The 72089-nt window shown below is 41.1% G+C and overlaps 3 protein-coding genes across 4 annotated transcripts in view; 2 read left to right on the forward strand and 1 right to left on the reverse strand.

Moving 5' to 3' along the window:
• LOC135462978 (tyrosinase-like) overlaps positions 1 to 4917 on the forward strand; it is a 6895-nt gene extending 1978 nt beyond the window's left edge. The window contains exons 2-5 of the mRNA XM_064740302.1: positions 362 to 496; positions 3238 to 3385; positions 4525 to 4609; positions 4644 to 4917. Coding sequence (XP_064596372.1) covers positions 362 to 496; positions 3238 to 3385; positions 4525 to 4609; positions 4644 to 4917 — 642 coding nt within the window. The remainder of the gene's footprint in view (positions 1 to 361; positions 497 to 3237; positions 3386 to 4524; positions 4610 to 4643) is intronic.
• A 14099-nt stretch (positions 4918 to 19016) lies between these two features.
• On the forward strand, positions 19017 to 48733 carry LOC135462746 (uncharacterized). 2 transcript variants are annotated; one of them, XM_064739981.1, is made up of 15 exons: positions 19017 to 19183; positions 26413 to 26486; positions 30498 to 30595; positions 32624 to 32757; positions 33129 to 33233; positions 34149 to 34271; positions 35261 to 35352; positions 36830 to 36908; positions 38174 to 39145; positions 39914 to 40117; positions 41345 to 41526; positions 43586 to 43650; positions 44019 to 44299; positions 44946 to 45218; positions 48583 to 48733. In XM_064739981.1, the coding sequence occupies exons 1-15, from the start codon at positions 19024 to 19026 to the stop codon at positions 48657 to 48659; spliced, it is 2919 nt and encodes a 972-aa protein (XP_064596051.1). In that variant the 5' UTR covers positions 19017 to 19023; the 3' UTR covers positions 48660 to 48733. The 2 variants fall into 2 exon arrangements, with proteins under 2 accessions (XP_064596051.1, XP_064596052.1); XM_064739982.1 differs by having other exon boundaries at positions 33147 to 33233.
• A 1862-nt stretch (positions 48734 to 50595) lies between these two features.
• LOC135463143 (peroxisomal membrane protein 11C-like) lies at positions 50596 to 55394 on the reverse strand. Its single transcript, XM_064740459.1, has 4 exons — positions 55074 to 55394; positions 52511 to 52692; positions 51779 to 51850; positions 50596 to 51416 (listed from the first exon to the last, which is right to left on the reverse strand). Exons 1-4 carry the CDS (start codon positions 55293 to 55295, stop codon positions 51173 to 51175), a joined length of 720 nt encoding a protein of 239 aa, XP_064596529.1. The 5' UTR covers positions 55296 to 55394; the 3' UTR covers positions 50596 to 51172.
• Positions 55395 to 72089: the final 16695 nt, after the last annotated feature.

Raw genomic sequence — 72089 nt, forward strand, 5'->3', positions numbered from 1 at the left:
AATCTTAGCTACGATACAGTTCTTTTGTTTTTTGTGTCTTTTTGGGGGGATGTGGAAAACTGAATACCTAACATACGGCTATGGCTTATTTCGATCATTTCTCCTTTTTTCATGTCATATAATCGACCTTGCATGTGGCGTTATGGCGCTGCAACAATCATAAAAATGAGCAATCTGTCTTTTTCCCTATGTACTCTTATCTTCTAGCACTTGTTAAGCAATAAAACAATTGACAAAATGAATAGTTGTTTGAACACCCATCTTTCATATCTCTGTCCCCTAGCATTTTTCAGGGTTGCAAAAATGGCCACCAGAGCATTTTACACTCTCTGGACATTTGTCTTAATCCTTGTCTTTACAGGTTCACATGTTTTTCGGAGGTGTGTTGAACTCCGCCACGTCAGCGTCGTGGGATCCGCTCTTCTACTTTCACCATTCCTTCATGGACAAGCTTCTGGAGACGTGGTTGAGGCGGACTGGAGCGCTCCCTGCACATGTAAGCCTTTTTCGTCAATCTGTTCGTTCATTATGGTTATGCTACTCGTCAGCAACAACAAATACAGCAAACTAGAAGCGTCAACAATCCATGGTGACATGATTCGACTGGTCCTTACAAGAGGGAAAAATGTACATGTATATAACTGCATAAACATTAACGGCAACGGAATTCCAAATGCCTTTATATCTGTTTGTCGACATGCGTATACCAGCTGTAAACCAAATTAACCGCCCCAGGTCAATAATCACATGGCAAATTCTCCAAGTTAAACGACGATTAGCAAAAACCACCCAAAAAGTAAAAGGTATATGAAGTCCAAAATCAGGACGGAATCATGCAAAGAAAAAGAGCCGTCAGTGGTTAAATGATGTCGGAAAGACGCAAAAAATATTCTGGACGAAAGAGTTCTATGACTCTCCTCGTCCATAAACACTAATGCCCTGTGAATGTCCCGAAATGTCTATAGAACACAAATTGGATGTTTAAACCGTACTGTCTACAGAATAGAGATTGTCTTCATCACCCATAATGTCTACAGAATAGCGATTGTCTGTATGACCCGGAATGTCTATAAAATAGAAATTGCCTGTATAACCCGTAATGTGTATGGAACTGAGATTGTCTGTATTACCCGTAATGTGTATGGAACTGAGATTGCCTGTATAACCCGTAATGTGTATGGAACTGAAATTGTCTGTATTACCCGTAATGTACGTAGAACGAGGATTGTTTACATAATCCGAAATGTCTAATATAATCTGAATCATGCATAGGCCACGGATTTTCGATATACCCGGTATATTCCATAGAAATCATGACCTCTGAACAACTTTAGGGAGTGTCTAAATAACAAGACGGTCAACATATAATCCGAGTGAGTGAGTGAGTGCTTGGGGTTTAACGTCGTACTCAACAATTTTTCAGTCATATGACGACGAAGGAATCATTAGGGTGCATGCACGTGTAATGTGCCTCCTTGTTGCAGGACGGATTTCCACCGCTCTTTTATTTAGTGCTGCATCACTGAGACGACTTACCGAAGGCAAGTAAGCTGCCCCGCCCGAGCCATTATACTGATACGGGTCAACCAGTTGTTGCACTATCCCCTTCATGCTGAACGCCAAGCGAGGAAGTTACAACTTCCTCTTTTAAAGTCTTAGGTGTGACTCGACCAAGGATTCATCCTGGATCTACCGGTCCCGAAGCGGACGCTCTACCAACTGTGCTATCCGGGCCGGTCCATATAATCCGAAATGTCCATACTGTCTGGGTTGTCAATCCCGTCCAGGTTGTCAATACCCTCCGGGTTGTCCATACCGTCCGGAGTGTTCATACCGTCCGGGCTGTCCATACCGTCCGTGTTGTCTATACCGTCCGGGGTGTCCCTACCGTCCGGGGTGTCCATGCTGTCCCGGTTGTCCATACCGTCTGGAGTGTCCATACCGTCCGGGGTGTCCATACTGTCCCGGTGGTCCATACCGTCTGGAGTGTCCATATCGTCCGGGTTGTCAATACCGGTTGTCCATTCTGTCTGGGTTGTCAGTACCTTCCGGGTTTTCAATACCGTCCGGGTTGTGCATACCGTCCGGGTTGTCCATACCGTCCGGGGTGCCCCTACCGTCCGGTGTGTCCATACCTTCCGGGGTGTCCATATAGTCTGGGCTGTCAAAACCGTCCGGGTTGTCCATACCGCCCGGGGTGCCCATACCGTCGAGGTTGTCAATACCGTCCGTGTTATCTATACCGTCCGGGTTGCCCATAACGCCCGGGTTGTCCATGAGCCTATAAGCTGGAATGTACACACAACAGCTGAAATGGACTGGTAGTTGTTAAACATACCAGTGACTTAGCTTAAGACGCGTTTAAAGTCTGCGACAGCCACAAATAGAAAACGGCGTCCAAACGACTATATTCCGCAAGTTGTCTGTAGTTTTAAGTATTACCTGATGTTGTTGCTTGTTTAACGACAAAGCTGCATGAACTTCAAGCGATTTGGCAGGTACATGGCATGCTGCAGTTATTATTTCGGGTTCGTCTTTGTCTCTTTCGCCCATGATTCAAATGAATCGTACTTTGTGTTCTTTGGAGAAAACTAAATATAGACCGTAAAGCAAAAGTACTCTCCCTTTCTCGAAAAAACGGGTATTAGCCTCGAGATATTGCTAATGTGAGTTTTTGACTACTGAGTGGAGATGTTCCCACCTGAATACAAGATTTACAAACCTTCTACAATTTTGTTCTTCTCAGTGATACGTCACACTTTTATACCATAAGCACTTGTGTCGACCGGGCTCTGTCTGGTCCTCTATATACATCGATAGCCGTCACATAACCGAAATATTCTTGAGTATGGCGTAAAGCAACAAATATAATAATAAAAGGGTGAACCACCTACACCTCGACGTCCCTAACACTGCGCTTTTTCCAGCTTCATATAATCTTCAACATATAGTTCATGGTGCTGGAAAGGAAATTTTGTAGGTTCCCCGGCTCTCACTCTTCGTAGCGGCCTTGAAGACAATACGCAGTGCAAGCATTTGACCTGTGCAAAATTTAACGTTCGATGAAGACGACACTAATGTGTCGCGCTTGTTCGTACATCACAAGTGGGAATGTTTGTAATATATTAACCACCTATAAGGTTAATAAAACTAAAACAATTCTGATTATTGTACTAAAAAGTCATCAAATGAATCGTCAGCAAACACATGTACCAAGTTACTTTCTCCTTATTCTAGCTGCCGCTGACAGACAGCGTTCCTGGCCATCACCGGAATTCATATCTGATGGCATTTTTCCCGACTCAGGTGAGCGCCGCCTACTTCCGAACTTCAGAGCAACTGGGGTACACTTATGACGACATGATTACCTCCCCATCATATAAAAGTGAGTATGGTGCATGCATGGGGCTTTGTTACAGTAGTGGACATGGCTCAGCATATACGAGATCTTAAAATACAACTGAATTCAATCCAACCCTTGGGATGGGTCATAAGCGATCACGATATCCCTTTAAAATCATCATGTAAAATTTCTCCGGTCGTAAGTGGGAAAGTCTGTCAGCAACCTTCGGATGGCCGTGGGTTTCCCCCGGGCTCTGTAAGGATTCCTCCCACCATAATGCTGGCCGCCGTCGTATAAGTCAAATATTCTTGAATGCGGCGTAAAACACCAACCAAATAAATAAATAAAATAAATCATGTAAAATTATGTTGGCTTATGATTTGTTTATTTATTTATTTGATTGGTGTTTTACGTCGTACTCAAGAATATTTCACTTATACGACGGCGACTAGCATTACTGTGGGAGGAAACCGGACTGAGCCCGAGGGCAACCCACGACCATCCGCATGTGTCTCGAGCTGTGGTTTCATGGCCGGCGCTAGACAGGCAGTTTTTACATTTATGCGCTGTCATTTTTCGCTGAGGCCTGGCTGACTGTAAACAGTAGAGGGCGTTGTGAGGCAATGTCTCCTCAGCGTTATCTAACGCTGAAGGCCACTTGTTTGTAAAGTAGGCGTAGTGAAAAACTTTCATAACAAAAGCAAAATACCGCACCTGTAATGGACGTTCCACTGGCCACTTGCAGAAAGCTATCGCAGGCTGGCTCTATTGTAACTACCATATCGACATATGTTGCCATGGTAAATACGATCAACGGAAACTACAATCGGTTTCCGCTGTAGGTCACTGATCTGTAACTGGGATAATTTTCGTCAATAACTTGCGAAAGTTTGGTTGTTTACCACAGACTCTCCAATTTCGTTCATCGTTCGACTGCAACTTTATGTCAGGAAATTTGCCAGGTGTCCGACAAATAGCATGGATTTTACTATTAATTATGTATTTCTCTGAAGCAACAGGCATATTATGTTGTTTTGGGACTTCCGACTACCGACCTTAAACACGAAAGTGGTACACAAATGTTGGGCAAATTCTCTCCACCCATAAAACTGGGCGCCGCGTTTGACACCAGTGAAATAAATAAACAATTTTAAAAATATTTTCTGTGTTATTGCTTCTAGCTGATGTTAAGCCCGAGGCCCCAATGACATCGTCAGAAGTGAAGTTCGCGGCTGCAGTGGAGTCTTCACACTTAGGACACATCTGAGGACCACGAAACTCATCACGAACATTACCATAGCGACCACAATCATCACCACGATGACCACACCGCAGAGATATCTGACGTCACGATGTCCGCGCGCCTCATGCAGGCGGTGTCCATAGAGACGGCGTTGCTATTGGTTCTCCTTCTGGTTGTGATTTCGACTTGTGGTTTCGTGTTTTCCCGCAAATCTCGCGGTTATAGCCGTGTACCGTCACATGACTTGTATGATAATGGGCACTGCAACCAAGGACTGTCTGCGGCGGTAGAGCCATACTCGGATTCGGATATTGAGAACATCAAACGTTGAAGTCTTAAGAAAAAGACCGTGCTTGTTAAGCAAGATTCCATAAATAGAATGGTTTGATTTAGGATTTCTCTACTGAATAAGATGGACAATACTACAACCAGTAGAGCTGCATATGACTCGCTTAGAAAGAAAACACGCCAATTACTGTTCCACGTTATATAGCGATTGTCGCATTCAGGTGAAAGGTACTATGCCCTTCTTACTGTTGTGAGACCTTTATCCGTGGAGCAAAATTCCATTCGCTAGATACCAAACATGTGATGTTCTTTGCTTGGATTTCAATACACGACGACGTTTGAAATACAATACGCCACAAATGAGATTTATTAGAAATTTAAGGCTTTCCCCGCAACTTTCTTCACGAATAGTTACGAATGAAGTTGTGCTGAAGGGAGGCAGCCCTGCAATGATTACTGGTGGAGTTATCTTCCTTTCTCCATATTGCGAATCAGGTTCGTCTGCTTCAGCAACCCGTCATTGCACTGCTATGAATGCTGGATAAGATAGTAATATGACTAGTAAACTTTAAACCATGGAATGTTACTGGACAGATTAATCACAACAGCGGTGTACTCCAAGACCTGCTAATCCAATATGCATATGTTTGGTAGATTGTTTTATTTTTATGAAATGCATGTGCTATAGTGTCTTTACACGAAGAGTAATATATTTTTGTGATTTTTAGAAATATATTTTTGTTTGTGGTAATACCGAAACTGGTGGTGGCTTGTGGCAAAGATAGCATTACACCCGTGACGTTAAACACCTGATTGGAACGCCTACTGTGACGGTTGCCAAAGATATCCAGATCGCTTAATTGTTCATATTATATCCAATAAACGTAGGTAGAACTGTGGTTCAAATGTAACGTAATGAAAACATTACATAAGTTCATTATCACATGACCATATAATGACGTCGTAAATGTTACGTGTGCACATGCAGATAACTGGGTAAGGCAATGATGACGTAAATGTTGCGTGTGCACATGTAGATAACTGGGTACGGTAATGATGACGTAAATGTTGCCTGTGCACATGTAGATAACTGGGTACGGTAATGATGACGTAAATGTTGCCTGTGCACATGTAGATAACTTGGTACGGTAATGATGACGTAAATGTTGCGTGTGCACATGTAGATAACTGGGTACAGTAATGATGACGTAAATGTTGCGTGTGCACATGTAGATAACTGAGTACGGTAATGATGACGTAAATGTTGCGTGTGCACATGTAGATAACTGAGTAAGGTAATGATGACGTAAATGCTGCGTGTGCACATGTAGATAACTGGGTAAGGTAATGGTGACGTAAGTGCTGGATGTGCACATGTAGATAATTGGGTACGGTAATGATGACGTAAATGTTGCGTGTGCACATGTAGATAACTGCGTACGGTAATGATGACGTAAATGTTGCGTGTGCACATGTAGATAACTGGGTACGGCAATGATGACGTAAATGTTGCGTGTGCACATGTAGATAACTGGGTACGGTAATGATGACGTAAATGTTGCGTGTGCACATGTGGGTAACTGGGTACGGTAATGATGACGTAAATGTTGCGTGTGCACATGTAGATAACTGGGTACGGTAATGATGACGTAAATGTTGCGTGTGCACATGTAGATAACTGGGTACGGTAATGATGACGTAAATGTTGCGTGTGCACATGTGGGTAACTGGGTACGGTAATGATGACGTAAATGTTGCATGTGCACATGTAGATAACTGAGTAAGGTAAAGGTGATGTAAATGTTGCATGTGTACATGTAGATAACTGAGTAAGGTAATGGTGACGTAACTGTTGGATGTGCACATGTAGATAGCTGAGTAAGGTAATGCTGGCGTAAATGTTGCGTGTGCATATGTGGGTAACTGGGTACGGCAATGATGACGTAAATGTTGCGTGTGCACATGTAGATAACTGCGTACGGTAATGATGACGTAAATGTTGCGTGTGCACATGTAGATAACTGGGTACGGTAATGATGACGTAAATGTTGCGTGTGCACATGTGGGTAACTGGGTACGGTAATGATGACGTAAATGTTGCGTGTGCACATGTAGATAACTGGGTACGGTAATGATGACGTAAATGTTGCGTGTGCACATGTAGATAACTGGGTACGGTAATGATGACGTAAATGTTGCGTGTGCACATGTGGGTAACTGGGTACGGTAATGATGACGTAAATGTTGCGTGTGCACATGTAGATAACTGAGTAAGGTAAAGGTGATGTAAATGTTGCATGTGTACATGTAGATAACTGAGTAAGGTAATTGTTGGATGTGCACATGTAGATAGCTGAGTAAGGTAATGCTGGCGTAAATGTTGCGTGTGCACATGTGGGTAACTGGGTACGGTAATGATGACGTAAATGTTGCGTGTGCACATGTAGATAACTGGGTACGGTAATGATGACGTAAATGTTGCATGTGTACATGTAGATAACTGAGTAAGGTAATGGTGAGGTAACTGTTGGATGTGCACATGTAGATAGCTGAGTAAGGTAATGCTGGCGCAAATGTTGCTTGTGCTCATGTGGGTAACTGGGTACGGTAATGATGACGTAAATGTTGCGTGTGCACATGTAGATAACTGGGTACGGTAATGATGACGTAAATGTTGCATGTGTACATGTAGATAACTGAGTAAGGTAATGGTGAGGTAACTGTTGGATGTGCACATGTAGATAGCTGAGTAAGGTAATGCTGGCGTAAATGTTGCTTGTGCACATGTGGGTAACTGGGTACGGTAATGATGACGTAAATGTTGCGTGTGCACATGTAGATAACTGGGTACGGTAATGGTGAGGTAACTGTTGGATGTGCACATGTAGATAACTGGGTAAGGTAATGGTGACGAAAGTGCTGGATGTGCACATGTAGATAACTGGATAAGGTAATGATGACGTAGCCTAAATGTTGCATGTGTACATGTAGATAACTGAGGAAAGTAATGGTGACGTAAATGTTGTATGTACACATGTAGATAGCTGAGTAAGGTAATGCTGGCGTAAATGTTGCTTGTGCACATGTGGGTAACTGAGAGGGGCCTGCTTGGCTCAATTGGTTAGCGCGCTAGCGTAGCGTAATGACACAGAAGTCTCTCACCAATGCGGTCGCTGTGAGTTAAAGTCCAGTTCAGGCTGGCTTTCTCTCCAGCCATAAGTGGGAAGGTTTGTCAGCAACCTGTGGATGGCTGTGGGTTTTCCCCAGGCTCTGCCCGGTTTCCTCCCACCATAATGCTGGCCGCCGTCGTATAAGTGAAACATTCTTCAGTACGGCGTAAACACCAACAAAATAAATAAATAAATAAATAAAATAAATAATTGAGTAAGGTAATGCTGACGTTAATGTAAAGTTGACTTAAATGTTTGCATGTGCAAATGTAGATAACTAAGTTAATGATGCGCTCAACAAGGCACACGGAACATCCTAGATGTTACCAGACCCGTAATTTACAAACATTATTATTACTTACGTGTTTGTACAACTATATCCCGGACAAGCGTTACGACAGCTGTGACTGACAAACATCATTACACTCCACGCGTTTGTACAACCCTATCCGAGGAAAACGTTCCTTACATAATACACATTGAACGTTTCTAGAGCTGTCACTGACACGCCTCATTACACTGCACTCGTCTGTACAACTCTAACCTGGGCAAACGTTTCTGACATAATACACAATGCACGTTACGGCAGCCGCAACTGACACACTTCATTACACTCCATGTGTTTGTACAAATCTATTCTGGACAAACGTAATCAATGTACACCAACTGCGTTGGTGTACATTGACAATGATAGTACTTTGTACCTGGCAGTTTGTGTACATTGACCATGATAGTACTTTGTACCTAGCAATCAGTGTACATTGACCATAATAGTATTTTCTAACTGGCAATCGGTATACACTGTCCACGATATTACTTTGTATCAGGCAGTCGGTGTACATTGACCATGATAGTGCTTTGTACCTAGCAGCTGGTGTACATTGACTATGATAGTACATTTTCGAGAGGGTCAAATAATCACACAGACAGCAGCTTTGCTTACTTTGTCGTCGACAACATTATATCACCACGAAGTCTCATTATATCACGACGATGTCTCAGTTACAAAAGGTTGGTCTATCGGCAACAATAGAGTAAAGCTGCTGTAACGTGGAGATAACATGTCAATGACCCTTGTCTTCTGATGGCTATGAATGAATTAAAACTGTATTCAAATAGTACGCCGTACTTGTTGAGAAGGTCTCGTTAATAAAGATATGTATCTCAGTTGCGCTTTCATTGTAACTGTTTATGTAACCAAAACTTTGATCTGTAAATGCATTTAACAACACAGACACGATTAGAAACATAGGTAAGATGCTGTGAAAGTACAACATCGTCTCCTATTTGCTTGAAACCAAAGTGTTTTAGAGGTCCATATGTTAACCAAGTATACAGTAACGTGGAATAAGTTTACAGTTAAATGACTGTACGCAACATGGAATAAGGCTAGCGCTGAAAGACTGTACGCAACATGGAAGGTTACACCTTAATGGCTCTATGTAATATGGAATAAAGTCACAGCTAAAAAGCTTTTAGGCAACATGTAATAAAGTCACAGCTAATGATTGTATGCAGCGTGGGATAAGGTCACAGCTAAATGGCTGTACGTCACATGGAATAAGGTTACAGATAAATGGCTGTAGGCAACATGGGATAAGTCACAGCTAAATGGCTGTACGTCACATGGAATAAGGTTACAGATAAATGGCTGTAGGCAACATGGGATAAGTCACAGCTAAATGACTGTAGGTAACATACAATAAGGTAACAGCTAAATCGCTGTACGCAACGTGGAATTAGATCCAAGCTAAATGGCTGTGCGCATCATGGAGTAAGGTTACAGCTAGATGGTTGTACGCAATATAAAATAAAGTCAAAGCTAAATGGCTGTCTGCGACGTGGCATGGGGTCACAGATAAATGGTGTATGCAGCATGGAATATTTATTTATTTTATTCGATTGGTGTTTTACGCCGTACTCAAGAATATTTCACTTATACGACGGCGGCCAGCATTATGGTGGGAGGAAACCGGCCCGGAAACCCACGACCATCCGCAGGTTGCTGGAAGACCTTCCCATTTACGGCCGGAGAGGAAGCCAGCATGAGCTGGATTTGAACTCACAGGTCATTACGCTGCGCTAGCGTGCTAACCGACTGAGCAGCATGGAATAAGGTTACAGCTAAATGACTGTAGGCAACGTGGAATAAAGTCACAGTTAAATGGCTCTACGCGACGTGGAATAAGGTTTCAGGTAAATGGCTGTATGCAATATGGAATAAGGTTACAGCTAAATAGCTGTACGCAAATCGGTTATATTTTTTATCCATTTGTTCAGTCATCTTATTTGAGTTTTACGCCATGTTTCACTTATACGAATGTGGGAGATTAAAGTTTTACGCCGGACTCAAGAGTATTTCATTTATACGTCGGCAACCAGCATTATGGTGGGAAAAAACCGCTTAATGACCTACGGTTGCTTGCAGATCCTTTATATGACTAACTAATTTCATTTATTTGTTTTCGGGTCACATGACTAACTTCATGGGACTCTGACCGATTAGACTACATTTGTTATGGGTGCCCAACCCTAACTTCATGGGACTCTAACCCATTATACTACATGTGTTATCGGGTCACAACCCTAACTTTATGGGACTTTAAAGCTTTAGACTACATTTGTTATCGAGTCACAACCCTAACTTCATGAGACTCAAACCCATTAGATTTCATCTGCTAACGGACTCTAACCCATTAGACATCATTTGTTATCGGCTAACAACCCTAACTTCATGGGACTCTAACCCATTATACTACATGTGTAATCGGGTCATAACCCTAACTATATGGGACTCTAAAACCCTAGACTACATTTGTTTTCGGGTCACATTACTAACTTCATGGGACTCTGACCGATTAGACTACATTTGTTATGGGTGCCCAACCCTAACTTCATGGGACTCTGACCGATTAGACTACATTTGTTATGGGTGCCCAACCCTAACTGCATGGGACTCTAACCCATTATACTACATGTGTTATCGGGTCACAACCCTAACTTTATGGGACTCTAAACCTTTAGACTACATTTGTTATCGAGTCACAACCCTAACTTCATGAGACTCAAACCCATTAGGTTTCATCTGCTAACGGACTCTAACCCATTAGACATCATTTGTTATCGGCTAACAACCCTAACTTCATGGGACTCTAACCCATTATACTACATGTGTAATCGGGTCATAACCCTAACTATATGGGACTCTAAAACCCTAGACTACATTTGTTATCGGGTCACAACCCTAACTTTATGGGACTCTAACACATTAGACTACATATGTTATCGGACCACAACCCTAACTTCATGAGATCAGTAGAGTACATTTGTTATTGGGGCCCAACCTTAACTTCATGGGACAATAACCCTTTATGCTACATTTGTTATCGAGTCACAACCCTAACTTTATGAGACTCAAACCCATTAGATTTCATCTGCTAACGGACTCTAATCCATTAGACTACATTTGTTATCGGCTAACAACCCTAACTTCATGGGACTCTAACCCATTTTGCTACATTTGTTATCCTGGTCCAACCCTAACTTCATAGGACTCAAACCTATTATGCTACAATTGTTATCCTGGCCCAACCCCAACATCATGGGACCCTATCCCAATATGCTGCATTTGTTCTCGGGTCACAACCGTAACTTCATGGGACTCTAACCCATTAGATTTTATTTGCTAACGGACTTTAACCCATTAGTCTATATTTGTGATCTAAGTCCAACCCTAACACCGTGAGACTCTAACCCATTACACTTCATCTGCTAACGAGGTCTAACCCTAATTTCATCGGGCTCTAATCAAATAGTTTTCTTTTGCCAACCACACCTGGTTGACCCTTATCAGTATAATGGCTCGCGCGTGGAATCAGACTTGCCTTCGGTGAGGCGTCTCAGTGAAGCAGCACTAGATAAAAGAGCGGTGGAAATCCATTCTGCAACAAGGAGGCACATTACATGCACTCCAGGGATTCCTTCGTCGGCATATGACTGAAAAATTGTTAAGTACGACGTTAAACCCCAAGGACTCACTCACCCATTTGCTCAAGAGCCATCCCCTTCGTGGGACACTTACCCATTAGACTTCATTTGCTAACGCCTCCAAATCCTGACTTTATGGAACTCTTGTTAAACAATCACACGGAAACAATGTTAAAAACGGGCCTTGAGAATGCTTAGTCCACCAGCAGAATCCTGCTTTCACAAGAATACAGTACGAAAGACTGGAACGAAGAGAGTAAAACCGGTGACGAGTCCTGCAACTCTCTTTACAAACATTTTATCCAAACACGCCAGAAGACGAAAGGAAAGTAGGGAAAACAAAATATGACGGGCAGAAAGGAAGACAAAGTGAATCACTAGTTAAAATAGATTGAACAAAAGACCGTATAGGTTATTGAACCGGTGGCCATTTTGAATAAATGTAGGCACAACCTTGAAAATATGTGCACTATTTTCGGTAATAGAAACGTAATAAAAGTTCTGTAATAGTGTGCGATCGAATTTCTTGTGTAATGATAGCTCGTCATTGTGCGTGAAAGAGGCTATGGAGTAAATAATGAGAAGAATCTTGGACAGAGTGGTCAAGTTGATTACTTGCATCCGTAGACGTCAGTATTCAGATAACTGCACTTATAACTTAACATGGTATGGAAAATGTTTATTCTCCTTGGGCTTGTCATGCAATCTGGCGGCAGCCTGCGGATGGTCGTGGGTTTCCTCCCTGCTGCCCGGTTTCCGTTTCCACCCACCATAATGCTGACCGCCGTCGTATAAGTGAAATATTCTTGAGTACGGCGTAAAACACTAATCAAATAAATAAATAAATAAACTTGTCATGCAGTAAGTAATGGCGATAGATCGTAACTTTACTTTAAAACTGCCCAGAGCTGGACTATTTCTAGTCTCAAGACTAGATTAATCCAGAGCTAAATTGCGGATTGGAAAGTGAATCACAAGAGATTACGAGACGAAATCTCATAACCCTGTAATTCTAATAGTGTGTGAGATTATCTTTTAGAAAATCGTCCACTAACGATTAACGAGGTCGTTGACAGACCTGCACTAATGAGTAACGAGGTCGTTGATACACCGATAGACCTGCACGCATTCACACTAACAGATAGACCTGTGCCAATTCGTATTAACTGATAAATCTGTACCCATTCACATTACCCGATAGACCTGCCCCCATTCAGTTTAACTAGTACACCCGCATCCATTTGTATTAACCAACAGACCTGCACCCATTCATGTTAACTAATACAACTGCATCCAATCATGTTAACTGATAAACCTGTGCCCATTAATATTAATCAATAGACCTGTGGCCATTCATATTAATCAACAAACCTGTGGCCATTCATATTGACCGATACACCTGTGGCCATTCATATTAATCAACAAACCTGTGGCCATTCATATTGACCGATACACCTGTGGCCATTCATCTTGACCGATACACGTGTGGCCATTCATATTGACCGATACACGTGTGGCCATTCATATTGACCGATACACGTGTGGCCATTCATATTGACCGATACACGTGTGGCCATTCATATTAACTAGTAGACCTGTGCCCATTTATATCTACCGATAGGCCTGCACGCATACATATTAACCAAGGAACCTGTGACCACTCATATTAATGAATAGACCTGTGCCCATTCATATTAACCAATAGACCTGTGCCCATTCATATTTACAGATACACCTGTACCTATTCATATTAACTGATACATCTGCACCCATTGGTATTAACCGAAAGACCTGCACCCATTTATATTCACTGATAGACTATAAATTTTTTCGCTTCAAGTGATAGACAATTACCCGTGATAGACTCGTACCTTTAATAAACTCAAACTGTTGTGCATCAACTGATTTATTTGGTTATTCATTTGATTGGAGTTTCACGTCGTATTCGGGAATATTTCACTTATACGACGGCACCTATGGTTAAGTTGATATTTTCTCATAGACCTGTGCCCATTCGTACTGACTGATAAACTGGTATGTTTTCGTATTAAGTGATAGATATGTACTACTGATAAACTACACAATCCTCTTCGTCATATGACTGAGAAATTGTTACGTACGACGGTAAACTTCAAGAATGCAGGCACACCACCGATAGACTCAAACCTTTAATACTCGAGCCCATTTGTATTAACTGATAAATTCTTGCCCATTCATATCAACTGATAGACTCTTACTCATTTGTATTAAGTGATAGACTTCTACTTATTCGTATTAGGTGATTTACTATTACCCATTCGTATTGACTGACAGACTCTTATTCATTTGCATTAAGTGATAGATCCACGACCATCCGCAAGTTGCTTGCAGACCTTCCCACGTACGGCCGGAGAGGAAGCCAGCATGAGCTGGACCTGAACTCACAGCGACCGTATTGGTGAGAGACTACTGCGTCATTACGCTGTGCTAGCGCGCTAACCAACTGAGCCACGGAGCCCCCACATTCGTATAAACGTATAGCCTCTTATCCATTCTTGAACACTGATAGACCCATTCGTGTTAACTGATGCACGTCTGCCCGTTCATATTAACTAACAGACTTACCCATTCGTATTAACTCATAGACCTTTACCCATTCGTGTTAACTGATAGACCCATTCCTGTTAACTGATAGACTTATGCATTCGTATTAACTGATAGACATTTACGCATTCATATTAACTGATAGACATTTGTCCGTTCGTATTAATTGATAGATACTTAATCATTTGTATTAACTGATAGACATTCACCCATTGATCTTAACGGATAGACATTTACCTATTCCTATCAAATGACAGACTCGTAGTTATTCATATTGGCCCACACAGACCGGTTGGCTCATTTAACCAGGGTATTGTACTCGACCAAGCCAACAGAACCCAAACCCAAATGATGTCTTTCTCGCTGATTATTCATATCAGTGTATAATGTTTTATACCCACTTCCGTATCTAACTGGCTTTCTGTCTGAATTGCCATCGTGCATTTGTCGTTATGCAAATAATGACGAGTATGTTCATAGAGCATGACTATAACACTGATAGCCATAGGGCGTGACTATAACACTGATAGCCCATACGACGTGACTATGACACTGATAGATATAGGGCGTGACTACAACAGTGATGGCCATAGGCCGTAACTATAACACTGATAGATATAGGGCGTGACTGCAACATTGATGGCCATAGGCCGTAACTATAACACTGATAGCCATTGGGCGTGGCTATAACAGTGATGGCCATACGGCGTGACTATAACACTGATAGCCATACAGCGTGACTATAACACTGATAGCCATAGGGTGCGGCCATAACACTGATTGCCATAGGGCGTGACTATAACACTGATAGCCATACGGCGTGACTAGAACACTGATAGACATAGGGCGTGACTATAACACTGATAGCCATACGGCGTGACTATAACACTGATAGCCATTGGGCGTGGCTATAACACTGATTGCCATAGGGCGTGACTATAACACTGATTGCCATAGGGCGTGACTATAACACTGATAACCATAGGGCGTGACTATAACACTGATAGCCATACGGCGTGACTATAACACTGATGGGAACGCGTGGTAAAAAAGTAAAAATAATCAAACAAATAAATGTAAGCTTGAGACGTCCTCTGACAACGTCAGTATTTAAACTCAACTGGGCCACACCGTAAGATATAGGTCCTTTTAGATTATTAAAAAATACAAGGTATTCTTGAAAAGAACTTTAAAAGGGGTTTTCTTGTTTTATCTGAAGTTAGGTGTGTTGGTGGTTTCTAACAGGGCTGTCTGTCTGATTTTGAAATGTTGCAAATATAGCGTTAAGCTAAAATCACATACAACTGTGAGAAAATAGACTTGAGGCAAAAACATTCGTGCATAAAATATGAACTATGTTAGCCATATTAAACAAATGATTATCGCAAGTTTGATAAAGTCTATCAAATTCCATTGAGTCGGAAGTTATAACAGCAGCCATTATGTTAACGGTTATCACCGATGTGTTCATACTCATTGCAGCGCATACCCCGCACTTCAAGGTTTGCTTTACATCACGGTAACCATTACATCAAGTTTTCTACAGAAAATTTGAACAAGGGGGCCACTGGGGTCACACTGAGGCTGGAAGTGATGTTAAGAAACAACAAACAATCTGTCTCAACATTTGTTTCTAATAATACTTTGTTTCTAATAATATCAAATTAGTGTACAACATAATTATAATCAACACATGAAACAATTTTATAGATAAATGCTGATTAAGTAGTTCGGTGCACGGACACCAGTGGTGAGGCTAAACCTAAACAAGCCTATGTTCATCGAACAGAATCCGAACGTCAGGCTTGTATAGGTGTGGCAATGATGTAAATCGAGCGTCGTGAGAGACGCATTAGCAGGCGATGGGCCTGAGCTGTCTAGTAATCAAAGTAGGCCAAAGGGGTAAGGCCGAACTACTCAAAACAGGAAACATTATACAGGACTCGAATCATAGTTATGAAGATTGGAAATTGGGGCTATACGATTGGCCAAATATAAAACATTTGACATGGCAGTCTACACATAACTGTGGTGTATATGAAGGCGTATTATCTCAAAAGCTGATTTTGCGTATTTTCCTTGTCATGTAAAGGCCCTAGTTTCAAGAAATATTTGAAAAGTCTGTTCTGTTTTAATTATTCATAGACGAAACCTTCATTTATCTTCTCTCTTTTCTCTGCATTATTTACTGCTTTGACTTTGGAGTTAAACACCGCTTTCAAAAAATTTAACATTTGAAAGGTTTATGGGTGGAGACCCTTTAAAAATTGATTCGTTATTGGTTGGTTATAGCCACAATCTCTTAAACACGAACTGAATGGTTATAGCCACAGCCTCTCATACACGTAAAGATTGGTTATAGCCACAACTTCTTATACAAGTATTGATTGGTTATAGCCACAACCGCATATACATGTACTGATTGGTTATAACCACAACCTCTTGTACACGTACTGATTGGTTATAGCCACAACCTCATATACATGTATTGATTGTTATAGCCACAACCTCATATACATGTATTGATTGTTATAGCCACAACCTCATATACATGTATTGAATGGTTATAGCCACAACCTCATATACATGTAATGATTGGTTATAGCCACAACCTCATATACATGTAATGATTGGTTATAGCCACAACCTCATATACATGTATTGATTGGTTATACGCACAACCTCTTATACAAGTATTGACTGGTTATAGCCACAGCCTCATATACATGTATTGATTGGTTATACCCACAACATCTTATACATTTACTGATTGGTTATAGCCACCACCTCATTTACATGTATTGATTGGTTATAGCCACAACTTCTTATACAAGTATTGATTGGTTATACCCACAGCCTCTTATACAGGCATTGATTGGTTATAGCCACAACTTCTTATACAAGTATAGCACACAACTTCTTATTTAAGTATGGTGGTACTGACAGGTAGGCCTGATAGGTTATACAGGTATGGCGATACTGGTAATGAGGTCTGGTATGTCTTCCCTAGTGTTGATATATGGTACTATCTCAATGAAAACACATGTCCTACTCAGTCATAGTAATTTAACTCAGGGCAAGACAAGTTATGATGACGGACAGCTACAGCAGTACCAAGGGCATTTGGGACCACTTCAGTAGCATAATGGTTAGCGGGTGCGCCGCCGAGTCGAGAGATGGTAGAGTTTTTACTATTCTGTTAGCGGAGCAGATTATTCTGTTAGCAGAGCAAATTATTCTTTTAAATATAGCACAAATATTCTATTAGTTCACATAGAGATTGTATTCGACTAACCGGATATTATGTTGAATATAAAAAGCTATTATCTTGTAATAAGAGAATGTATTTCTGTTCAAAGAAACATTTTTTTTAGTTCAAGATACATAACTATAACATCTGTAATCAAAGTTTTAATAATTAAATTTTAAACAATATCAATCTCATACGTTCACGTGCAGATCAAAATCGTTAATAGAGTTCCTAAAATTTATAAAACGGGTTGCATTATAACTTTTTCAAACTTTAGACACTATAGATCGTTTATGTACGAGTCTCATGTTTACTGAAAGACAAAAATTTAAGCTATTCTTCTATAATGAAAACTGTATTTCATTAGCGAGTATGAATGTTTTGCCAAAAGAAATCCGGAAGAGCCTATTTAAAGTAACAGGACCTGCATCTGGTCCTGCCACAACCTGGTGCAGCATACCTTTTGATACGAGCAAATCCTGGTTGTGACTTTGTACACCGCAACACTCGCCCATAACCGGTACTGTTGTCAGCCATGGACCAGTAGTAAAACCATGTCTCACTCCCTAAAGCGCATGCACCGTTCTCTCCATTCGCTCTCTGCATTCGCGTTACGCCACTCCCATCAAAAACAGATTTTGTACAGAAATGTTGATCAATGCCAATGTCTTTGGAGTTACGGTAATGAGACAGGAAGTGATATCAGAAACCACAAAAAATCTCAGCCTCAACCCTTCTGTTACTTCTTGATTCACACTTATTCCTTTCATCTTGTGCATGCGCAACACGATTCTAAATGACATCTAAAACAATGTTTTCATGAATGCTGATTCTAGGTCGGCGAGAGGAAAACAGTGGTGAGGCTTAACCTAAAACTTTCCACATGCGCCTCAAAAGATCCAAAACGTCAAACTTGTCTAGTGGTGGCAGTGCTGTGAAGCGAGAGAACAGTACATGCGCTGTAAAGAGTATATATCCAGATATATTGACGCGAATGGCCCACCACACCTGAGGCATTGAGGTGAGCGCTTTCAACTCGGTGAAGCATGACCTGTTGAGGTATTTCCAAGTCACAGCAAGCCAGTCAGACTTGAAATCAACACGTAATCTTTCTAGCTCACTCTCAGCGCTCGTCTTGGCAGTAATCTTGAAGTCAGTCATGGGAACTTTTCACGTCTTCCTGACCGGTGTTCTGTCCATTTGTGTCTGTATCGGGCCAGGCTTGGCTCATGTGGCCCTAACCTACCCGCCTGCCCGGAAGTTCGCCCTGGACTTTCTAGACAATGTGCGTACAATTGGACCATGTGGTATGCCCAAAAGTGAGTAGATTTTGCATGTTGTAAACAGATTATATTGACAGTTCGAATCAAGAAAGCTATATTCATCTCGCCACTCTGGGCATAGCAGTAATGGATTACTAGTCAGATTTCAGGGCAGTTAATACGAGAATAGAACGATGTATAACTATTTGGTCTGCAGCCAAAATATAAAAATTCGACTACTTTCCCTTTCATTCTGAAACACTTCGGCGTTTCAGATGAACACATATTACTTTTTCTTTAACTGTATAATGTACTTTTTTGTTCAGCTATACCACTTTTTAACAAATACACGCTAAGTGAGCACTTGTCTGACAATAATGCTAGCCTATACAAAATCAGCGCTGATTTGGGATATTCTTAGAATGCCGCTCCTGAGTATTGCCTAGACTAAAGCTCAGTTTGAGCTTTTCCATTTAACCTTGCATAGCACTTTCCACATGGTTGCAGCTTTGTGGAAATAAATGGCAAATTCGACATCGGCACACCCGAAATACAAAATGTAAACATATAATATGTGACTATTCACCCGTCACAGATGTTGTAGACAGACAGTCAAGTGTTTGGTGCTGGTGGTAGTGTCTGAATATGGGATAAGTTAAAATATCGGCTCTCTTTTTTTCCTTTTCATGTATGTGGAAATGCAGAAAACACGTGTGTTTAGGACAGAAATCAAACACTTAAATAACTCATCACTCATATTCACTAACCCTGTTCAAACCAAAATCCTGTTTTTATATAAACTCTATAATTGTATATTCTTATCTCTTTCCCCATCTGTGTTATCCAAGCGAGAATCCAGGCTAGAAGCTGGCGGATTGTTTAATCTACCTCAATCTAGTGCATCGCAGCGCCCAGATTACCCCTAAAGCCATGGCTTTTAATTGTCTTTATTAATAATTACAATTGACTGTTTTTATGTCTCAGTCCTAATTTCTCTATTATTGTGTTCTACCGCATATTTCGTTGTTTAATTCCCACACAATGTCCCGTTATCTGATACAATTGTTGGGCATGAAGGCCATTTTACACGCTTTAACACCCTGTAACTGGATCCCGTCTCCCTCGGGCTGTTTGGTGTGGGTATTGTCCACATACAGAGCACATCAACACAGATAATCTTTGTTTGTAGCCAAGCTCAGATGATATTTTACATTTGTCATATATAGCTATACCTTAATTTCTGCATTACACGTATTTGTGTTTAATTTATCATCACAGTCTATTACAAAATATAGTTATGAGTGTCAGTAGTCTAAAAGAAGAATGTAGACTAAACTTAATGTTCTCTCAGATTTCCCACATCCATTCATGTGGTGTAACATCCATTCATGTGATGTAACATCCACTCCTGTAATGTAACATCCACATCACACTCCTGTGAGGTGGATGTAACATCACACTCCTGTGATGCTACAAAACATACGTGGTTGTTACATCACACTCCTGTGATGTGGAGGTAACATCCACTCCTGTGATGTAACATCCACATCACACTCCTGTGCTGTGGATGTAACATCCACTCTTGTGATGTAATATCCACATCACACTCCTGTGGTGTAACAACCACGTATGTTTTGTAGCATCCACTCATGTAATATAACATCCACGTATGTGATGTAACATCCAAGTATGTGATGTAGCATCCACTCATGTGATATAACATCCACTCCTGTGATGTAACATCCACGTATGCTATGTAACATCCACTCATGTGATATAACATCCACGTATGTGATGTAACATCCACGTATGTGATGTAACATCCACTCATGTGATATAACACCCACTCATGTGATGTAACATCCACGTATGTTATGTAGCATCCACGTATGTGATGTAACATCCACTCATGTGATGTACCATCCACACATGTGATGTAACATCCACTCATGTGATGTAACATCCACTCATGTGATATAACATCCACTCATGTGATATAAAATCCACGTATGTTATGTAGCATCCACGTATGTTATGTACCATCCACTCATGTGATATAACATCCACTCATGTGATGTAACATCCACGTATGTTATGTAGCATCCACGTATGTGATGTAACATCCACGTATGTTATGTACCATCCACTCATGTGATATAACATCCACTCATGTGATGTAACATCCACGTATGTTATGTAGCATCCACTCATGTGATGTGACATCCACGTATGTTATGTAACATTCACTCATGTGATATAACATCCACGTATATCTTGTAACATCCACCCATGTGATGTAACATCCACGTATGTCATGTAACATCCACCCATGTGATGTAACATCCACCCATGTGATGTAACATTCACGTATGTTATGTAACATGCATGGAGCCTTCTATATTACCTTTTCTGTTCGCCCTTTTTTTACTACAGTCGATACTTTATGTGAATTTGTTCGTATTATTTCTATAGCACACTAATTACCTACTCATTACCCACTCATTACTCAAAGCCTTTCACTTCGTAATATAGCCTTCTTCCTGTCTATCACGTAAGCTTTACCACGCTCCACTCCAAAGCCTATTGCTTGTCCCAGTCCCCAATTCCATGACGTAGTGCTTTTTACAATCCATTACGTAGTGCTTTTTGTCAATCCCTTACCAAGTATTTTTCACAGTCCATATTGTGAATCTTTCGTGACTTTTTCCGCATCTCATTGCAGAACTCACTGTACGTGTACATTTTTTCTACGGTCCATTACGCGTGTTTTTCCGCATAGTCATTGCATTTTCCCTTCCACAGTCAAGTGTTTTTATTTCTTTTTCATTCTCAAAGTTCATGTATTAAGTAGCTCATTACGTGGCCCTTTAAAGGTTCATTACACTGGGTTGCGATTTCCGTTCCACATTCTGGTCTGTGTTTTTGTAATTCTCAAGGTGCATACAATATATAGCTCATCACCAAGTTCTTTCACCCTCCGCTCTGTGTGAGGTTTTTTTGCGTAGTCATTGTGTTTTCCCCTCCACAGTCTAGTATGTCAATCTCACTGTAATTCATTAGTTCATTACATATCCTTTTCCAGAGTTCATTTCGTAGTCCTTTCTTAATTTTTTTTTTGCTGTCGATTACGCAGGGTTTCAATAGTTTAAGTCCTTTACACAGTCCGCTGTGTAGTCGTCCAGAGTTCTTTACGTTAAACATTTCCTCAGTGAATGCATTTCGAGGAGTAATAAATGTTGAAACTAACTAATCTTGTTTAATAGTGTAAATCACTCTGAAAATAATACTAAAGCTTAATAAATCTTCCAATCCGTAATTAATTGCCTGCATCATTATTTTGTTTCAATTTCGCATTGTAACCGGGGCCCGAACACCGCTGATGACCTCCGGCAGTTTACAGAGATTAACACATCATTAGTAGTTGTTTCATTAGGCGATCAATTGCCCATCGACCACTGCAGTCCCGTCCTCGATCAGCCAAGGGTCAGTGCGGTTCGTCCTCGGTCGGTCATTGACCAGTGCTGTTCCGTCATCGATCAACCAAGGGTCAGTGCGGTTCGTCTTCGGTCGGTCATTGACCACTGAGGCTCCATGCTCGATCGGTCGTGAACAAGTGCTGTTCAGTGCTCGATATGCCATTGGTCAGTGCGGTTCCGTCCTTCGTTGGTCATTGCCAGTGCTGTTCCGTCCTTGATCGGTGATTGACCAGTGCTGTTCTGTCTTCAATCGGTCATTGACCAGTGCTGTTTCGTCCTTGATCGGTGATTGATCAGTGCTGTTCCGTCCTCGATCGTTCATTCAACAGTGCTATACTGTCCTCGATCGGTCATTGACCAGTGATATTCCCTCGTCGATTGGTCATTGACCAATGCTATTCCGTCCTCGATCGGTCATTGACCAATGCTATTCCGTCGCCGATCGGTCATTGACCAATGCAGTTTCGTTCCTGTGACGTTAAACACAAGCAAATAAAAAACAAATACACTTCTGACATTATTATATTCAATAAATCTGACATGTAAAGCAGTGAATACGGACAAAAGTATGCAGTACATTTGATTATGATGGGTACATGTGTGTTTAAATCACCTGGGTAAGTGGATAATAACTTAATATATCCCAAATATATAAAATATTAATTTGAAGCTATAGCAGCTGTTCATGCTTACAATAATAAATGTGATAACACCAGGTACAGTTGGCAAATCGCCAATCGATGAGGCTGCCTTTTCTATTATATAGCGCGCTCACAATGGTGCGTTATGGGTTTTCCGTGGCCGAGGTGAATAGTGCGGCAGCGCGGCGCTATGAGTCTCTGACTAATGCGGTTGCTGTGAGTTCAAGTCCAGTTCATGCTGATTTCTTCTCCGGTTGTACGTGGGAACATCTGTCAACAACTTGCTGATGGCCATGAGGTTAAAAATTCCTACCTATTTGCCATTTGCATTAAAGCCTTCACACTATGAACGGGTGTGTCACGCGCACGCAATTGTTAGAGCTACTGTTGTATTTACGACGAACTAAAGTTCTCCCTTAAGAGCCAGTGACAACGGACCTGCGACCAGGTTACGACATAGCTGAAAACATTTTAAAAACTTTTGCTCGCCGGCAAATCGTGGACAGAGCGCGGGACTGGTCGCAGAATCACCATGGCAGAATCAGTCGCAGCAACGCCATGTTCGAAACCATGGTGCGAGAGGGCGTAAATTGCTACGATTTATGCATTTACACGAACAGATCAAATATAACCCTGACTGAGATAATATTTCACCTGTTAGGTCTGACCATTTGACAGCTATCACACTGTCGTCGCTGTTATGGTGTTACTTTCTATGGTACACATCTATATTTATTTATTATATGGTCTACCTGATTCAAATATTCATGACTGTGGGGTAAAATACTGAGCAAGAAGCAATTCAATATCCGGTCCTTTTTACAAAAATACCCCTCAAAATATAAATATCTTCTCACCATCTCCATTAGCGTTCTTCGCTCTGCATTCATTATCTTTACATTTGATTCGTGACGCTTCTGTTGTTCACCACCTCCCCCTCCCCCACTCCCTTTACCGTGAGAGCATTTCTATCGCCTTTTTTTTTGCCTTGAGGCACCTGTTTATACAATGACACAGCAAAATGTCGAATTTTGTTTAAAAAACCGCCCTATATACCTACATCACCATTGTCTCACAACTTATTACGTTCGCATCCTTCTTTCCCTTAGGAGAACGGAGCTGTTTATTAAACACTCTAGTCATTTGCTGTCTCCAGCCATCGTTAGGAGACAAGAGTGACATTCTGCTCTTTGAGCTGTAGTCTTTTATGTTTAAGCCTTGTCATATAATAAGCCCAGTCTTCCAAGCAGCTTTGGCCTACATACAAAATACCACAATGTAACATATACTATCCAAATCGCTTTCGCCTACATACAAAATACCACAACGTAACATATACTATCCAAATCGCTTTCGCCTACATACCAAATACCACAACGTAACATATACTATCCAAACCGCTTTGGCCTACATACAAAACACCATAACGTTACATATACTATGCAAACCAATTTGGCCTACATACAAAATATCACAATGTAACATATACTATCCTAGCAGCTTTGGCCTACATACAAAACACCATAACGTAATACATACTGTCCACGTAACTTTGGCCTACAGACAAAATACCCAAACATAACATATACCATGCAAACCGCTTTGGCCTACATGCAAAATACCATAACATAACATATACTATCCTAGCAGCTTTGGCCTACATACAAAACACCATAACGTAATATATACTGTCCACGCAGCTTTGGCCTACATACAAAATACCCAAACGTAACATATACCATGCAAACCGCTTTGACTTACATGCAAAATACCATAACATAACATATACTATCCATGCAGCTTTGGCCTACATACAAAATACCACAAGATAACATATACATATCCAAGTTACAATCGCGCTGAATTACATGGTTTATCGCCAAACCAGAGATCATTCGTTTATTTACTTACCTATTTATTTATTTATTTGCTTAAATCACTAACCAAGTCACTTTTCCATATACGACGTCCAGATATGGTCACCACAATGGTGGAAGACAGCTGAGACTCAACAACAAATATTTGAGTGCACAACGGGTCCTAAGCGCCTGCCGGGCGTTGTCACTACGACCCCTAGAAATAAGAACGTATTTTCTTGAATAATGGCCAGATTTTTAGTAGGTTATGTTTCTTTATGAACATGACTCAAACATTTTAACAAGGCAAAACTCTTTTAATATCAGCGTGTAACATGTTCTCTGAAATCAGCCTTAAGTAGACAAAATTCTTCTGATATCACCGTGTTATTTGTTCTCTGATATCTGCTTAAGAAGACAAGACTCCCCTCGTGAGTCTTTCATTTATTCTGGGGATTCCACGTGATAACACCATACTCTCCTCATATCAGCGTGTTATTTGTTCTCGGGATTCCGCGTGATAACACCATACTCGTGTCACTGTATCAGCGTGTTATTTCTTCTCGGGATTCCGCGTTGTAACACCATACTTGTGTCACTGTATCAGCATGTTATTTGTTCTCGGGATTCCGCGTGATAACACCATACTCGTGTCACTGTATCAGCATGTTATTTGTTCTCGGAATTCCGCGTGATAACACCATACTCGTGTCACTGTATCAGCATGTTATTTGTTCTCGGGATTCCGCGTGATAACACCTTACTCGTCTCACTGTATCAGCGTGTTAATTGTTCTCGGAATTCCGCGTGATAACACCATACTCGTCTCACTGTATCAGCGTGTTATTTGTTCTCGGGATTCCGCGTGATAACACCATACTCGTGTCACTGTATCAGCATGTTATTTGTTCTCGGGATTCCGCGTGATAACACCTTACTCGTCTCACTGTATCAGCGTGTTATTTGTTCTCGGGATTCCGCGTGATAACACCATACTCGTCTCACTGTATCAGCGTGTTATTTGTTCTCGGGATTCCGCGTGATAACACCATACTTGTCTCACTGTATCAGCGTGTTATTTGTTCTCGGGATTCCGCGTGATAACACCATACTCGTCTCACTGTATCAGCGTGTTATTTGTTCTCGGGATTCCGCGTGATAACACAATACTCATGTCACTGTATCAGCGTGTTATTTGTTCTCGGGATTCCGCGTGATAACACCATACTCGTCTAACTGTATTAACATCTAATAAACTAACATCTAATAAATCAGTTAGTTCATCAATCACTATGTTCATCTCTGTATTACAGGGAATGGCCCTCGGACCACCTGGTTTGCTGGGCGGAGTTATAACGTCACGTGGCACCTTGGATATCCACATCAGGTAAGCTTGGATGTGAACCTGTGATCTAATTTTGGCTTAAATGTGGAGAAACATGAAAACTGCATAAAGTTCAGGTGAAAGAGTGTGCAAAGGTAATTGTAAATGTGCTGTCCATATCGTTTTCGAATTTTCTTTACACAGAAAAAGCACTTGAAAGTAACTTTTGTACGATGTGTATTTGGGACCACCTTTTCGTGTAAATAGCCTTTTCCGTAATAATGCTATTAATGAGGATGTACCACATGTTTAATTAATATATTTCCACTAGAATTTGGTCTTTTCGGCCAATCAATGAGTTCATTCTGGATTTTGATATATTTACGTTTTTAATATACACATAAATATTATCATAATTCTAATTAAATACATATGTTTGGATATAAACAACAAACTTACAATTTAATATATTTACTAGACATGCATCACATCCTTATTACAACATTATTATCCAACGACGATAAATATCAATGGTGGTCCCAAATACCCACCATAAAAATATTTTCATATATACCTCTTTATTTAAAAAATAAAGACCATATTAGCAAGCTTTTCATCTAATTTTGAAATGATTTTTATGTTTTCTTCAGCTTTAATTAGGTAATTTTCGTATTACAACAAGACGATTATGAGTCAAGTATGCAGCCTATTGTGCTGTGCCCGTGTATTGATGAAAAGATCTTGGAGCAGGAATAGGAATTCACTACAAGTATTCCCTAAAAAACTCACGTGCATCAGATCCATACGGAACTGGGTCCCAGCTCATGAATGCAATTGCTTGTGACTTCATAATTGAACAACTAAAGCATACTGAAATTGATATGCGAGGTGCTCTGTAGCTTCACTAACCGATTACATAAAGTGACTTAATTATAATTAGTCTGCTGAGGCAACAGATACGGTTCTGCCATGGTAATTAAACGAACACGTGTAAAGACGCTGAGCTCTTGTGTTGCCTGAGGCAATGTCTGGTCTTTGTAATCTCTGTATATTACGGCACATATGTTCAAACATACTCAAATGTTTTCTCCAAGTTATTATTTTTACCACTGAAGAGGGTAATTTTCATTTCATTTATGGGTAAAACTGTACAAAGGCGTTAAATTTGGTTCGTTAAGAGGTGATGAGCTCTACGAATTAGTGCAATGTGTGAGATAACAGCAATGTGTGAGATGACAGCAATGTGTGAGATGACAGCAACGTGTTGTGTGACAGCAATGTGTATGTGACAGCAGTGTGTGAAATGTCTGCAGTGCGTGAGATGACAGCAATGTGTCATTTGACAGCAATATGTGAAATGACAGAAATGTGTGAGATGACAGCAATGTGGCAGATAACAGCAATGTATGAGGTGACAGCAATGTGTCAGATGACAGCAATGTGTGAGATGATAGCAATGTGTGAGATAAGAGCAATGTGTGAGATGACAGCAGGGTGTGAGTTGACAGCAGTGTGTAAGGTGACAGCAATGTGTGTGTTGACAGCAATGTGTGGGATGACAGCGATGTGTGAGATGACAGCAATGAGTGTGATAACACCATTGTGTTAGATGACAGCAATGTTTGAGATGACAGCAATGTGTGAGGTGACAACAATTTTTGAGAGGACAGCAATGTGTGAGATGACAGCAATGTGTGAGATGACAGCAATGTGTGAGATGACAGCAATGTGTGAGATAACAGCAATGTGTGAGATGAGTGTAGGATGTGAGGTAAGTGGATTGAGTCAAGTGTGTGAGCGTGGAGGAGGAGATATAACAAGGAATTTGAAGCTGACGTTATGTCTTCGTGATGACACCTCAGATCATCATTTCCTACTCATAATTCAGTTAAACGTCAGATGGCTCAGTTACACCATCATGTGGCAATATTTTACACATTATCGAACTTTATTATATAACCAGGAGGCAATATGTTACATCACCTAACTCAGTTACATACCTAAGTGGAATTATTTCACACCTCATCTAACTCGGTCACATAACCAAATTGAAATATTTTACTCCTCATTCGTCTCAGTTAAATAAACAAGTAGAAATATCTCACACATCATCTAACTCAGCTACTTAAGCGAGTAGAAATATTTTACATATTATTTAACTCAGTTGCATAACCAAGTGGCAATATTTCACACATCGCATTTCACACATTATGTAACTTAGTCAAATAGCAAAGTGCAGCCACATCCAGCTACATAAACAGGAGGTAATATTTTACATGATGTAACGCCGTTGCTGTACATAACTAGTAGCAGTACACGTATTTCACACGTCAACTAATTCAGTTACATAAACATGTGGAAATATTTTGCACATCATCTAACTCAGTTACCCAACAAAGTGGCAATACATGTATTTCACAAATCGACTAATTCAGTTAAATAACCAAGAGGCAATATTTCACACATCATCGAACTCAATCACATTACAAAGTGGAAATATTTTATACATCATCGAACTCAGTAATATATCCAGGTGGATATATACTGACGTCCAAAAGAAACTTGGACGTATGTGTGTCCAAGGCATGACACCCGTGACACAGTCAGACAAATAAATGTAAATAAATAAATAAATAGAATGTACTTCCTTCATAGTTTTTTTTAGATATAAGTTGTCGGACAGCGCCCTATCTTGGAATATTCGTTTTTTATAATAATAATAAACATGCTCTGAAATATTCTTTATTTCTGCTTAAACCACCAATCGAATAAACGATAAGTATCTAATACAGGAGTAAACATGGACCAAGAATACTACAGCTAATGCGAGAGTAAAAAATTGTGAACTTAGAAAGTACTTGATATTAGCTCAGTGAACAACGTCACGGATCAATGCATTTATATAAGGAAATCATGGAAAAGCATTATACACGAAATGTGATTTTCTTAAAGGTGTCCATATTGAACTTCAACCATTTTGTAATCGACCTTGTATTTCAGACTGTCGTACATAGCTACAGTCCAGATTAATATCGATTTCGGCAAACATTTTGGGGGAAAATAGATTTTAATTTGAACAAGTCACGTTTAGGCGTCCCCTCGAGAATTTCACAACATAATTTGTATTTGTTTATTATGACTTAAAACAAAAACATTCATACTTATATCTAAAAAAACTATGAACGAAGTACATTCTATTTATTTATTTATTTATTTATTTATTTTTTTATTTATTGATTTATTTATTTATTTACATTTATTTGTCTGACTGTGTCACGGGTGTCATGCCTTGGACACACATACGTCTTTACCAACTGTTAACGCTTGGTAGCAATATACGTATGTCACGCTGACAAAAGTCTTCATCATACATGCCATACGAAAGTTTAAATAGACAGCTCCATTAACAAAAGTCATCCAGTTGATATGTGCCTCACTTCTTGCACTCTGGTTTCTTCCACCCTCGAAATAAAAAGTGGATCCAACATTTATACCGATATCTGATACATTCTCATATTGCCTCTCTTCTATGAAATAGCGTGCAGAAACTTGCACTCGTACAGTGCACTCGTACCGTGCACTCGTACAGTAATGTCCGTATGTATTAAATATAAATATGCACATACAAGAAACCATATCACGTGAATACTATTTCAGTGTATCACAATGGGGTATACGCGTTTCAATTCAATGGCGAAGTAAACCTACTTGTAGCAAAACTAGGCTACTGTGCGTGTACGGCAGGGCGTTTGTATCATTTTGAACGTTGCCTGTGGCGAGCTTTTTGTGTTTATTTATTTATTTGTTTGGTGTTCTATTTTCACTAACTCGACGGCGGTCAGCATTATGATCGGAGGAAACCGAGCAGAGTCCGGGGAAACCTATAACCATCCGCAGGTTTATGGAAGGCTTTGACATGTACGGCCGGAGAGGAAGCCAACATGAGTTGGACTTGAACTCACGGCGAACGAATTGGTGGGAGACTCCTGGTTCATTGTGTGTGTGTGTGTGTATGTGGGTGGGTGGGTGTGTATGTGTGTGCCTCGCCACTGCCCTTTGCCCTTTACGTTTTAGGGAGGATTTAACCTAGAACTACTTGACGAATCGGAAGTGGGTCAATTCTACATGTTACGTCAGCTCACGGCATCTACATGGATCTCGGGGGATGCCACGTGAGTATCATTTAAGCATCTCCAACATTCCAACGTTTTTTTATGGACATTGTCTTATTTAATTGAATTTGCTTTGGGTTGTCGAGCTCAAATATATTTAGTTACTGATTCACTCGTCAAAAAACCCTCGTTTTGCCGCGTTATCTGAGTTCTAGCTTACAGTGTTTCGACGGATGAACAATCAGGATGCAACAACAACATAAACATTAAGCCATTCACATCTGATTGGCTGCCTGCCGCCTGACTTGGGCAGAGCCTTCTTTCTCCACGGATTTGTGTAAGTAACCAGTTACTCGGGAAGAAAGTTATTGTGGTAGAAGTATGACCCTGTGCTCAAGTCAACCTGAGGAGAGCGATTTAAAATTCATTGTTGTGTATATTATTGTATTTGGGAGATTTTAACAGTTCCACTGCAAGGAAGTCTAAGCCACTGTCGCGAGGCAGGCGAGATTGTAAGATACTAGTAAACTACATTTAACCTAAACGCAGCCCTTTTCAAATGAGGTTGTTGTCATCGATCGCCTCTGCCGCTTTAAGTCAGGAATATAAAGCCTGGCCGCTTTTATTTCAGTAAAAAATATCCAGTGAAACAAATAAATAAGTAAATAAATATCTAATATAGATTGTTTCCTCTAAATAAGTTTCTGTTGTCTGGAATTTGTTCGTGACTTTTGTCCGTTACCTGACTTTCTACTGGGAGTAGAAAGAACCCATTCACCTTGGTAACGTTTGTAACTGTACACCCTAAGCTGTACATTTTCCAGTTACAGTCAGAGACAGAATAAAAGTTGTCTTGCCGACATGTGTACGTATTAGCTGTACAATCAGTGAGTAAGTGGAGTGGGTAACTCTCAGTTGCGAGAGTTTCTTACAGAAAACGTCACAAATGTCTCTGATTTACTGTAAGGAATACTTACCACTGTCCACACGCGTATTTTGACTTTCCTGGCTTAAGTCAACGTGAACAAAGCAGTCTCTGTATTGAAGTAAACAGTTTTGAGACTCACAACAACAGTTTGTGGAGTCGCCATCATGCTGCTTGAACGAGGCTTACCTTGAGGTCATGACCTTATACATCCCCTGCCAAATATAAATGCAGGAGCGTGTATGACAGAGAGCATAGGGATTATCTCACTTGAATGAAGTTTGATGCTGTCACATCGATGGTTGAAGATCGAAATTGGGCTACAGTTGTGTAGAATTTGATAATGTCTTTTCTGTGATTCTGTGTGATAGCCACGGATCGTCTTGAGTTATGTCGGCCTAAAAAGAGGTAACTTAATTTGTGGGAAAATTCATCTGAACACCGTCGATGCGAACAAAGTGTGAACAGCAGTACATGTTCGTTTCATTATACCGTAAATCGGACAGACTTCCGGCCGTTTCTGTGGCTCTTCGGTAAGAGTAATCTCACGGCACAACTACATACTCCAGAAATACTGTTCACACGGCAGCAGTCCACGGTGGACTTGCAGTCAGACTTCGCCTATAATAACTGAGCTCTGGGGATTATATATTCCCCGATTACAGACGGCAGCAGTCCACGGTGGACTTGCAGTCAGACTTCGCCTATAATAAATGTACTCTCGGGGTTACATATTCCCTGATTACAGACGGCAGCAGTCCACGGTGGACTTGCCATCAGCCTTCGGCTGTAATAAGTGTACACTCAGAGTTATATATTCCCTAATTACAGATGGCAACAGTCCACGGTGAACTTGCAGTCAGACTTCGCCTATAATAACTGTACTCTCGGGGTTACATATTCCCTGATTACGGACGGCAGTAGTCCACGGTGGACTTGCCATCAGCCTTCGGCTGTAATAAGTGTACACTCAGAGTTATATATTCCCTGATTACAGACGGCAGCAGTACACGGTGGACTTGCAGTCAGACTTCGCCTATAATAACTGTACTCTCGGGGTTACATATTCCCTGATTACAGACGGCAGTAGTCAACGGTGGACTTGCCATCAGCCTTCGGCTGTAATAAGTGTACACTCAGAGTTATATATTCCCTGATTACAGACGGCAGCAGTACACGGTGGACTTGCCGTCAGACTTCACCTGTAATAACTGTACACTCCGGCTCAGACGACAAGCTTCAGAATGGGGAGGACAGTACATGTTTTGGTCATGCGCAGACATTGATATACTCCCAGGTAATTGATGTTCACAAATTCATGTCTGTTCCTAATGGGTTTTAAGAGCTCTTATTAATCAATTTTGACGAGTCTACTACAATTTCATTTTGAGTTTAGGTTAAAAATTATTTTTGATTGTTATGTTTTTCGAAGGCTGAATCTGACAGTCTTTTTATGGTTATTGATCTTTGGTCGAAGTTTGATATAAACTTGTCTTTATTGCCATCATAGCTGACGAAACAAGGCTAACCGCGACTAAATGTGATTGAAATGCGCGTCAGACAAAGACATTTTGCCTCAATTACGTATCTTCCGTGGCTTCACTTGTTTGTGGTTCGAATCTCTGTTCTGTTTTAAGTGTTTTCAGACAAGCTAGATGTCTGTTTCAGCCTCTTCCTTTGCCCCAGATTGCTCCGGCCACGGTACTTATGATTACCAGGCCGGGCAGTGTCAGTGTAACAAACTCTTTTCCGGTGACAGATGTCAGAATAAAGGTAAGTAACCAATCATATTCTCCACTGTTACAGCAAACAAAGCTATGCTACGTTATTGTCCACTGTCACCTCGAACAAAGGAAAGCAACTCTACCTTTCTGTCTACATCCGCATCAAAGAAGTAAAGAAAAACCCTCTAATTATCTGTGTACACGGGGAAAAGCAAGCAATCCCCATCTTCTAGTCTGCATCCACTGGAAAAAAAACAGTCAAACTTCATCTGACTGTCTACATCCACTGGAAAAAAAAAGCAAGCAAATCTCATCTTTGTGTGTACATTCACAGGAAAAAGCAAGCACACCTTATTTTAATGTGTACATCCACACGACATCCACTGGAAAAAGCAAGCAAATCTCATCTTTGTGTGTACATTCACAAGAAAAAGCAGACAACCTGATCTCACTGTGTACATCAACAGGGAAATAACAAAGCATACCTTACTTATTGCTCACATCTACAAGAAAAAGCAAACAAACGTTATGTTATTGTGGACATCCACAGGAAAAAATCAAGCTACCCGATCTTATAGTGTACATCCACAGAAAAAAATCAAGCAAATGTCATCGTGTTGTGTACATCCACAAGAAAAAAACAAGCAACCTGATCTTATTGTGTACATCCACAGAAAAAAATCAAGCAAACGCCATCTTGTTGTACACATTCAAAGGAAAAAAGTAAGCAACCTGATCTTATTGTGTACATCCACAAGAAAATATTTGCCTGTGTTTTTTTGATACTTTCTCCAATACATCAGGAAGGCGAAAAAAGTTGGTAGTCACCTATCCCCATTTACTTCGCTTTCCTCCACCCATGGAACTGACTGTTTTTGTATAAGTGAACTATTCCTGAGTACGGTGTTATGTAACAATCAGTCGATCAATGGAACAATAAATCGTCTTTCCGCTGCCACTTCAGACATCTGCTGGACAGATACTGACTGTCTGGGCGGTGGTCGATGTGTGGACATAGAGGCCACTACCTCTCCCAGGCGAGTGTGCTACTGCTCTATCGACCGCTTTGGGGAAACGTGTGAATTTGGTAAGTGTGTGCTGGGGTATGTGAATTTGATAATTGTTTGTAGGGGAGGGATGAACTTGGTCATTTTTGTGGGGGAGAATGTGAATATGTGAAGGGTGAGTTGGGGTATATGAATTTGGTAAGTGTGAGTTCGGGTGTGGGAATTTGGTAAGTGTGTGTGTTTGGCGGGGGGGGGGGGGGTCTAGTAAGTGTCCGGGGGAAGGGGTGAATTTGGTAAGTGTGGGCTGTGGTGTATGGATTTTGTAAGGGTAACTGCGTTGGGGCATGTCAATTACGTAAATGTATATTGATGAGGTAAGTGTAAATATGGCAAGTGATTACGGATGCGTGTGAATTTTGTAAGGATTTGTGGCGGTGTGTGAGGTGTTGGGGGTGTGAATTAGTATTTGCGCGTTGGGATCTTTGAACTTGGTAAGTGTGAGTTGTGGTCTGTGATTTTGGTAAGTGTGAGTTGGGGTGTGTGAATTTGGTAAGTGTGAGTTAGAGTCTGTGGACCTGGTAATTGTGAGTTGGGGTGTGTGAATTTAGTAAGTGTGAGTTGTGGTGTGTGAATTTGGTAAGTGTGAGTTGTGGCGTGTGGATTTGGTAAGTGTTAGGTGTAGTGTGTGAAGCTAGTAAATGTGAACTGTGGTGTGTGTAGGTTTGTTCACGGCTAGTATAAGAATGTCTGTTTTAACTTTCAGATTCACGATCACATTCGGTTTTTATCCTTATGGAAAGCGGTGGGACTGACCCTAATGTGGGAATGCTTATTATCGAATTCACGATACAGTACACTTTCCCTCCGATTCTCAAGGAAATGGGACATGTTTTCCCTCTTACATGACTCGTGTGTTAACATCTCTTACTCCCGAGAAAATTGAGTAAAGAGAACTTGTTTAGCCCAGTTGTCACAATGAAGAATTTTATTACTTTGTACTCTCCTGTTTTTTTTTATTCTGTAATCATAAACATGTTCTAACTACCGTCCTTTGTCACGTGTTCTCCAGAATCCAGTGTGACAAGTCGTTTTCCCAATCTGACGTCTTACACAAGGACGGAGTTTAGCTCGTCGTTCACCATGTATCACAAGCTACTGCTGGTAAGTTGTTGTGTTCACCATGTACCACCAACTAATGCTTGTAAGTTGTTGTGTTCACCATGTACCACCAACTAATGCTTGTAAGTTGTTGTGTTCACCATGTACCACCAACTAATGCTTGTAAGTTGTTGTGTTCACCATGTACCACCAACTAATGCTTGTAAGTTGTTGTGTTTGCCATGCATCACAAGCTAATGCTGCTAAGCTCTTCTGTTCACCATGTGGCACAAGCTACTGCTGGTAAGTTGTTGTGTTCGCCATGAACCACAAACTAATGCTGGTAAGTCGTTGTGTTCACCATAAACCACAAGCTGATGTTAGAAAGTGGTTGTGTTTGCCATGAACCACAAACTAATGCTGGTAAGTCGTTGTGTTCACCATAAACCACAAGCTGATGTTAGAAAGTGGTTGTGTTTGCCATGAACCACAAACTAATGCTGGTAAGTCGTTGTGTTCGCCATAAACCACAAGCTCATGTTAGAAAGTGGTTGTGTTTGCCATGAACCACAAACTAATGCTGGTAAGTCGTTGTTCTCGCCATAAACCACAAGCTGATGTTAGAAAGTGGTTGTGTTCGCCACGAACCACAAGTCAATGTTGGTAAGTTGTTGTGTTCACAGTGAACCATAAGCTAACGCTGGTAAACTGTTGTGTTCGTTATGTACCTCAAACTAATACTAGTAAATCGTTGTGTTCGCCATGCACCACAACTTAATGTTGGTAAGTTGCTGTGTTCACAGTGAACCATAAGCTAACGCTGGTAAGCTGTTGTGTTCGTTATGTACATCAAGTTAATATTAGTATATCGTTGTGTTCGCCACGAACTACAAGTTAATATTGGTAAGTTGTTGTTTCGGGCTGTACCACTAGCTAATGCTGCTAAATAGTTCTGTTATCCATGTACAACAAGATAATGCTGGTAAGTGGCTCTATGTACCACTATCCAGTGCTGGTAAGTGGTTCTATGTACAACAATCTACTGCTGGTAAGTGTTTCTATGTACCACTGTCTATTGCTGGTAAGTGGTTGTATGTACAACAATCTACTATAGGCAAGTGGTTCTATGTACCATTATCAACTGCTCTTAAGTGGCTATATTTTCCACTATCTACTGCTGGTAGGTGGTTCTATGTACCACTATCTACTGCTGGCAAGTGGTTCTATGTACCACAATCTACTGCTGGTAAGTGGTTCTATGTACCACTATGTACTGCTTATGAATCTTCCCCATGTCTCGTCTACAACACGTTTCGTGGAGGTATGAATAATTCGGATTCCATTCCAGGGAGTCTCTGTTGTTCATTTTTGCTTTACCGCTAATATGTCTCTATTTTCTTTGTATCTCTGAAACTCTTAGATGTAGATGCTAGTCATAGATGTAATTCATAAATCTGTTCCACTGGTCTTTCTTTCCCCTGTCTCTCATACTCTGTGCCCCCCTCATTGTTAATCTTTCTGTACACTTTGCCCCTGTCAGGACCGCCTCCCTGTGGAAATAGAGTTTGTTCTCATGGCACGAACGGACTCCTGGGTCGGGCTTGGCCTCAGAGAAACCGGTAAGTTCTGACCAATGTTCCTGAATTCTGATCTACTGGATAAATGCGCGATATTGTGAGGGGATAGTTTTTCTCAGAACTGTTACATTGCCATAAACTCAATAAATAAATAGATGAATGATCAAAACAACTTTTGTAAAACTGCAACTGGCTGACCTGAACTGCCACTCAGGAACGTCATTCTGTCATTCTGATGGGCTTTACCCACTCGTACAGCTTTCTAGCCTGTTAAGGGATGACATTAATGCTATTGTAAGTTTTAGGTAATTCTGGACTAGTGACGTCTAATAAACTGCAGCCAACATTACTGCAATTCGGTACGTAATTCTGCTTAACTCACAAAGCTAAAAGGGACGCACGTTGGCATATTTCAGGTACATAATGAACAGTGGGAATGAAACTCTGAATGAATAAATGGAATGAATGAAACAACTGACAAGAGGCTCCACTTCACCGGTTACATGTGGCCTTTTGCCAACTATCACAATGTCGTCGCTATTCTGGTCTTACTCTCTGTGCTGTACGTCTGTCACACTGTCACCGCTGCTCTGGTTCTATTCTCAGGGTTATACATCTATCACACTGTTTTCGCTGCTCTGGTTTGCTCTCTGGTTTGTACGTCTATCACTCTGTCGTCGTTTATCTGGTATTATTCTCTGTGCTGTTCATCTATGACTCTGTCGTCGCTGATCTCGTTTTATTCTCTGTGCCGTACGTCCGTCACATTGTCGTCGCTGCTCTGGTTTTATTCTCTGTGCTGTACGTCTGTCACACTGTCGTCGCTACTTTGGTTGACTTCCTGTGCTGTACGTCTCTAACACTATTGTCGCTGCTACGTTTTTCCTCTCTTTGCTGTACGTCTATCACATTGTCGTCGCTGCTCTGATTTTATTCTCTGTGCTGTACGTCCACCACACTGTCGTCGTTGCTCTGGTTTACTTCCTGTGCTGTACGTCTATCACACTGCCCTTGTTGCCCTGGTTTTCTTCGTGTGCTGTACGTCTATTACACTGTCATCACTGCTCTGGTGTACTTCAGGTGCTGTATGTCTATCACACTGTTGTCGCTGCTCTGGTTTTATTCTCTGTGCTGTATATCTATCACACTGTCGTCGCTGCTCTGGTTTACTTCCTGTGCTGTACGTCTATCACACTCGTCGGTGCTCTGGTTTTATTCTCTGTACTGTACGTTTGTCACACTATCCTCGCTACTCTGGTTTTACCATATGTGCTGTAGTGTTTTACTTCCTACTTTTTCTTTCAAAGGGAAAACAGCCGATTGTCGAAGATTCCCAGAACCTCGCTCCGTCCCTGGACTGCAAACCCAAGGTAAACCGGAACCAACAGGGGAACCCCATGGTGAAGTGGAGCCAACAGCAGAACCCCATGACGATCCAACAGGAGAACCTAACAGTTTTCCTGAACCAACGGGAAAACCCCACAGTTATCCTGAACCAACGGGAGAGCCCCTCAGCTATCCGGAACCAACGGAAGAACCCCACAGCTATCCGGAACCAACGGCAGAACCCCACAGTTATCCAGAACCAACGGAAGAACCCCACAGCTATCCGGAACCAACGGGAGAGCCCCACAATTATCCGGAACCAACGGGAGAGCCCCACAGTTATCCGGAACCAACGGGAGAACCCCACAATTATCCGGAACCAACGGGAGAACCCCACAGTTATCCGGAACCAACGGAAGAACCCCACAGCTATCCGGAACCAACGGGAGAACCCCACAGTTATCCGGAACCAACGGGAGAGCCCCACAATTATCCGGAACCAACGGGAGAACCCCACAGTTATCCGGAACCAACGGGAGGACCCCACAGTTATCCGGAACCAACGGGAGAACCCCACAGTTATCCGGAACCAACGGGAGAACCCCACAGCGAACCGGAGGGTGAGCCAGAAGGAGAACCGGAGGGTGAGCCAGAAGGTGAACCGGAGGGTGAGCCAGAGGGAGAACCGGAGGGCGAGCCAGAGGGGGAACCGGAGGGTGAGCCAGAGGGGGAACCGGAGGGTGAGCCAACTGCAAACCTTCACGGGATGGACTGTACGGACGTGGTTATCGGCTCTGCCCGCGGAATGATGGGTCGGGTGGGGGACTATTACACCCGGGACCGCTCCACACCACAGCCAGACAGCTTCTATGGTTACACAGACAGCTTAACGGGAGCCACAGCCTTCGAGTCGAACGGAGAGACGATTGTCATCTTCCGCCGAAAGCTGGAAGGTAAGGGTAGCACTGCTATCGACATCACAAAGACGTGAACATAGCTGCATTTGTTTTTTTTTTTACCTGATTCTGTTTAAACCAATGAGCTAGGAGGCACGTGATTTGTTACCATTTCAGCATTTACGTGAACAGTTAGAATAAAACCGTAACTGAGGTAAATTGACACGAAGCCATATTTGACTTCTTATTTATGAGCATTTGTCACCCTGTCGTCGCTGCTCTGGCACTGACAACATACGGCCTCATGTTGTTGCAGGTGCCCTTGTAAATGCTTAAATCAATGGAAATGGCAAAACCAAATGATGACACGACGCTAATTGGTTGCACTGGTGGTGGACAATGTTGACCATTTTTCGCTCTTTAAAAGACAAGTTGCCTCAAGATCTTAAACAGTGTGATAGATGTTTGCCCTATTTGTCTCTTTAGTCTGGAATCATCTGAGTCCCGCTAACAGTTAGATTGCTGGTTTGTTTTTACTGTCAGAAACGAAATCAGTACGCAAACTGTGTTCTGTGCTAGTTTATGAAACCAGTCAAATAAATAAAACAATAGATAAATAATGGAGTACCGTGACTTGGCCATTGATTTTTGCAATGCAGGAGTACTACCTTACCAAGTTTGCTCACTAAACGCCATCGCAAAGGACAGAATGAACACTCGACTACACCGCTTTGGCGCGAAATACTTTAGGCAGGGAACGTGGCCGGTTAGAATCTAGGGTATAATAATCAGTCAACCCACCAAGAACGTCACTCGTACTTTCAGCCAATGAACCGACAGATGCCGCCATTACTGACTCGCCGATGCACGTCACTTGGGCCATGGGCCAGAGACAGGGATCCTATATTCACATACCCCCGTCTGGTTTGGAGGCTGGTAACCCGTCCATTCCAGACTTTTACCGCCGGGACGAGCTGAAATATCACGGAGACAGGCCTCAGCGAGGCTTTGCTACAGTCAACTTCTTTGGTGAGTCCTTTCCAAACTCTGCCATTTAACGTCAGGTCTAGTTAGTGACATATCAGTATCTGGAGTGGTTACATGACCTGACTTGAGCTGTTTCTTTATATCTTGCTAGCTATATAATGGTATGCATTTATGTATTGAGTCAAGGGGAATAACTCTTGCAAGTATGTACTTGTCTGCATGGAAGTTCAAGCAAACAATACTGTGCAATACTGAAATTTGCCCTACGTACGTGTACGCTGTTCTCTGATGTGCTCAAGTCACATAACAAGCGACATGTCAGTACACATAACAGGTGCCCGACTATACTGATACGGGCATGTCTGTGAATGATGTCATTACATGCATGGATCAACTACTGTTCTTCCACAAAACCGCTTTTTACGTTGCAATATGCGGTCTTTTACATTGCATTCCTGCGTAAACCAGGATTCTGTTTGTGGATTAAGCATCTCTGATGCTTGGCCCCCTCTACATTGTTTTATTTTCATCAGATGTGATGAAAACAAAGTCAGGAACCGCTCGCCAGTGCCGTGACTATGAGTTCTCCTCTCTGATCGCACGTGGGAAGTCCTCCAGCAGCCCGCGGATGGTCGTGGGTTCCCTCTGGCTCTGCCTGGTTTTCTCCCACCATTATACTGGTGACCGTCGTATAAGTGAGATATTCTTGAGTACGGCGTAAAATACCCATCAAATATATGAATAAGTAAATCATAAATAAATAAATAAATAAATAAAACACAGCATTAATAGAACAGTGAGGCCTACCAAATTACAATGACCATCAATATTTTGTGAAGCTGATCCCATTTAAGCTGTTTACTTAGGTGCCCGTGTATGTTATTACTACTTACGAATTTACATCATCAGTTAGAATAAATTCGTAACTTGTCAAGAGACCGTATTGCTCCTATAATGTTTAAGTGTGACCATCTCCCTAAATTCAAAATGCCCTCGCTACTCTGGATTTACTCTGGAGGCATACGGTATTTTAAATGAGGTGCCTTCTCTCTCGCAATGGCGGCTGGGCGGTGAGCTCAAATCCCACACTGTCGTCGTAGATATGGTTTTACTCTGGAGACCTACGGTATTTTAAATGAGGCGCCTTCTCTCTCGCAATGGCAACAGGGCGGTGAGCTCAAATCCCACACTGGCGTCGTAGATATGGTTTTACACTCTATAATGATGTCTTTTGTATTTTATATCCTTACCCTGGTTATCTACTCTCAGGTCAGGCCTCGCGTGATTTCTGGAAGGGGTCAGCCGTTCTTATGGGTCAATTCGCCACGGATTACAACCTTACATGGTCATTCTCCCCAGACGGTGTGTACGTCACATTTGACTTATCCGTTGCCCTATACCTGCCAGATCAGATGTGGTTAGCGGTGGGATTTTCCAGAGACAGATCTATGGTGAGATATGGGGCAGGTGGTATTCCGGTTTTATTTAACGTTAAACACGACGACATTTTTTTCTATTTACGTTCCAGTCGTACCTGGGAATGTCTGTCAACAACCTGGACATGTTTATTTATTTATTTGTTTGATTGGTGTTTTACGCAGTACTCAAGAATATTTCACTTATAGAACGACGGCCAGCATTATGGTGGGAGGAAACCGGGCAGAACCCGGGGAGACCTACGATCATCAGCAGGTTGCTGACAGATCTTAACAGCTACGGCCGGAGAGGAATCCCGTATGAGCTGGACTTGAACTAACGTCGACCGCATTGGTGAGAGGGAAACGGTTATGTGTTTCCCTTAGTCTCTGCTTGATTTCATCCAACGATAATGCTAACCGCTGTCGTATAAATGAAATACTTTGGAGTTACGACGTAAAACTCCAATGAAATAAATAAATAAATAAATACTATTTTGTAGTAAAGTTGACGGATTGCTTGACCGATTATTTAAAGCTGTTTTGCATCATATCTGTCTTTTCAGATATATCTATTCCGTATGCTAGTATGTTCATACGCACGTGGGTCTGTGTCGTACGTGTCTATTCTCAAATATCTTCTCACATTTATTTATTTAGTTGGTGTTTTACGCCGTGTTGAAGAATATTTCACTTATACGACGGCGGCCAGCATTATGGTGAGAGGAAACCGGGCAGAGCCCGAGGGAAAGACATGACTATCAGGTTAAAGGCAGCCTTCCTTTGTATGACCGGAGAGGATTGGTGAGAGGCTCCGTGGTCATTGCCCTGGAACGGTAGCCAGCTTGGGCATGGATGTCGCCTGTCTCCAAACATGGCATTAGGTTACTTACATGCACGCTCTCACTCGTCATTTCTGATTTCTGTTCTCACATGTCTATATTAATTATTACATAAGCTTTTGTGCACATGGTTTTACATATTTATGTTTATGTTCTCGCGTGACTGTAATTATACATTCCTTCTGATATGCCCGTATTCCTGCGGACATGCCCGTATTTGTTCTGACATGTCTGTATTTGTTCTGACATGTCCGTATGCGTTCTAACCTGGCTGTATTTGTTCTGACATGCCCGTCTTCGTTCTGACATGCCCGTATTCGTTCTGACATGCCTGTATTTGGTCTGACATGCAAGTATTTGGCCTGACATGCCCGTATTTGTTCTGACATGCCCGTATTTGTTCTGACATGCAAGTACTTGTTCTGACATGCAAATATTCGTTCTGAAATGTCCGTATTTGTTCTGACATATCCGTAGTTGACCAGACATGTCCGTATTTTTATGATATGTCCGTATTTTGTTTTGACATGCCCGTATTAGTTCAGGCGTGTCCCTATTTGCCCCCGTATTGTTTTAACATACCTGTATGTGTTCTAAAATGACCGTGTATCTTTTGACATGCCAGTATTTGTGCTGACATGCGCAGTATTTGTCCTGACATGCCCGTATTTGTTTTGACATTTTCGTCTTTGTTCTGACATGTCCGTATTTGTTTTGACGTGCCTATATTTGTTCTGACATGTCCGTATTTGTTCTGACATGCCCATATTGTTCTGACATGCCTGTATTTGTTCTGACATGCCCGTATTTGTTTTGACGTGCCTGTATTTGTTCTGACTTGTCCGTATTTGTTCTGACATGTCCGTATTTGTTTTGACGTACCAATATTTGATCTGACATGTCCGTATTTGCTCTGGCATGCCCCTATTTGTTCTGACATGCCTGTATTTGTTCTGACGTGTCCGTATTTGTTCTGACATGTCCGTATTTCTTTTGACTTGCCTGTATTTTGTTCTGACTTGCAAATGTTTGTTCTGACATGCCCGTATTTGTTCTTACTTGTCCGTATTTGTTCTGACATGCCCGCATGTGTTCTGACATGTTTTTGTATGACTTTTTCACAGCTTTGTTCAGCCGATTTTGGTCACAGATACTTTATACCTTTAGGTCTTCACCACCTACACACATAAATTTAATTTAGTTTTTTATTCTGTATAGAGCTAATACTAATCTACTTCCATGTTAATTTCCAGCCAAACAGTGACGTGATCATCGCTGTACAGACCAGCCAAGATGGTGTCTATCAGATAACTGACAGGTTCGTAGAATAGCATTTAACATTTGAAAATTTACATTTGCATTCGGTTTATAATGTAAGAAAACTTGTAAAGAACACACAGTACATCTGTACTTTTTGGGAGGTCGTCTAGGCTTCGTCACTAACTTGGTACAGAAAACATTAACAAAAGCCAACATTCCCAGCATAAAAAGTTGTTAAGGGTATCCCGTACCTCTGTCTTTTCTAGATGGCCTTTTAGGCAGCGTCCCCTAGTTGGTCAGAAAGCATTACACCAGCGGACACCACGTGTCTAAGAATTTCCCCGTCGGCCACTGAAGCCCCTATATGATTGAAGGCAGGGTTGAGTAGAATCGTGTAACAAATGACTCTCTTGTTATTTTCACCAGGTGGGCTGATGGGTACTACGAACCTGCCCGGGACACACAGAACGACGTAGATCGAGTGTCACTCAGCCGGACTTTCGGCCTCACCAAAATGAGTTTCCGGCGTAAAGCCCTAACTGGTGATAATGGCGACTTTCAGTTCACGACCGACAATTGCCCGTACATCTTCCTGGGCATCGGGAGGGTGTTAACTGATGGCAGGCTCTTGCGGCACCCGGTTAGACCCACAATATCTGATCGTCAAATCTGTATTCGCCGAGTCAAGTCCAGCACAGACACGCCTGGTATGTTTTAGCCTCACCGCGAAGCGAAACTTCCAAGTCGCAGTCGTCAACCGGTAAAACAATACCCACAGTTCCTAATGGTCATTGTCATTAAAAGAATTAACTGCCTCTTTTAAAAGTATATATGTATAATTTTAAAGGGATATTGTTAAAGCCATTGCTTGGAAAGCGGGGCATCTAGGAGTTCGATTCCAGTTTGAATAGTGGGTTTTATGCTTTATATCAACCAACTTGATAGATGCCTGGTTTTGTTCTCGATATGGAAAAACTGGGCAAATATTGGTATGTACATGTATATGTATGTATGCTTGGGGTTATATGCTGAGCTTAACAATAAGATATAAAACGACGAGGACCCACTGAATATTGGTATTCCTAGTATCAGTATATTGTGACTGGATTTGAGGTCATGTCTGGTGTCCTCAGCATGGCGTTCCGGTGAGACAGCAATATGCATGAGTCGGCATTAGAACCGGCCAACTTAGATACGCCAGAAGACCGTATCCTCATACGAGCGAAATGGCCGTGAAAACCTCGATGAACTGTACTGCGGAACAATGGGAACGTGTAGGCCACCAGTGAACTCGTCATTCTATTATATGTACAAGTCATATCACTTGTTCATCGTTTTCTCTTCTCCACACAGGTTCCATCAGAAACATGGTCATATATCCAGGTTACAATATCGATGGCATCCCTGGTACCACGCTACCAGAAATCAAGTGTTCAGCGCAGTGCAGTCACACGTGCGAATACACATGGACACGTGACAGTGACCGTGCCCTCGTCTCCCGGTCGCCTTTGCTCGACCTTGGCGTGTTGGAGAACAGCGAGGTGGGATCGTACACGTGCACCGCAGCCATGTCAGATCTGGGCATATTTCAGACCATAAGCATTCAGGTCAAGTCAGTAATAAGCGGTGAGTGCGGTATTGTCTGGAAGGGGGTATTGTCAGGAAGAGCTACATGTATTATCAGCAGAAGTGCTATTATCAGGAAGGGTATTATCGGGAAGGGGTATTATCACGACGGCATTATCAGGAAGGGGGTATTATCAAGAGGGTGTTATCAAGAGGGTGTTATCAGGAGGGTATTGTCAGGGAGGGTATTTTCAGGAGGGAATTATCAGGAAGGTATTGACAGGAGGGGTATTATCAGGAGGGGTATTATCAGGAAGGGGTATAATCAGGGAGGGTATTATCAAGGAGGGTATTATCAAGGAGGGTATTATCAAGGAGGGGAAGGTGGTTGTTTGATGGGAGTATTGTTAGGAAGGAGGTGTTATCAGGAAGGAGTGAGTGAGTGAGTGCTTGGGGTTTAACGTCGTACTCAACAATTTTTCAGTCATATGACGACGAAGGAATCATTAGGGTGCATGTATGTGTAATGTGCCTCCTTGCTGCAGGACGGATTTCCACCGCTCTTTTATTTAGTGCTGCGTCACTGAGACGACTTACCGAAGGTAAGTAAGCTGCCCCGCCCGAGCCATTATACTGATACGGGTCAACCAGTCGTTGCACTATCCCCTTCATGCTGAACGCCAAGCGAGGAAGTTACAACTTCCTCTTTTAAAGTCTTAGGTGTGACTCGATCAAGGGTTGATCCTGGATCTACCGGTCCCGAAGCGGACGCTCTACCAACTGTGCTATCCGGGACGGTATTATCAGGAAGGAGGTGTTATGAATGGATATAATCATGAAACGTGTTTTGACAAAAGAGTATTATCAGAAGGGCATTATCATGAAACGTATTTTGACAAAGGAGTATTATCAGAAGGATATTATCAGGAGGGGTATTATCAGGAGGGGTATTATCAGGAAGGGTATTATCAGGAGGGGTATTATCAGGAAGGGTATTATCAGGAGGGTATTATCAGGAAGGGTATTATCAGGAGGGTATTATCAGGAAGAGGTTTTTGTTAGGAAAAGGATATTATCAGAAAGGAGGTATTATGAGGTGTATTATCAAGATGGTATTAAAAGGGAGGGGGATTATAAGAAAGCGGGTATTATCAGGAGTGGTATTATCAGAAGGATATTGTCAGGAAGGAGGTATTGTCAGGAAGGGGTATTATCGGGAAGAGGGTATTATCAGGAGGAATATTATCAGGAGGGTATTATCAAGAAGAGGTATTATCAGGAAGGATATTATCGGGAAGGGTATTATCAGGAGGGTATTATCAAGAAGAGGTATTGTCAGAAAGGATATTATCAGGAGGATATTATCAGGAAGGGGTATTGCCAGGAAGACCGCATTTTCAGGGACGGTGTATTATCAGGAAAAGGTTTATCCGGAAGACTTTCAAGAATGCAATGTACATGTTCAGACACACTGGTCTGACTTTGACCGCTCTTTTTCTTAGCTATAGACCCAGCTACAGATGATCTAACTTTTGACTTTTGATTTAACTTTCTTAGTAATACACCCAGCCATAGAGGATCTTTGTGAAGCTCAGCCCGTTTTTAAAGATCGCTGATATCAACATACAGATCCATATCGGAATCCCGAACAATTCCATGTAATTCCTGAAAACATCATTATTACAAACGATACCTACCAATATCATTACCATTATCATAAACGTTATTAATATAATGAGTAAATCCATAGTAGACGTACAGCATAGGGAATAAAACAAAGGCCTTGACGTTAGTGTTATGGACGTACAGCATAGGGAGTAAAACCAGAGCAGCGACGACAGTGTGATAGACGAACAGAACAGAGGGTTAAGCCAAAGCAGAAACGACAAAGTGATAGACGTACACCATAAGGAGAAAAACCAGAGCAGCGACGACAATATGGCAGCTGGCAAATTGTCACACGTAAAATGTAACCGGTAAAATGTACGTGTCGAAACAGACATTCATGTACCTGCCGTTAACCAAAGATGGATGTTTCAGATCAATAATGCCAAGGCCTATTCCCAAAAAGACGTTTAACACAAATCACCTAAGAATATAAAGTACAAAGTTAGGATGGAATCATGCAAAGAGAATCAGTCACCAGATGCACGCCAGGTGTACAACACTAGCCAGGTGTACAACACTAGCCAGGTGTACAAAACTAGCCAGGTGTACAACACTAGCCAGGTGTACAGCGCTACATAGATGTACACTACCAGGCAGATGTACAACACTGGCCAGTTTTACAACACTAGGAAGATGTACAACTCTACCCAGATATACAACACTAACCAGATACACAGTACTAATCAGGTGTACAACGCTTAGCAGATGTTCAAGACCAACCCGATTTTCAACACTAGACGAGTGTTCAACACTTGGTAGATGTACAGCACTAGGAAGATGTACAACACTAGCCATGTGTACAACATTAGGCAGATGTACAACACTACACAGATGTACAACAAAAGCCAGATGTACGACACTAGCCAGATGTACAACACTAGCCAGATGTACAACGTTACATAGATGTACACCACAAGCCATGTGTACAACACTAGGCAGGTGTACAACACTAGACAGAAGTACAACACCAGCCAGGTGTACATCACAAGACAGATGTACAGCCTTAGCCAGGTGTACAACACTTACCAGATGGACAGCACTGACTAGATGTACAACACTTACCAGATGTACACCACTACATAGATGTATAGTACTAACCATATGTACAACACTACATAGATGTACAGTACTAACCAGATGTACAACACTACATAGATGTACAGTACTAACCAGATGTACAACACTACATAGATGTACAGTACTAACCAGACGTACAATACTTACCAGATGTACACCACTAACCAGATGTACACCACTAACCAGATGTACAGTACTAACCAGATGTACAACACTACATAGATGTACAGTACTAACCAGACGTACAATACTTACCAGATGTACACCACTAACCAGATGTACACCACTAACCAGATGTACAGTACTAACCAGATGTACAACACTACATAGATGTACAGTACTAACCAGACGTACAATACTTACCAGATGTACACCACTAACCAGATGTACACCACTAACCAGATGTACAGTACTAACCAGATGTACAACACTACATAGATGTACAGTACTAACCAGACGTACAATACTTACCAGATGTACACCACTAACCAGATGTACACCACTAACCAGATGTACAGCCTTAGCCAGGTGTGCAACACTAGCCAAATGTATATCATGTTTAGTTTAACCGTGATCACTGAAGTGGGACAGAAATTATTAAGCGTCATCAAACACTGCAATATCAAATATTTTTGTTAAGTTTTGCACATGCTGATGCAAGATATTTATTTTATCCTAGGAGCGGATGTGACTGTATCGAGATTGACGACGTTGATGACGTTGCTGAGTGTTCTCCTTGCTGTGGTGCTGCTATAAGGGGAGACAACTTATCATCCAGAGACTATATTTGACTGAAAAGTACATTATACTGACATGTATTATAAATTCTTTTTATCATGTTTCAGTTATTTTTTAATCTTTAACCTTCAAGGTATTCTTACATTCATATGGTATAGAAGTCATGTCATATTTCGAGAAAATAGTTTTGCAGATGTAACGGGACATTATATTGTCCATAACAAAACATTATTGTGACGTAATACAAGCTATTCTAGCAACACTCTGAAAACTGTTTTGAAAAGTAGACACCCTTTTGACTTGAAATGTTTCCGTTACCAGCTTCCTTTGAGACAAATGTGAACATTCTTAACACGTGTAAACACTGCATGTTTATTTTGCGTTTGCCATTTCCCTATACTTAGTGCAAGGACTGTGTGTTTCAATATAATGACATGTGCCTTGATTTATTACAATACAGAGTTGATTTGTAATAGACCGCCATATACAACACTAGCCATGTGTTTGCTATTGCGAGTGATGTCCGATAGCTTTATTTCATTGATGTTTTACAACATTCTCAAGGTTTCTTACAACTGGTTTCCCCGGAGTTAACCACCAACTTTTGGCAAGTTACTGACAAGCTTTTTGAGTTTACCCAAGTTGTTCTATTCTAACTGTCCATGAAAATGATGAAATATTAGCAAATATCTCATGGGAAACAGAAAGATTACCGGTACACAATATGAAATTCAATCGCCCTTCGAATTTTCATTATGTTTTCTTTCTTTACAAGACATCCGTGCGAGCATATATACACACCCCTAACGAATCATTTCCGAAATGATAAGTATCAAAGTTAAAGCAAAGTTTGCGTTTCAATTCCTCTACTCGGCCGTCCGTGGGAAGGTCTGTCACCATCCTGCGGATTTTCGTGGGTTTCCCCCGAGCTCTGCCCGGTTTCCTCTCACCATAATTCTGGCCGCCGTCGTAAAAGTGAAATATTCTTGAGTACGGCGTAAAACACCAATCCCTTTGATACTGATCGCTTATATACTAGAGTTTGATCTTCCACATGGTATATTTCTGAGCAAATGACAAAAGATCGAGTCGGATTGCACATTACGGTGTAGTATTTTAGTCATTTTACAAGAGTATACACTTGCATCGCAACGCTCTTAGTAACCTGCATTCTGTAGAACCATCTCTTATAAACTACATGTATGATGCAAAAATATTTACCTTACGCCAAACATCCCTTTCCATAATAAACTATTGGATGTAACGATTCCGTTGTTGACTACATCGTGTAGTTTTGTGTACAAGAAAGACATTAAACTCAGTCTTCAGCTCATGCTTGGCGCCCCTCTCCAGATGTACCTGGGAAGGTCTGACAGCAACTTGCGGGTGCAGTGGGTTTCCCCTGGGCTCTGCCCGGTTTCCTCCCACCGCAATGCTGGCCGCCGTTGTATAAGTGAAACATTCTTGAATACGGCGTAAAACACCAACCAAATAAATCAATAAATTAAACTCAGTCAATTTGAGTCGTCTTTAACAATACTTCGCCCCAAACACCCAATCACAACCATGTAGCAAACTTTATAAATGTAGTATATTATTAAACAATATACATAAAGAAATGCTCATATGGACATCGTAGAGTATGGGTATGCATGGAGCTCACTGACAAGATTCCACTGTGAGTTGTGCACACTATATCGATGTACAACCTGATTATCTGCCTCTCTGTAAAATCGATGGTAAAGTATTCAAAAGGAATGTTATGTACAGTCGTATAATGGTGTTTAAGTACTTAAAAGTTTAGATTTTTGTGTATACATACATATATATATATATATATATATATATATATATATATATATATATATATATATATATATATATATATATATATATATATATATCCTGACACGGTCCTCCACATATAAAGCTCATAATATCCTGACACGGCCCTCCACATATACAGCTCATAATATCCTGACACGGTCCTCCACATATACAGCTCATAATATCCTCACACTTTGCTCCACATATACAGCTCATATTATCCTGACACAGCCCTCCACATAAACAGCTCATTATGTACAAAGTGTTGTCATCTTTAACTTCAAAAAGCTTTACATGTTAGCTTTCTACATGAAAATGACGTGCACAGTCGTGATGCAGATGCGGCTCGCTGAGGTTTGTTAGGGTATACAGACTTGTGCGTTCCTGCTTCGGAACATTGACATTTGAAAATTGTCGCTCCTGTATATACCATATTACTTCTAAAATTTGGGACACCTGCTCTCCTCATTTCAGCCAGGATATGTACAATTCCAGCAGGAATATGGAGTTTCTGTCTTCTCATATGGTTAGACTACCTAATGAACAACACCTTCATATCTTTACTTTTCCAAAAGGCTGGTTAAAAATGTAGCATGCTCCTTTCAACACTACTAATATCCGTCCCAAAATTTAGAAGAATTAGGGTGGTCAAATGCGTCTGTGATGCATGGCTCCTGCAAACAGTAAATCATGGATTGACTCTCTCATTTATGCTTTGGCGGCGTTAAAAAGCTGGAGTACAACATCACAGATGTGGAGATGACCCCCAGAAGTCCGCTCTGCCCCAGTGAGAGCTTGCCTGACCAAAGCCAGCCCTTGGGCAGCCAGTGGACAGCGTTCATTAGGTCGGATAAGTTCTGTACAAGAGACAGGAACTCCGTCCTCAGCTCGTGCTGCAGCTCGGCCAGCGACCAATGGAGTACCTCGTTCTGTTCACGAATATCCGAGCTGCAACCAATCAGAAAAATTATGACAAGAAATCAAAACTGTTGACATTTCAGTTTGTTTAAATTGATTTATTTGACTAGTGTTTTACATCATACTTAAGAATATTTCATCGGCGGTGGACAGCATTAAGGGGAGAAGAATCTGGCTAGAGTCCAGAGGAAACCCATGACTATTCACAGGTTGATGCTCGCTACCACTATGACTTGAGCACAATTAGGTAAAAACATATGCAGTGGTGTTAACAGCAATATAGTAGACGTCAGTGATTTAGATCTCTTCAAAATATTGTATTGTCGTGACATTTTACACACAAATATACTGAAAGAATGCAAAAGGAGAAAGGACGAAATATTACAACTTACTTTCCTTCTAAAACTTTTTGCTTTCTCAATTTCTCTATCGTATTCCACTTTCCGGGAATCTTCAGTAAACTTCTACAATAAAAATATATGAAAACAAACAACAAAATCAGCTGGGAGAATTTTACTGACTTTGACACAGCATGCGAACTGCAAACATATGGCATCCGTCTATTCTTCTTTCCCGGAAAAGAAGCATTTATGCCTCATGTAAACTGTCATATTTTATATTGTTTTCTGAAGTTTGTGTTGCCTGTCGTATATTTATGTTGTCTACTATATGTTTCTGTTGAGAGCTGTTGCATTTGGTTGATTGCAATTGCTTCCAGTTGTTTGCTATAAATTTTGTTTGACTACCACTGTTTTCCAGTCACGGCCATTCTTTCGGTTGACTGTCGTTTTTTGGCGACTGTTATTATTTCTAAATGTCTGCCATTGTTTCTGGTAAACTCCTATTCTTTTTAGCAGACCACGATTGCTTTTATTTGACTGCCAGCGTTTTCCGCTGACATTTGATTAATAAAAATGCGGAAATGCTTCGATGAAATAACTTACATATCTGAAGAAATACGTGTCGAGATGTTCACAAAGGACTGAATGATTATGACTTACTACCATCAAACCGAGGACAAAGACTGGGATAAAGATGACCAATCTCGCTGTGCACAGGACAAAACTGCTCACATTTCCTGAGTTCAGTTTCCTAAGTTTTTTATGATCTCACAATTGACTTACTTAACGATCTGTGCGGCCAGGAAAATAGCCCATGTGGCCACGGAGAGCCCCGCCCACTTGCCCGGGTCCTTCACGCCCAGGATGCGGTGTTTCCCCGCCCAGGCCAGAGCTTCACACGGGTAGAACAGCTGAATGGACCAGGTACTAAGGACGGTCAACAGGCGGGCCAGCACGTCCTGCTCCTGGGTAAATGCAGATTACGTAAAGCTTGTCAATCAGAGTCACACAAGCTTTCACTCATTAGATACCTTCAAGTCTACAGGCCATGTATTGATGTGTGTATGATACTTCCCTTACCGTGTTATGCCTGCACGTATATGTGGGTCTGATACCTGTATGTGTCATTCGCTTCCTTATCTGTAGGGCATGCGTGATTTTCTTATCTCACGATAATCTACAGACTAATCCATGCCACATACGAATCCGATTGTGTAATCGCAAAATGCCATCCGATTTTATGTCACTGTCTGTCACGGTTTGGCGGAACTGTAGTGATTGATGTCTGCCATATATTACTGCCTTTCTCGGTACGACCCACGAGTTAGGCCTTGGGCTCAAATTCGGTCCTGGAAAGGGGAGTTAGTAGATTTACCCATCGTCACTGTTTGTAGAGAGAGTTTGCTGACAATAGCGTGGATGAACTAGTGAACAACCAAATAACTTCTTATTTCATGCTCATGCTTCTATCCGTAACAAGTAGGAAAGGTCGTTGATAACTTCTCAGAAGCTAATTTTTTTATACTCCTGAAATTCTTTCACCAAAAAACCCAGGTTATATACACACATACATGTGAAGATACATCCACACGGTACATGCGCTTATCATACACACACATATGTACACCCACACGGTACATGCAGGTATCATACACACAAAAACATGTGTAAATACATCCACACGGTACATGCAGGTATCATACACGCACATATGAATAGGTACACGGTACATGCAAGTGTCATAAACACACATATGTACACCCACACGGTACATGCAGGTGCCATGCACACACATATGTACACCCACACGGTACATGCAGGTATCATGCACACACAAATGTACAGGTACACGGTAAATGCAGGTATCATACACACATACATATGAACAGGTACACGGTACATGCAGGTATCATACACACACATATGTACACCCACACGGTAAATGCAGTTATCATGCACACACATATGTACAGGTACACGGTACATGCAGGTATCATACACACACACACATATTTACAGGTACACGGTATATGCAAGTATCATACACACACATATGTACAGGTACACGGTATATGCAAGTATCATACACACACATATGTACAGGTACACGGTACATGCAGGTACCATACACACAGACATATTTACAGGTGCACGGTACATGCAGGTATCATACACACATATATACAGGTACATGGTACATGCAAGTATCATACACACACATATGTACAGGTACACGGGTCATGCAGGTATCACATACACACACATATGTACAGGTGCACGGTACATATAGGTATCATACACACATATGTACAGGTGCACCTTACATGCAAGTATCATACACACACATATATTCAGGTACACGGGTCATGCAGGCATCACACACACACATGTACAGGTACACGGGAGATGTAGGTATCATACACACATATGTACAGGTACACGGGTCATGCAGGTATCATACACACAGGTACACAGGACATCTAGGTATCATACACGGTACATGCAGGCATAATAAACATGATGCATAATTAAGCACATGCAAACATACATATATTGCTTGCTGAATCCACGGGGGATTGTCGTATCCCCAAGTGTAGACCCGCATCACACTGGCAAGCTTAGAATTATGTAATGCTAACTTATAGTGAGTGAGTGTTTGGGGTTTAACGTCGTACTCAACAATTTTTCAGTCATATGACGACGAAGGAATCATTAGGGTGCATGTACGTATAATGTGCCTCCTTGTTGCAGGACGGATTTCCATCGCTCTTTTATTTAGTGCTGCTTCACTGAGACGACTTACCGAAGGTAAGTAAGCCGCCCCGCCCGAGCCATTATACTGATACCGGTCAACCAGTCGTTGCACTATCCCCTTCATGCTGAACGCCAAGCGAGGAAGTTACAACTTCCTCTTTTAAAGTCTTAGGTGTGACTCGATCAAGGATTGATCCTGGATCTACCGGTCCCGAAGCGAACGCTCTACCAACTGTGCTATCCGGGCCGGTTGCTAACTTATAAGACAGACAGGAAAGTGGGAAAGTCGTAGTCCTATAAGTGCACATATATATCTTTGACAATATGCCTCCCGTCGGAGTAGGCTGCTTGAGTTGTGTGAACAGTTACGTCCTGTGGCGTTCTGAATATTTTATTATTATGTACCCGTACACGTTATTATTATATATGTAACTTTCTGGCGATCCTGGGTTTCCCCCGATTTTCTCCAACCATGATCTTGGCCGACGCCGTAGAAGTGAAATATTCTTTGGTACGGCGTATATACCACTAAAACAAATAAATAATTTGTCATATATACATATATAATGTATAATGAAGCGACTTTACCTACCCGCGATCCTAGGCCAAGCCGCAGTGTTCGCCTCAGCATAGGTAACCCGTCGTACAGGCGGAGCACGGTCCTCGCCTCGCCGATCTGCCCGGCCACCGAGAGTAGTCTGCGAGCGGACTCGCCCTTCAGGTTTCCCGCAGCCGCCATAGCCGCAAAAGAGCAGAGGCGCAGCACTTTGTCCCTACCGCCGTAGCTTTCCAGTAACTTGAAATACGCCTCCATTTCAATCGTCCGTACACCAGTATAAGTTGGTGGGGGTGAAAGTAAAATTTACAGACACTACGAAACGAAACGTCCACTATCTGTTGTGTATGTAGGCCTGCAGGAGGATCGGCCAGAGAAGACTCAGTATATGACCAGTCACGCTGCCATAGTGGCCGCTGCAAAAGCGTGACCTAAATCTTATGACTGTGGGCTATATCTCTGACAGTTACGTGTAGCGTAAAGTTTGATCTACATTTCAGCCAACAAATATGCATGCGCTGGTTTGCACCGTCCAAGTTGCCCAAGGGCTCCGCCACCTCAAAGTTGTCTCCCCTTGGTCAACGAAGCGTGGAATACTTGTGTATCGGAATGGTGTGCATGTGAATCCGAGTTTTTCATGAAGCTGTGGAGTAGCACATGAAATTTTGAGCTTATTGAAGAGTTTTTTTAATTAGTGCAAACCTGACCTATCATTTAAATATATATGCTGCTAGCTCACAAATACAAGGATCCCAACAACGCGCGGATGATTGTGGATTTCTCCAGGACTCTGCTCGGTTTCCTCCCACCACACAATGCTATGGTACCGCGTAAAACAGTAAATGAATCAATATATCAATAAAAATATAAACAAACAAAACTTGACTCATCGAGACTGAGAAGAGAGAAATATTTCATTGATTTTATTTCCTTGGTTTTTTTCTTTTTGTGGCTATAGGCCTAGTGTCATTTGTTCCTGATTTATTTAATTATTTGATTGGTGTTTTCATTTATACGGCGGCGGCCAACATGAGGGTGGGAATAAACCGGGCAGAACCCGGAGGAGACCCACAACCATTCGCAGGCCGGACTGGAGCCATACTGAGATAGATTTGAACTCATAGCGGCCGCCCTGACGTGCTAACCACCTCGGTCAATAAGTGTGTACAATTACTGTAACACTACAATATGTTTGTACTTGTAGTACCTGTGAATGTCTGATCACAAAGTAACATTTACATTCTATGTGATCACAGCTCGATTACCTAGAGCTTGGCACAAATCAGGGCGTGTAGAAACCAATGACAGCTGATCGAGTTGATCTATCCTGGATTAAATTGAGCTTGGCACTAAACAAGCCGTGTAGAAACCAATGACAGCTTATTGAGTTAATCTATCCTGGATTACCTGGAGCTTAGCACAAATCAGGGCGTGTAGTAACCAATGACAGCTGATTGAGTTGATCTATCCTGAATAACCTACAGCTTGACACTAATCAAGTCGTGTAGAAACTCAGTCCAGCTGATTAAGTTGATCTGTCCTGGATTACCTACAGCTTGACACTAATCAAGTCGTGTAGAAACCAATGACAGCTGATTGAGATGATCTGTCCTGGATTACCTAGAGCTTGACACTAACCAAATCGTGTAGAAACCAATGACAACTGATTGAGTTGATCTATCCTGGATTACCTAGAGCTTGACACTAGCCAAGTCGTGTAGAAACCAATGACAGCTGATTGAGTTGATCTATCCTGGATTAACTTGAGCTTGGCACTAATCAAGTCGTGTAGAAACCAATGACAGCTGATTGAGTTGATCTATCCTGGATTACCTAGAGCTTGGCACTATCAAGTCGTGTAGAAACCAATGACAACTGATTGAGTTGATCTATCCTGGATTACCTAGAGCTTGACACTAACCAAGTCGTGTAGAAACCAATGACAGCTGATTGAGTTGATCTATCCTGGATTACCTAGAGCTTAGCAGTAACCAAGTCGTGAAGAGGCCAATGACAGCTGATTGAGTTGATCATTCCTGGATTACTTGATCTTGACACTAACCAAGTCGTGTAGAAATCAATGACAACTGATTGAGTTGATCTGTCCTGGATTACCTACAGCTTGACACTAATCAGGGCGTGTAGAAACCAATGACAGCTGATCGTGTTCATCTATCCTGAATTAACTAGAGCTTGGCACTAATCAAGTCGTGTAGAAACCAATGACAACTGATTGAATTGATCTATCCTGGATTACCTAGAGCTTGACACTAACCAAGTCGTGTAGAAACCAATGACAGCTGATTGAGTTGATCTATCCTGGATTACCTAGAGCTTGGCACTAATGAAGTGGTGTAGAAACCAATGACAGCTGAATGAGTTGATCCATCCTGAATTACCTAGAGCTTGACACTAATCAAGTCGTGTAGAAACCAATGACAGCTGATTGAGATGATCTGTCCTGGATTACCTAGAGCTTGACACTAACCAAATCGGGTAGAAACCATTGATAACTGATTGAGTTGATCTGTCCTGGATTACCTAGAGCTTGACACTAGCCAAGTCGTGTAGAAACCAATGACAGCTGATTGAGTTGATCTATCCTGGACTAACTTAAGCTTGGCACTAACCAAGTCGTGTAGAAACCAATGACAGCTGATTGAATTGATCTATCCTGGATTAACTAAAACTTGGCACTAATCAAGCCGTGTAGAAACCAATGACAACTGATTGAGTTGATCTATCCTGGATTACCTAGAGCTTGACACTAGCCAAGTCGTGTAGAAACCAATGACTGCTGACTGAGTTGATCTATCCTGGATTAACTTGAGCTTGGCACTAATCAAGTCATGTAGAAACCAATGACAGCTGATTGAGTTGATCTATCCTGGATTACCTAGAGCTTGGCACTAGCCAAGTCGTGTAGAAACAAATGACAGCTGATTGAGTTGATCTATCCTGGATTACCTAGAGCTTGGCACTAACCAAGTCGTGTAGAAACCAATGACAGCTGATTGAGTTGATCTATCCTGGATTACCTAGGGCTTGGCACTAATTAAGTCGTGTGGAAACCAATGACAGCTGATTGACTTGATCTATCCTAGAATTGACTTGAGCTTGGCACTAACCAAGGCGTGTAGAAACCAATGACAGGTGATTGAGTTAATCTATCCTGGATTACCTAGAGCTTGGCACAAATCAAGTCGTGTAGAAACCAATGACAGCTGATTGAGATGATCTGTCCTGGATTTCCTAGAGCTTGACACTAACCAAATCGTGTAGAAACCATTGATAACTGATTGAGTTGATCTGTCCTGGATTACCTAGAGCTTGACACTAGCCAAGTCGTGTAGAAACCAATGACAGCTGATTGAGTTGATCTATCCTGGACTAACCTTAAGCTTGGCACTAACCAAGTCGTGTAGAAACCAATGACAGCTGATTGAATTGATCTATTCTGGATTAATTAAAACTTGGCATTAATCAAGCCGTGTAGAAACCAATGACAACTGATTGAGTTGATCTATCCTGGATTACCTAGAGCTTAGCACTAACCAAGTCGTGTAGAAGCCAATGACAGCTGATTGAGTTGATCTATCCTGGATTACTTGATCTTGACACTAACCAAGTCGTGTAGAAACCAATGACAGCTGATTGAGTTGATCTATCCTGGATTAACTAGAGCTTGGCACTAATCAAGTCCAGTAAAAACCAATGACAGGTGATTGAGTTGATCTATCCTGGATTACCTAGAGCTTGGCACTAACCAAGTCGTGTAGAAACCAATGACAGCTGATTGAGTTGATCTATCCTGGATTACCTAGAGCTTGACACTAACCAAGTCTTGTAGAAACCAATGACAGCTGATTGAGTTGATCTATCCTGGATTACCTAGAGCTTGACACTAATCAAGTCGTGTAGAAACCAATGACAGCTGATTGAGTTGATTTCTCCTGGATTACCTAGAGCTTGGCACTAACCATGTCGTGTAGAAACCATTGACAGCTGATTGAGTTGATCTATCCTGGATTACCTAGAGCTTGGCACTAATCAAGTCATGTAGAAACCAATGACAGCTGATTGAGTTTTTCTATCCTGGATTACCTAGAGCTTTGCTCTTATATCAGTCTGATAAATCTGTCTCGGTGTTTTCTGGTTTTGTGTAATGTTTGTGTCTCAGAGGGATTTGTCTCAATGTAATCATTGTGTGAAAGTGATTTTGTAATGTTTGCCTTATTTTGAATTTTGTGTCACCGTGAGATTATCACAATTTTAGTTATCACATTAATTATCTGTTAATAATGTAGACCGTATTATTATAGCTGATATGTGTAATCGTGGGTATTGTACTAATGTAAACTTGTGTCACCGTGAGATTTGTCTCAGTGTATATTTGTTTCGCTGTAAGCTTTGTGTCACCGTAAATGTTATCTCGGTTTATGTTTGCCTCACTATCAGTATTATGTCATTATGAGTTGTGTCTTAGTGTATATTTGTCTCGCTATCACTTTCTCAGTGTTATCTCAGTATGTATGTATGTATGTATGTATGTATGTATGTATGTATGTATGTATGTATGTATGTATGTATGTATGTATGTATGTATGTATGTATGTATGTATGTATGTATGTATGTGGGCGTGTGTGTGTGTAGTATTAAGACAAACATATTTATACACAAGCACACACACACATATATATATATATATATATATATATATATATATATATATATATATATATATATATATATATATATATATATATATATATATATATATATATATATATGAAGAGACAAAGAGAGAAAACCCACAACACGAATACATGCATGTAAACATTAAACATTGGGGAAATGTAAGAATTTCAGACTAATCAACTAACACTATCCTACTTCTGTTTCTCACACGCCTTCGAAAACGTTCTTCAATTCTTTCCATTTGGTCATCAAAATTTGCTTTTCTCTTTACACACTGTAAAGCACTATAGTTTTCAGTCATGATTTTAAGTAATGATTTTGCAACATATTCAGTAAACCGGTAAACAAAGGTTTGTTCGTTCATACATGAATATCGTTTTTCCAGCATCATGATTGTGTCTACACAGCGTACATACAGTGTATATAAATTTATTATCTCGAGTGTTGGCCTTATTTAAGCAAAACTTTGCTGCACAATAAGACGATTTGTATCTGACTTTTTATGCTTACTTAGATAGAATATCAGATTAGGTTGTGCGGACGCTCGACCAACTGTGCTATCGGGGCAGGTCCACGAAGAACCAAAACTAAAATCGAAAAGCAGCATGTTTTTAGAACACTTTACCGAGAAAACTGTACATGTATATATCTTTCTGTTCAAAAGTTGATTGACCTTTAAGGAAAATCACACTGTATATTAGATAAGTGTTTCAAGGAACCAAACATGCCTACCATATTTCATCCGCACCACTGTCTTATAGACACGGTTGGTAAGAGCTATGGGACGGTAATCAAATGGATCAGATTGTATGGGAGCCGGGATATTACAAATCCACGGAAGTCGTAAGCGGCTTAGATTGTAAATGGTTCAGACATTTATAATAAACATAATGAGGACCACACGCAATGTCATGTGAATTTTTTAAATGCATATTTAAGATCTTTGATCGAAATGAGACATTTCCAAAATGTTTATCAACAAGCTTCTTCGGTATACTAATTTTTTAGAAGAAAACCACAATTCAGTTTTCTGTTTCTGGTTTTTATATGCTGGAATTCAGTAGAACAAGTTAGAATGTGATCGGATCGCCATCTTTTAGGTCATGAAACTTTTGTCCCTTAATAAAATTACTGATATGCCGGACCCCATAACTCTTTTAAAACCACAGAATTCTGATTTGGATGATCTCCCTGGAGGACGAAATCTGTGTCGAACTAACAACTCCAAGAGCCACAAATGTCAAATGATTCTTTTCAATTAAGAGAAGAGGCAAATGTGGAGAAACTCAGTACATATCTGCTCATTTTCAACAAAATCGCATTGCCACAGTCTATTTTCATTGACCCGTACAGTGTCAGAGTGGATCAACACATCCCAAACCAAATTAGGTGTTTCAATTATCAGAAGTTTGGGCACGGTAATGTCTGTTACAATTTGAACACCTGAAAAAGTTCTCGCAATCGAAGCTCTCATGATCCTTCTTGGCACATTAGAAACAAACAAGTTCATTGCCAAATCTGTTCCACTGATACCAAACCAACACCATAAATGTTTATTATCTTATACTGATGCGTGTTAACCGCCTGATACAGATACGTGCGATATTTTTCCATATCAACTTTCTCTGAACAATAGCATGCAGGGAACTAATTTCGCACTGGGTGACCTATGGCTGGGAAAGCTCTGTCTTTCTAAAGGGGTATTTCCATGCAGTGCTGACCCGCTTACATGAACATGCCATTTAGTGTCCTTAAACTCTTGGGAAAAGTTTAATTTACTACACTGTCTACATGCCATTATCAAAGGCAAACTGTTTACAATAATCATTTGAGTCGTCCTCTTGTGCTGTTTGCTTTGTGAGTTTTTGTATGACCAGATTCCATTGCGTGGCGCATACAGCAATTTCAAGTCAGATTTACCGTTCAAACCATCTGCACATTAAGTGCTATCGCTATTTGCGTCGTCATCAACTAGGAGAAAGACTTCTAGTACTGTGTGGCATACATGTAAGTGTCAGCCAGTGCGAAAACACACTCTGAAATCCATAATGAAGGCTATGGCAAAAAACTTACCTGGCTTTTAACGAACCAGAGTGCTAGTAAAACTATGTGTACCCGACACCTTAATGCTAGTATAGCAATTCACTGGTCACAAAAATGTTTTAAGCATCAACAATTACGCTGTCGTTTCTCATAATATGCAGGAAAAAGTGAGCTACACCATTCCAAATGCACAGGTCGCAAGACCTCAAGCCTACATGTAGCCCTGTCTTGCGAACCTGGTACATCCACAGAAATGGACTTATGTGTCCCATCCAGTATTTCTCCATTGCAGAAGGATGCGTTTTTTTTTCTCTCGCAGAATTCCACACACAATGTGAACCATGACATATGTAAAAGTAGAACTGCAGGGGTTTTGGATTTGTGCCAAAGTTCCGATAGCCATTAACTTTGATGACAAACTTTCCTAAGCAGAAACTTAATATGCAGTTTTCTTTCTATCATCAACACCGTCGTGCAAACTGACTAATTTTGTAAACTATAACCGTTACAAGTTCACATGTAAAGTAGGTCCATTTTTTGGCGCATACATATCTGAACTATACTCTATTTCAAAGTGTACCACTTGACGCCACTAGTCAGTCCAATCCAGATAAAGTTTAACTTTTTTGTTTTTCAAAAACTGACCACATTTTGAAAGAAAAATGTTTTTAAAAATCATATATATTATAAATCACATGTTCATCGTTTTACACGACTTTGCGTTTTTCTTATTTTTTTTTTCATGTAAACTGCGGTTGTGAACTATATTGAAATACGCTATACTCACAACGAACTCCATGTGCGCTTAATATGGTTTGGAAGCGTCGTGCAGGCTACCGCGCTACCAGATACTACGCAAAGCAACAGAGGACGAGGTACATACCTGGGTTGTCCTAAAATAGCTTTCACGGGAAATGTATGATAAAAAAAATTATCAGTATACTAATGATCTGCATTGCCCCATCCTTCTCGTCCTCTGCGGTTGCATTGCTGTATCGAGCTCGGTTGATGCGACATAGCAACCCATAATCTCTGTCTACCAGGCTCATTTTATGAGACATGCTTGTTATTGGTGCCTTCTGGAAACCTACTGTGTGCATGTATATATTGCTAAACGTGCCTCAGTTGGCACAATTCTCCTTGTGATTTCTTATGCTAAGCTGTTTGATGAATCAACTATATACATGTGCACCATTATCTATATTATAAACAAATGTTTTGGTTTTGGAGCTTTAACTAAGGTTAGTTCTTTTTAACAGGTTTTTAACACGTTCGTCTTTTTTGTTTTATTTTTGACTTTTCATTATGTTAAAAACATTCACGGCCCCTTTTTTGAAAATGTTCTTGCCACGATATGGTTGAAAGATTGCCAGTGTACCATTTAGCCATACTCATTCATTCATTCAAATATATCTTGTGATCTATATGTTTGTTGTACATTTAATGCATTTTCCGGTCTATGTGTTTCTTTTAAACCCTAACATATTTTGCGATCTCTGTGTACATGAGTTTCTTTTCTCTTTTGTATCTTGTGTATTTTGCATCCTCTGTGAGTTTATTGTTCATCTGGTGTGTTCTGTAGCTGTTTGTTCTCCATGCAATGCATTTTCCGTTTTTTATGCGATAAATGTACATGTGATGTATTTTGTGTTAGCAGCGGGTTTGTCGTTCCTCTGATGTATTTTGTGCTAGCAGCGGGTTTGTTGTTCCTCTGATGTATTTTGTGTTCGCAGCGAGTTTGTTGTTCCACTGATGTATTTTGTGTTAGCAGCGGGTTTGCTGTTCCTCTGATGTGTTTTGTGTTAGCAGCGGGTTATTCTTTCCTCTGATGTATTTTGTGTTAGCAGCGAGTTTGTTGTTCCTCTGATGTACTTTGTGTTAGCAGCGGGTTGTTGTTCTTCTGATGTATTTTGTGTTAGCAGCGTGTTTGTTGTTCCTCTGATGTATTTTGTGTTAGCAGCGGGTTTGTTGTTCCTCTGATGTATTTTGTGTTAGCAGCGGGTTTGTTTTTCCTCTGATGTATTTTGTTTTAACAGCGGGTTTGTTTTTCCTCTGATGTATTTTGTGTTAGGAACTGCTGCCGTACAAAACCAAGACTCAGACCGACACTGAGCCGAGCCTGGAGAGGGTTTCTAAAAGGTGTCTGTTAAGAAGATCCCTGTCTCGTCGCTTGTGTCAAGCTCACGCAGTCAGTGGATAAAACCAGTCGAAACAGCTTTTCAATGTTTCTTGTGTTCCACATCAGTTCTTGTCACATCTTTTGTATTTTCCATTTCCCTGTCAGTTGGGTTGTACATTTAATGCCGATTGAATTATATGTGTATCTGTTGTAGCTATGAATGATGGTATTTTCTATGTCAATCTGCACAGTGTATCGATTTGTGCAGCACGGTTAGATTTGTGTCGACAGGTAAGTCCTGTATGAAGGGGTACCTGTATTTTTGTGTAGAAATGTTTCTGTGAAGTTAAGGAGTTATCTTCCCTTGATCGGGTGACCGACTGTCACACGCTACTTAGTTGGCCTGGTCGTCCTGACATTGACACAAACCACACTGGCGACTCAGGGCGTGTCCTTGTCTAGGCTCTAACCTCTGTCTGTGTGTTCACCTCTCTCACTGTCAACAGAAAGTCAGAATTTCCTTCCGATGGAAAAGGATTACGTTTTATGCTGTTTAATTATGTTGATCTTGTCACCATACATACAGGCGGACGTTACGTTAATTATGTTGATCTTGTCACCATATATACAGGCTGACGTTACGTTAATTATGTTGATCTTGTCACCATATATACAGGTTGACGTTACGTTAATTATGTTGATCTTGTCACCATATATACAGGCTGACGTTACGTTAATTATGTTGATCTTGTCACCATATATACAGGCGGACGTTACGTTAATTATGTTGATCTTGTCACCGTATATACAGGCTGACGGTACGTTAATTATGCTGATCTTGTCACCATATATACAGGCTGACGTTACCTTAATTATGTTGATCTTGTCACCATATATACAGGCTGACGTTACGTTAATTATGTTGATCTTGTCACCATATATACAGGCTGACGGTACGTTAATTATGCTGATCTTGTCACCATATATACAGGCTGACGGTATGTTAATTATGTTGATCTTGTCACCATATATACAGGCTGACGTTATGTTAATTATGTTGATCTTGTCACCATATATACAGGCTGACGTTACGTTAATTATGTTGATCTTGTCACCATATATACAGGCTGACGGTACGTTAATTATGCTGATCTTGTCACCATATATACAGGCTGACGGTATGTTAATTATGTTGATCTTGTCACCATATATACAAGCTGACGGTACGTTAATTATGTAAGGTTTTGAAGCTTTGATCTTAATAGGCATTATGTAGGGTTATGCTGAAGGTCGTTTGTTGGGGGTGACGTGTGTCTGGGTTACAGACATAGCCAAAACAACCGGCTTATATGGATCTATGTTTGTTTACTTACCATGTTCGCCTGTCTGACCCAGGTATGTAAACTGTAAAAGTCAAAAATTGCAGGTTAGGATATGCATGCTCTAATATTCCAAGCGAGGCAGCAACAAGTACTATTGTTAAAATCTTTGGTAGGGCCTGACTCGGGTATGGTCCCAGCTCTACTGAATTTGAGGCGGGTTCAAGTACTTTAAGCGTTACACCCATAGGTAACAGTATAGGTGACCTATCCGCGTAATCCTGTGTATGTTACAATTTTAATACCCATGAACCAGTAGTTGAAAACTGTTTAAGACTTAACACCGGGTTTAACTTTTATCCAAGTCTTCCAGTTTGTACTTATCCCAAAAACAATTGTTTAAAAGTATATTAAACATGAAATATAAAGCTGCTGCTGTTATACTTTGACTTTGGACAATGACATTGGCTGCTGAGTCTGGCTAAAATTTAAAACATGGCTTAATACATGATACACTTTTGAACACCTGGGCCCAGATGTATATGTATCTATAAACTTAAGGGCTACATTATTATTAACTCAACCCACTCAACAGGTATTACAACCTTGCCCATTTATCACCAATAATGGGGTGTGTAACTTGACACAGCTGAGCCAGTCAAGACTGACCTATACGGAGGGGGGGGGGGGGGGTAGTTTGTAATGGCGTTTCCCCATCCAAATCGAATGATGCACGCCAATAACGAAACGTTGAATAAATTGTTTTCCCAAGTAAACTGCCATTTGAGGCTGCTTTACATAAATGTCCAGTACTCAAGAGAACCAAGCCTTTACACAGCTATCGTAAAGAACACCGATGGTATAAGGATACACGCGTGGACAGTAAAGAAGGGGAATGTTAACACACTGAGTCCACAGAAAATGCTAGGCTTTGACCCTTGACAAATTACGCATGCTCAAACAACGATAGATAACAATTCAAGACATGATTGGGTACACTGTTAAGAACACATTTTAAGTGTTAGGATCTGTAGCAACGAGTGAGAAAATTGGAAACAGCCTGAAAAACTTTATTGTGATTTCTCACCGGCTTTAAAACCGTGTCTTCTGACTGGTTCCTAACACCAACACGAGTTAATTCTGCGTAATATACGTGCCTTGCGTTAACATGACGTCTACAACGAAAAAGAACATGCGTAACAGTATCTGCGGAAACCATTGTTGAGAAGGTCACAGAGTAAAAATGTGTACAAACATACTGAGAGATTTACCTCCCCTGCACAGGTCACGTGCATTTCTCAGTTTTTTTTCTATTTCAATCTGCGTAGATTTATCAAGTTGTGAAGAACGGTGGTATTTGTGTCGACAGGTAAGCTCTGTAAGAAGGGTACGTGCATTTTGGGTGGAAATGTTCCTGTCCGTTTACGTAGTTGTCTTTCCTTGATCGTGTTACCGACTGTCAGACACTGCCTAGTTGGTCTGGTTGTCCTCACATCAACACAAGGGAGACATACCAATGGGGGCGTGCCATTGTAATATTTCCTTCTGACGGAAAACGACATTTTTTGTAGGGAATGCATTGGTCTGTATGCTGACAAGTCTAAATCTGTACAGACAGATGAGACCTCCGGCGGCATGGGGAATGAGGACGTTCATGAGCTGATAGCATGCCCTGTGTGTCGGGCATCGACTAGTCCGGGGAGAGAAGGTGTGGCTGACCTGCCTCCCAACTTTCATCTGGCAGAAACAGTGAGGAGGTTATCATCTGCTGTAAAGGTTGAGGATGACATCCCATATTGTTCTGTGTGTGAGGAGGACAATCACGCTAAAGCTGTCAAGTTTTGTACCAACTGTGGTGTGTTCTACTGTCACGAATGTCTTGCTGTTTGTCACCTAATGAGGGGGTCTCTGAAACGTCACCGACTGATTTCGTCCTTGGAGTACCTCTCCCAGGAAACCTCACAGGGTCAAGTCAGCAGGGGTCACCAATTAACCCAGCAGCCATCATGTGCTGGACACGGTCAGCCATTCGTCTTGTACTGTGTACCGTGTCGGACGGTGATCTGTGTGGGGTGTGTGGTTCACCATCCAAAGCACGCTATGCTAGATATAAAATCTGCAGCTGAGAATGACAAGGTAATGGGGAAAAAGACATTTGTACATTATCAACCAAAATGGAAGTTCTGAGTCAATAATTGCAAGGCCAATTCCCTAAACAACGATGAACATGAACCACTAAATAACTAAGAAATTGTATAAGTACAAAATTACTTTGGAATCATGCAAAGTAGTGAACCGTTTTCAATGATGTTGGAAAGAGGTAAGGAATGTTCTAGCCAAATAACTTAAATCACTATCTTAACCGTGTACCATGCTAGTATATAGGTCGATAATCAAAATAAATAGATCATGACTTGGAACTATATATTGACTCAACGTTTGTGATCTATAGTGAAGAAGGCAACATTTTCCAGTACTGTTGTGAGTTTTTTGAAAGCCTGGGTTTTTAATGCATTACAGCCAGATGTTTTGACCAAGACTAGGGAACTGGAGAAAGTCCTACAAGAAACTAGAGAATCATTGTCAGGAGTTATGAAGCTGCACAAGAAGATACAGGTTGGTATTCTCGATAACACCTGTTCAGCTTGTGTTGTACTGCATACCATACCATTCACAAATCCAGGTAACATACAGCTGTCAATCATCTAGTCTTGATAAAGCTCTGTTTTGTCACACATTATATATGTACAATTCAATTAAACAGCTAATCCCAAACAGTGACGACTTTTTATTAGAACTCACACAGTGTAACGCCCGGGCTGATGCCGGGATTCATTTGCACGAAGAACGAGTCTATTTCTGGTTTATCTGATCAGACTATCGTACCATTAATATGACTTTCTTCTCTGACACACACGCGATATGCCCACCTCAGACAATTCAAGTAGATACACCATCACCGATCATACTCCGACAGAATAATATCTGTAGTATATAGACATGTAAGTACACCTTTTGATCTGATTGGCGGCAATGTTCTGGTTTGATTTTGACCGTTCATTTGTAAACAAATGTGGTAGTTATGTAGTGTAAGTACACAGAGGTGTCTCATTTACCATTGTCAAATTATTGAACCTGTGACCGGCCTCATGAACAGTTATCAGGTGTTCAAATCCATCACATGCTGTCAAATCTACTGAAGTTTTAGGTTCAGAGTTCAACTGATTCACTGTGGATTTCTCTGGTTGCTGTCAGTTTCTGTACCCATAAACCTAACCGCTCTCCGATTAGACCAATGAACAACTCAAGTATCCTATCTATGTAATGTTAAAAAAAAAATGTATTGTTTGATGTTTTTCAAAAACGACGTGTGAATACAAACAGTAATAAAGTCATTATCTGTGTTTGAAACAATAAACTAGCCAATGTAGAAACCGTATATAGACAACCATATCTCTGTTGATGACCCCGGGCACTGCCCGGTTTCCTCCAACCACAAGGCTGAGCATTGTCTTATAAGAGAAATATTTTTGAGCACGACGTAAAACACCAGTCATACAAACCATCATGTTAAGGCTCATTATTTTGTCCCAATTTTCAATCATCCGGATGATAACAGCTGTTTCCTGTTTTGGGTTTTTCGGTCCAAAACAGTTGATTTACCTGGAACAGAAAGTCCAGGCCCACCGGTGACTCGCCAATAACACAATGGCTACTTTCACAAGCTTGTAACACACAGAATTTGATAGTGTTAACTGTGTTTGTGGTATTTGTTTGTTTCGGTTTGTAAACATCGTCCTTTTATATGCACGAGTATATTTCCCATTTAAGCATAAATTTTAGTCAACTTTAGCCTATCATTTTCATAAATATGGCGTAAAATAACCATAAAACAGTCGTAGAAAGGAATTGCTAACAGGAAGACCCGAATTAAGCCATTTCTTCATTTTCCTGATATCATTGAGGGAAAAGTTAAGGGTCCCTGTGTACTATAGGGGAGGTAAGACATTTCATTTATAACTGTGTTCTTGTTACATACTGTAGTGAAAGCCTAACCTAATTTTTCATAATTTTGGGACAGATATTAGTAGTGTTGAAAGTAGAATACTACATTTCTTTACCATCCTTTCCGAAAAGTAAAGATATGAATATGTTCTTCATTACATTGTCTAACCATGTGAGAAAAAAGAAACTCCACATTCTTGCTATAATTACATATATATTAGCTAAAATAAGCAGTCCAGGTGTCCCTAATTTTAGAAGAAACAGGCTAGGTACAGAAGCTTAGTTTCGGTTATCATCTTTACATGATTTTATACGTGTTTTCAATTCTGTTTGTTGACAGGGCTCCACAGACTTCATCAAAACGTGTGTATAAATGTGTTGTACCTCTCTGGGTTTGTTACACATGTGCACGCGACTATAGTCAGCAGATGTGTTTCTGTAACACTGATTACCAGCACTGTAGTAGTTGTGCCAAACATGACCCACATGTAAAATATATCTAGTGTTCAAACATACATATGTTCGGACAAATCAGATTTAACCTGCTAGGAAGAGTACACTGTACATCGTGACATTCTCATTACTGCGTGGTACATAGGATTATTACACGATTATTATTGTGTCTATTCTCTCCCCCCTTCTCACAGAATTGATGATCGATTGAATGAGATAAGAGCAGATCTGGAGAAACGTGAAGTCAGCAGACAGAAGCTTCTAGATTTTGTACAACATGACCAAGTTGTCCCCAGACACGTGACTGTAATGGAGACAGTGCGAGAAAGTCAGGACTTAGAAGCAGCAGTCGGGGAACAAACGTCACCCATACGTGTTACAAGTAGGTTGTTATATGTATAAATGGCGTACAGTTGGCCGTGCTCAGAGAACATTAACGACTGTGGGGTTTACACTAGTGTGTGTATCAAAGACGCAAACATAAATTAAAGGCTCACAGTTGTGTGTGTGGAAAACACACGGAAGGCTGTGTTAAGAAGGAAAAAAAAAACAATTCTAGCTGTAATACAGCTGGATGCACCCAGAAAATGAACAGTATTCCAAGAGAAACGAAAGTGGGAAGAGTTTACAAAAACCCAAAATAGTACGAGGTGTACGCAAGGGTGTGAACAAAACACAAATCGGTGTCAGGTTTAATGTAAGGTGTACAGTAGAGTGTCCACAACAGATACAAACTAATGAGAGGAATGCATTAGGGTTTGAACAAAAGATACAAACTAATGTTAGGGCATAGGGCATAACTAATGCCATAGGGTTGGCAAAACAGATAAAAACTAATATCAGGTGCACAGAAGACGTAAAACAATGTGGGATTTACCTTAGGGTGTGTACAGAAGACACAAAACAATGTTGGGTTTACCTTAGGGTGTGTACAGAAGACAAAAAAACAATGTGGGATTTACCTTAGGATGTGTACAGAAGACAAAAAACAGTGTGAAGCATGCATTAGGGTGTGCCCAGAAGACACAAACTAATGTGAGGTATATAGTAGGGTTTATACAGAGGACACAAACCGATGTGAGGTATACAGTAGGGTGTGTACATAGGACACAAACCGATGTGAGGCATACAGTAGGGTGTGCAGAGAAGACACAAACTAATGTAAGGTATACAGTAAAGTTTATACAGAGGACACAAACCAATGTGAGGTATACAGTAGGGTGTGTACAGAGGACACAAACTAATGTGAGGTATACAGTAGCGTGTGCAGTGAAGACACAAACTAATGTGAAGTGTACAGTAGGGTGTACACAGAAGACACAAACTAATGTAAGGTATACAGTAAGGTTTGTACAGAGGACACAAACCAATGTGAGGTATACAGTAGGGTGTGCACAGAGGACACAAACCACTGTGAGGTATACAGAAGAGTGTGTACAGAGGACACCAACTAATGTGAGGTATACAGTAGGTTGTGCACAGAGGACACCAACTATTGTGAGGTATACAGTAAGGTTTATACAGAGGACACAACCCAGTGTGAGGTATACAGTAGGGTAGGGTGTGCACAGAAGACACAAACTAATGTAAGGAATACAGTAGGGTGTGCTCAGAAGACACAAACTAATGTAAGGTATACAGTAAGGTGTGTGTAGAGGAAACAAACCATTGTAACGAATACAGTAGGGTGTGCACAGAGGACACAAACAAACGGAAGATATACATTAAGGTGTGTCCAGAGGATGCAAACTAATGTAAGGAATACAGTAGGGTATGCACAGAAGACACAAACTACTGTAAGGAATACAGTAAGGTGTGCACAGAGGACACAAACCTCTGTGAGGTCTACAGTAGAGTGTGTACAGAGGACACCAACTGATGAGAGGTATACAGTAAGGTGTGTGTAGAGGAAATAAACCAATGTAAGGAATACAGTAGGGTGTGCACAGAAGACACAAACTAATGTAAGGAATACAGTAAGGTGTGCACAGAGGACACAAACCTCTGTGAGGTCTACAGTAGAGTGTGTACAGAGGGCACCAACTGATGAGAGGTATACAGTAAGGTGTGTGTAGAGGAAATAAACCAGTGTAAGGAATACAGTAGGGTGTGCACAGAAGACACAAACAAATGTAAGGTATACAGCAAGGTGTGTACAGAGGACACAAACCAATGTAAGGAATACAGTAGGGTATGCACAGAGAACACAAACTAATATAAGGTATACAGTAGGATGTGTACAGAGGATACAAAGTAATGTAAGGAATACAGTAGGGTGTACACAGAAGACCCAATCTAATGTAAGGTAAAGAGTAAGGTGTGTACAGAGGACACAAACCAGTGTGAGGTATACAGTAGAGTGTGTACAGAGGACACAAACTAATGTAAGGTATAAAGTAAGGTATGTACAGAGG

This window comes from Liolophura sinensis, chromosome 2 (assembly GCF_032854445.1).
Source record: "Liolophura sinensis isolate JHLJ2023 chromosome 2, CUHK_Ljap_v2, whole genome shotgun sequence".
NCBI lineage: Eukaryota > Metazoa > Mollusca > Polyplacophora > Chitonida > Chitonidae > Liolophura > Liolophura sinensis.

What these genes read in the sequence shown, in the direction of transcription:
- LOC135463143 (XM_064740459.1), bottom strand. Translation starts at nt 55,295, where the DNA reads ATGGAGGCGTATTTCAAGTTACTGGAAAGCTACGGCGGTAGGGACAAA. An exon ending in CTGGCCGCACAGATCGTTAA is followed by an intron (nt 51,851 to 52,510) that starts GTAAGTCAATTG and finishes TTTTTATTGTAG; the next exon opens with AAGTTTACTGAAGATTCCCG. An exon ending in CAAAAAGTTTTAGAAGGAAA is followed by an intron (nt 51,417 to 51,778) that starts GTAAGTTGTAAT and finishes GATTGGTTGCAG; the next exon opens with CTCGGATATTCGTGAACAGA.
- LOC135462746 (XM_064739981.1), top strand. Translation starts at nt 19,024, where the DNA reads ATGGGAACTTTTCACGTCTTCCTGACCGGTGTTCTGTCCATTTGTGTC. An exon ending in AGACATTGATATACTCCCAG is followed by an intron (nt 32,758 to 33,128) that starts GTAATTGATGTT and finishes TGTCTGTTTCAG; the next exon opens with CCTCTTCCTTTGCCCCAGAT. An exon ending in GTCCAGCACAGACACGCCTG is followed by an intron (nt 44,300 to 44,945) that starts GTATGTTTTAGC and finishes TTCTCCACACAG; the next exon opens with GTTCCATCAGAAACATGGTC.